Source organism: Leuresthes tenuis, unplaced genomic scaffold, assembly GCF_036924035.1.
Source record: "Leuresthes tenuis unplaced genomic scaffold, fLeuTen1.0.hap1 SCAF_40, whole genome shotgun sequence".
NCBI classification, from domain to species: domain Eukaryota; kingdom Metazoa; phylum Chordata; class Actinopteri; order Atheriniformes; family Atherinopsidae; genus Leuresthes; species Leuresthes tenuis.
Window position 1 is genome coordinate 112,779 of NW_027325394.1, and position 72,089 is coordinate 184,867.

Below are 72,089 nucleotides of genomic sequence, written 5' to 3' on the forward strand. Positions count from 1 at the left end.
GGGTGTACGTTCAAACAGAGATGAGAAAATTGCGATAAATTATTGTTTGTTTGTTTGTTAGTATGTATATGAATGTTATGTGTATAAACTGTGTTGAGTTGTAGTTACTCAGTAGTGTCTCAGTGAAACAACCGACGGGGGAAGCCTTGCGGTGACAACAAAAGCAGTGTTTTACTGATCAGTCAAGTTGCTCCAGTGTACTCCATACAAACTGGTTGGCTACTGAAGGGATAGAAAATGGGGAATACTTGTTTTAAAGCAAACAAGGAATTAGATGGGAAAAATACATGTTTTAACGGGACCCAGACAATATTATATAGATGTCGCCACTGAAGTAAAGAACATTTACGTGGGATGGTGTGAGGGTCCTCGTTTGGCTGACGTTCGCCGATATGCTCGCCATGCTCAGAACCAAGTTGAGACGCGTAAGACAACCAAAAGGGACAAGTGTGAAAAGGAGCTGCATGTGGCAACCATGACCATGTATTACGCAGTTGGTGTAAACAGAGGACGAGGCCGAAGTCGAAGACGTGGACGTGTGGGAGAGGAGCCACGCCAGAGCTATGATCCGAATATTTGTTTTTACTGTGGCCAGACTGGACACTGGAAGAAGGACTGTCCACAGCTAAAAAGTGATGAAATTGGGCAAAAGGCTGACTGAGGGTGGGAGGCAGGTTCTGGACGTCACGCGGCAGCGGAGCCTCCACTAATGGGTGATAGCACAAACACACTCACACATTTTTCCTGCTCTGTGTAGTGAAGCAACGCTTGCCGACTGTGATTCACGTAGTAAAGTTTTGCATGCTATTTCCGTCCTAGAGCAAAGATATTTCTCTCAGAATATAGGAACTTATGTTCATCAGTAGTGACGTCAGGGGAGTTTGATTGTCCTCCAAAGTTAAGTGGAAACCACGTTTACTGTATGTCTGCCTCAGGCCAGGTTGTGAAGGAGAAAATGACAATGCCCATTGCGTGTTGTCACTCCCGATGAGCTCTCCTTCAAACACTCATTTTTGTTATCAGAGTTGTGTCCCATTAACCTGATGGGCTGTGATCTCATGTGTAAATTAGGCATTATTTTAACTTCTACACCAGAGGGTGTTAAGGTTATGTTACAGCCTGACAAAGTTTTCACAGCAGTGCAGTTTGATTCATCGGCACTTACATATGCTTATGAGTGGAAACTTCCCAGCTCTCCTTTTTCACAACAACTAGTGGAAGAAGCAAAAGCGTTAGTTTCACCCCTTTCTGATTTCATGCAACCTGCTGATTTGCACTGCACATCACACATTTCTTTGGGGCCTGACAATGACTATGAGAAGAAGTGAAAAAATATGTGCGCCTACTTTATTGGCTGTGTCGCTCACTCCAGAGCACTTCGATTTTTTTAATGTTTGTGGTACTCGCCCTCACATTTCCTTGGCCAAACGTACACACTGGCAGTGACAAGGTGTGGGAGAGTTTGTTGCTACATGTCAGAAAGAAATGGAGTGGACTGTTTCACCTGCTGATCCAAATTTGATGTTTTCTGAACGATTGTCAGCATACAAAAAAATATTTTTGAGTACAATGCATTGTCAAAGAACTGTGGACTTAATTCCTACCACAGAATCACATTTTGAAGCATGTTTTTTATCTGAAACAGATTTGTCTTCGATACCCATGTTGGCTGAAGTGCCCAATGATCTTTGGGCTAAGAGCAAATATGATGTGGGGTTGATAAAAGGCTGTGAACCAGTAATTGTCACCCCTAAATCAGACTTTTGTCGATGTAAAAAACAATACCCTTTTAAGCCTGAAGCAATTAAAGGGATTAAACCTGTTTTTCAATCTTTTCAGAAAACAAGCGTTATTGTTCCTTTTGAAAATTCACCTGTGCTTACTCCATTGTTTCCTGTTAAAAAGATTAAAGATGCTGGCCAGCCAGATGAATGGCGTTTTGTACAGGACCTCCAAGCGGTGAATGCTGCAGTTCAGCCACATGCTCCTACTGTGCCCAACCCACACACTATTTTGTCTCAAATTACATCAGATGCACAGTTTTTCTCAGTGGTTGACTTGTCGCCAGTGCACCCTGATAGCCCATTTTGGTTTGCTTTTTAGTTTGAAGGGAGATCTTGGACTTTTACCCGGTTATGCCAGGGGTACTGTGAAAGTCCCACTATTTACAATGCTGCCCTCAAAGCTAGTCTGGATTAACTTCAATCAACCACAGGCTCTGCTCTTTTGCAGTATGTGGATGACATCCTTTTATGTGGTCCATCTAAACAACAGTGTGAAAAAGACAGTGAATCTGTTGAAACATCTTCCTTCTTATGGCCATAAAGCCAGCCTTTCTAAATTACAGTTTGTACAGGACGAAGTCACCTTTTTGGGTCATGTGATTTCTAAGGATGGGCGCTCACTTTCTCCTAAACGTGTTGCTGCAGTTCAGATCATTCCTAAACCGGTTACTAAAAAACAGCTTATGTCATTCTTAGGTATAACATCTTACTGCAGGAACTTTATTCCTAACTACTCTTTTCTCGAAGCTCTCTTAGGTGCTCTTATCCATGGTAAAGGCAGCTGCAGTTCTGACATGCAGCTCCAGCCTTTAGTCAGCTTAAGCTGGCTCTTCAAACAGCACCAACACTTGGCATTCCAGATCCTCATAAACCTTTCATACAGGCAGTTGATGAGAAGCATGGTTGTATGACATCTGTTCTTATGCAGGAACATGGGGCAGGCAAAGGCCAGTGGCTCATTTCTCAGCAAAACTGGACTCTGTGGCTGCAGGCCTGCCTGGTTGTCTTCGTGCTGTTGCAGCTGCAGAGAAAGCTGTCCTGGCCTCCCAAGATATTGTGGGCTACGCTAATTTGACTGTTTTGGTTCCTCATGCTGTTGCCTTTATTCTTCTCGAGCAGAAAACTTCACATCTTTCAACTGCTCGTTGGCTCAGATACACCTCTGTGATATGCCAAATGTCACTGTTAAACGTTGTACTGTTCTGAATCCTGCTACTTTGCTTCCGACTCCTGAGGATGGGGAGCCTCATGACTGTGAAGCTGTTTTGGAACAAGTTTGTACACCCCGACCTGATCTTTTAGAGACTCCTCTTCCAAACTCTGACATGATTCTTTTTGTAGATGGATCAGCTTTGCGTGATCCAGCCACAGGTACTAACTGTGTTTGGTTTGCAGTATGTTCTTCACATGACACTTTGTTGTCTGGTTCTCTTCCTAAACATTTCTCTGCTCAAACTACTGAGCTTATTGCACTTACTGAAGCTTGTAAGTTGGCAGCTGGTAAGTCTGTCACTATTTACACAGATTCCAGATATGCTTTTGGTGTTGTTCATGACTTTGGTGCGCTGTGGAAACACAGGCATTTCCTTAAATCAGATGGTAAAACTATTCTGAACTCCAAGCAGGTTTCTGATCTTCTTGATGCGATCCTTTTGCCTACAGCAATCTCGGTCTGTAAGTGTGCGGCTCACACTAACTCAGACAATCCTGTTGCTTGTGGCAATGCCAGAGCTGATGCTGCAGCTAAGCAAGCAGCTAAATCTTTTCCTGTTTTCGCTTCCCTCTCTTTGCAGGCAGAAGACTCCCTCACAGATCTCCATGCTTTGCAAACTTTTGCCTCTGCAGATGAAATTTGGTCCTCTGGACGCATTTGGTCCTCTGTGGGTGCAACTTATATGGATGGTGTTTGGATGGGACCTGATGGTAAACCCTGTCTACCTAAACATTTTTTTCCTCATTTTTCAAAATTGACACATGGGTTGGACCATGTGTCAAAAGGGGGAATGCTGAATGCACTCACTGCTCAGTGGTTCACAAAAGGGTTCAGTTCATATGCGCAAAAATACTGTCAGTCATGTATGGTTTGTGCCACACATAATGTAGGAAAGGCATTACACACATCGCAAGTTGCACACCCTCCATTAGAGAAACCTTTTGAACATTTGATGATGGATTTTGTTGAACTCACACCAGCTGAAGGAAAGAAATATGCACTAGTAATAGTGGACGTGTTTAGTAAATGGGTTGAAGTTTTCCCTGCAAAACATGCAAACAGTAATGCAGTGACTAAAGCACTGCTAAACAGAAATCATTCCTAGATGGGGCATTCCAGAGAAGATCAGCAGTGATAATGGCACACATTTTGTAAACACTGCATTGACTGAGGTTGGTAAATTCCTGGGAATAACCTTGCGCACACATTGTGCTTATCATCCACAGAGTGGAGGTGCTGTGGAAAGAGAAAATGGTACATTAAAGTCCAAGTTAGCCAAATGTTGTGAAGAAACAGGTTTGCCATGGACAAAAACATTACCTATTGTGCTTACCTACATGAGAATGAGAATCAGAGCTCAAGTGAATCTCAGCCCATTTGAAATTTTATTTGGCAGACCTCCTAACCTGGGATTGGGACCTGTAACCAGACCCCTCCCTTCCACAACTGTTTGTGATGATGCTATGTTGTCTTACTGTCGAAACCTTTCCACTGTTCTATCTCAAGTTTCACAGACAGTAAAAGCAGCCCTTCCAGCCACAGAAAACACACCACTCCAACCAGATGACAGGTGGTGAAGGAACTTCGCAGGAAACATTGGAAGTCCAAACGTTGGCAAGGCCCGTTCCAGGTGCTACTGGTCACTCATACAGCTGTTAAAGTTGCAGAGAGAGCAACCTGGATTCATGCCAGTCACTGTAAGAAGGTACCAGAACCAGTAGATGACTTCCACCCTGACATACATCAGCCTAACCAACACGCCCGGAAGGACAAAGATAAGAGTCAGCAGTAAAAGCTGTACTCCACCGGTGTGTTAAGTGCTAGTAACCTCTGACACCGAAGATTGAAACATCCTTACTGAGACCTGTGATGAAGATGATCATACACATGCTGTGAACCATGGAAGAAACTGTTTGTTGTTTGTATTTTCTTATTTGTAACCAGCATGTGCACATTGTATCTTGATTTCACAGGAAGCAATAATACAGGGCTGCTGTATTTTTCCCTGTGTGAAAGGCCTCATTGTATGTATCTCACCAAATGATTCAAATGACTCAAAGAACTTTTTTGCTTTCAAAATTTTTCCTCTAGTGACGCTGACTTAGAGAGGGATGAAGATAATCATATTTAATTGTTCATGTTTTGATTGTTTATCATTGGACCCTTTATCACTATGATGCCTGCATTTTAAACTCACGTTGTGTGCAAATGCAGGCTGATGTTTTACAGATAAAGTTATTATTTTCCTTGTTTCTTTTGGGTTGATTAATATAATGGTATTATTATAATCAAAAGGGAGGAATGTAATGGAAAATAATTCTTATATGCATTGCATTGAGTGTTACTGTGTATAACCTGCAAAACACTGAGCTGCAAGGTACCACCCTGCCCTGTTTTCTTAAATTCCTCTTTACAATGGTGGGCTTGTTATTATGAGATAGCTGCACTTTAGGGGGGACAGGGTTAGGCTGGTATTTACGAGTGTGTCTGGGTAACCTCAACTAATGGTTGGGGAGGAAAGTTAGAAGAACAATCAACTATACCCAAAAACAGATGACGTGATGAGTGGGCAATATAACTGTGTGTTTTTGCTTCAGTGGTCAGAGCAACTCTGTATTCTGTACTGTGTTGTTCTCTCTTGCAAGATATTATTATTAAAGCCTCTTATCTCCTCAAAAGAAAATAACTGACTCCCCAAGTGCAAGTGTCAGGACAAATGATCAAACTTCTCCAAGCTTCAGTCTGCAGAGAGGTACAAGACAGGGTTGCCCACTTTCGCCCTCACTTTTTGCTATTTTCATCGAACCTTTAGCAGCTGCTATCAGACAAGATAGAAATATTAAAGGCATCCAACCCCAAAATATTGAGCATAAAATAAGTCTTTATGCTGATGATGTATTACTTTTCCTTCAGAACTCACAAACGTCTCTCACTCACACGATCACACTCATAAATAAATTCTCAGCACTTTCTGACTACTCTATCAATTGGTCTAAGACCACAGTTCTGCCCATTAACTATAGGGACCAGAATATACCTGCGATCACTTTACAGTCAGGAAATATTAGATATTTAGGAATAAACATTTCCTCCAGGCTCTCAGGGCTAACAAAGCTAAATTATGTGCAATTATTAAAGACAGTAGAGGACGATCTCTCTCGTTTGAAGTCCTTACCTATATCACTTATGGGGAGAGTTACAACCATTAAAATGATGATACTACCAAAAGTTAACTATTTGTTCTCAATGATCCCCATAAAACCATCTGCTACTTGGTTTAAGTCACTAGGTTCATGCATCTCCAAATTTCTGTGGAAAAACAAACCACCACGTATTAGTTTAAAAACCCTACAGAAGACCAAGGACAGGGTGGATTAGATTTACCTAATTTTCAGCACTATTCCTTAGCCAATAGGTTACAGTATATATCAAAATGGTTTAAACCTAGCCCAATAGATGAACCATGGATAAATATAGAACAAGCATTGTGTGATAATCTGGAAATCTCTGACCTGCCACTTATTAGTCAAAACGTAAAAAATCACAAATGTTTAAAAAGCATTAACATCAGCACCTCTCTGACAGCCTGGTGGGAATTTCTTAAAATAACATAGTCTTCACTTGTCCCGTGTAAGCTTACACCCATCTGGAACAATCCTGACATCCTGCAAAACAAAAAAATGCTAAACTTTACTCTCTGGAAGATCAAAGGAATCAAACATCTGGAACATATAATCCAAAATGGACATTTTATTTTATTTGATGAGCTCATATCACAACATGAGATAGGCAGCAATAAATTCCTAGAATATCAAAAACTTAAGTCTATAATAAAAAAGAAATATATCCTCCACCAACCAGACTTACAACTCCCGATTAGGGTAGTAGAATTTCTAAGCATCTGCACCCCAAAACTACTATCAAAAATATATAAATTATTGTCTAAGATAGATGACACAATGTCTCTACCGTCCTCAAAATGGGAGGCAGATTTATCCATCAGTTCTAGTCATAGCTTCTGGCCACATATATGTTTGAACACCTTCAGAATGACTCGAAATCCTAATTTACAGCTCATACAATACAAAATTCTTCATAGAACACACTATACAGGACAAAGGATGTTCAGGATGGGTTTAACACACTCAAACATCTGCTCACATTGCACAGATAACACACCTGATGATTATGCACACGCTTTGTGGTTTTGTGTGCCTGTCCAGAAGTTCTGGCTTGAAGTCTGTGCGGACCTATCAACATGACTAAAGTGTAGCATTCCTGCATGCCCCACACTGTGCATACTGGGTGACTTAGACAACATCAACGTGGAATTTAGCTTAGCACACATGATCCTCACAGTGTTATGTATAGCAAAGAAAACTATTCTCATGAACTGGAAAGCGAAGAACAATCTGTGTATTAACCAGTTTAGAAATTTTCTTTTAGATTATATAAGCATGGAAACAATGTCTGCTTCCTCAAAACATCAATTGGCTGAATTTAATTCTCTCTGGTCCCTTCTGATTAGCTTGATCACATAGTGGTGGTGGTGGGTTGCTGTCCCGTCGCTCTGGGCGGTTGGGTGTGTGCTGGGGGGGGCTGTGTGGCTTCGGGCGTCTGGTGGTCTCTCGGGTCGTGGGGAAATACAGCAGCCCTGTATTATTGCTTCCTGTGAAATCAAGATACAATGTGCACATGCTGGTTACAAATAAGAAAATACAAACAACAAACAGTTTCTTCCATGGTTCACAGCATGTGTATGATCATCTTCATCGCTGGTCTCAGTAAGGATGTTTCAATCTTCGGTGTCAGAGGTTACTAGCACTTAACACACCGGTGGAGTACAGCTTTTACTGCTGACTCTTATCTTTGTCCTTCCGGGCGTGTTGGTTAGGCTGATGTATGTCAGGGTGGAAGTCATCTACTGGTTCTGGTACCTTCTTACAGTGACTGGCATGAATCCAGGTTGCTCTCTCTGCAACTTTAACAGCTGTGTGAGTGACCAGTAGCACCTGGAACGGGCCTTGCCAACGTTTGGACTTCCAATGTTTCCTGCGAAGTTCCTTCACCACCTGTCATCTGGTTGGAGTGGTGTGTTTTCTGTGGCTGGAAGGGCTGCTTTTACTGCCTGTGAAACTTGAGATAGAACAGTGGAAAGGTTTCGACAGTAAGACAACATAGCATCATCACAAACAGTTGTGGAAGGGAGGGGTCTGGTTACAGGTCCCAATCCCAGGTTAGGAGGTCTGCCAAATAAAATTTCAAATGGGCTGAGATTCACTTGAGCTCTGATTCTCATTCTCATGTAGGTAAGCACAATAAGTAATGCTTTTGTCCATGGCAGACCTGTTTCTTCACAACATTTGGCTAACTTGGACTTTAATGTACCATTTTCTTTTTCCACAGCACCTCCACTCTGTGGATGATAAGCACAATGTGTGCGCAAGCTTATTCCCAGGAATTTACCAACCTCAGTCAATGCAGTGTTTACAAAATGTGTGCCATTATCACTGCTGATCTTCTCTGGAATGCCCCATCTAGGAATGATTTCTGTTTAGCAGTGCTTTAGTCACTGCATTACTGTTTGCATGTTTTGCAGGGAAAACTTCAACCCATTTACTAAACACGTCCACTATTACTAGTGCATATTTCTTTCCTTCAGCTGGTGTGAGTTCAACAAAATCCATCATCAAATGTTCAAAAGGTTTCTCTGGTGGAGGGTGTGCAACTTGCGATGTGTGTAATGCCTTTCCTACATTATGTGTGGCACAAACCATACATGACTGACAGTATTTTTGCGCATATGAACTGAACCCTTTTGTGAACCACTGAGCAGTGAGTGCATTCAGCATCCCTCCTTTTGACACATGGTTCAACCCATGTGTCAATTTTGAAAAATGAGGAAAAAAATGTTTAGGTAGACAGGGTTTACCCTCAGGTCCCATCCAAACACCATCCGTATGAGTTGCACCCACAGAGGACCAAATGCGTCCAGAGGACCAAATTTCATCTGCAGAGGCAAAAGTTTGCAAAGCATGGACATCTGTGAGGGAGTCTTCTGCCTGCAAAGAGAGGGAAGCAAAAACAGGAAAAAAATTAGCTGCTTGCTTAGCTGCAGCATCAGCTCTGGCATTACCACAAGCAACAGGATCGTCTGAGTTAGTGTGAGCCGCACACTTACAGACCGAGATTGCTGTAGGCAAATGGATCGCATCAAGAAGATCAGAAACCTGCTTGGAGTTCAGAATAGTTTTACCATCTGATTTAAGGAAATGCCTGTGTTTCCACAGCGCACCAAAGTCATGAACAACACCAAAAGCATATCTGGAATCTGTGTAAATAGTGACAGACTTACCAGCTGCCAACTTACAAGCTTCAGTAAGTGCAATAAGTTCAGTAGTTTGAGCGGAGAAATGTTTAGGAAGAGAACCAGACAACAAAGTGTCATGTGAAGAACATACTGCAAACCAAACACAGTTAGTACCTGTGGCTGGATCACGCAAAGCTGATCCATCTACAAAAAGAATCATGTCAGAGTTTGGAAGAGGAGTCTCTAAAAGATCAGGTCGGGGTGTACAAACTTGTTCCAAAACAGCTTCACAGTCATGAGGCTCCCCATCCTCAGGAGTCGGAAGCAAAGTAGCAGGATTCAGAACAGTACAACGTTTAACAGTGACATTTGGCATATCACGGAGCACAGAGGTGTATCTGAGCCAACAAGCAGTTGAAAGATGTGAAGTTTTCTGCTCGAGAAGAATAATGGCAACAGTATGAGGAACCAAAACAGTCAAATTAGCGTAGCCCACAATATCTTGGGAGGCCAGGACAGCTTTCTCTGCAGCTGCAACAGCACGAAGACAACCAGGCAGGCCTGCAGCCACAGAGTCCAGTTTTGCTGAGAAATGAGCCACTGGCCTTTGCCTGCCCCATGTTCCTGCATAAGAACAGATGTCATACAACCATGCTTCTCATCAACTGCCTGTATGAAAGGTTTATGAGGATCTGGAATGCCAAGTGTTGGTGCTGTTTGAAGAGCCAGCTTAAGCTGACTAAAGGCTGGAGCTGCATGTCAGAACTGCAGCTGCCTTTACCATGGATAAGAGCACCTAAGAGAGCTTCGAGAAAAGAGTAGTTAGGAATAAAGTTCCTGCAGTAAGATGTTATACCTAAGAATGACATAAGCTGTTTTTTAGTAACCGGTTTAGGAATGATCTGAACTGCAGCAACACGTTTAGGAGAAAGTGAGCGCCCATCCTTAGAAATCACATGACCCAAAAAGGTGACTTCGTCCTGTACAAACTGTAATTTAGAAAGGCTGGCTTTATGGCCATAAGAAGGAAGATGTTTCAACAGATTCACTGTCTTTTTCACACTGTTGTTTAGATGGACCACATAAAAGGATGTCATCCACATACTGCAAAAGAGCAGAGCCTGTGGTTGATTGAAGTTAATCCAGACTAGCTTTGAGGGCAGCATTGTAAATAGTGGGACTTTCACAGTACCCCTGGCATAACCGGGTAAAAGTCCAAGATCTCCCTTCAAACTAAAAAGCAAACCAAAATGGGCTATCAGGGTGCACTGGCGACAAGTCAACCACTGAGAAAAACTGTGCATCTGATGTAATTTGAGACAAAATAGTGTGTGGGTTGGGCACAGTAGGAGCATGTGGCTGAACTGCAGCATTCACCGCTTGGAGGTCCTGTACAAAACGCCATTCATCTGGCTGGCCAGCATCTTTAATCTTTTTAACAGGAAACAATGGAGTAAGCACAGGTGAATTTTCAAAAGGAACAATAACGCCTGTTTTCTGAAAAGATTGAAAAACAGGTTTAATCCCTTTAATTGCTTCAGGCTTAAAAGGGTACTGTTTTTTACATGGACAAAAGTCTGATTTAGGGGTGACAATTACTGGTTCACAGCCTTTTATCAACCCCACATCATATTTGCTCTTAGCCCAAAGATCATTGGGCACTTCAGCCAACATGGGTATCGAAGACAAATCTGTTTCAGATAAAAAACATGCTTCAAAATGTGATTCTGTGGTAGGAATTAAGTCCACAGTTCTTTGACAATGCATTGTACTCAAAAATGTTTTTTTGTATGCTGACAATCGTTCAGAAAACATCAAATTTGGATCAGCAGGTGAAACAGTCCACTCCATTTATTTCTGACATGTAGCAACAAACTCTCCCACACCTTGTCACTGCCAGTGTGTACGTTTGGCCAAGGAAATGTGAGGGCGAGTACCACAAACATTAAAAAAATCGAAGTGCTCTGGAGTGAGCGACACAGCCAATAAAGTAGGCGCACATATTTTTTCACTTCTTCTCATAGTCATTGTCAGGCCCCAAAGAAATGTGTGATGTGCAGTGCAAATCAGTAGGTTGCATGAAATCAGAAAGGGGTGAAACTAACACTTTTGCTTCTTCCACTAGTTGTTGTGAAAAAGGAGAGCTGGGAAGTTTCCACTCATAAGCATATGTAAGTGCCGATGAATCAAACTGCACTGCTGTGAAAACTTTGTCAGGCTGTAACATAACCTTAACACCCTCTGGTGTAGAAGTTAAAATAATGCCTAATTTACACATGAGATCACAGCCAATCAGGTTAATGGGACACAACTCTGATAACAAAAATTAGTGTTTGAAGGAGAGCTCATCGGGAGTGACAACACGCAATGGGCATTGTCATTTTCTCCTTCACAACCTGGCCTGAGGCAGACATAGAGTAAACGTGGTTTCCACTTAACTTTGGAGGACAATAAAACTCCCCTGACGTCACTACTGATGAACATAAGTTCCCATATTCTGAGAGAAATATCTTTGCTCTAGGACGGAAATAGCATGCAAAACTTTACTACGTGAATCACAGTCGGCAAGCGTTTCTTCACTACACAGAGCAGGAAAAATGTGTGAGTGTGTTTGTGCTATCACCCATTAGTGGAGGCTCCGCTGCTGCGTGACGTCCAGAACCTGCCTCCCACCCTCAGTCAGCCTTTTGCCCAATTTCATCACTTTTCAGCTGTGGACAGTCCTTCTTCCAGTGTCCAGTCTGGCCACAGTAAAAACAAATATTCGGATCATAGCTCTGATCCCACACGTCCACGTCTTCGACTTCGGCCTCGTCCTCTGTTTACACCAACTGCGTAATACATGGTCATGGCTGCCAAATGCAGCTCCTTTTCACACTTGTCCCTTTTGGTTGTCTTACGCGTCTCAATTTGGTTATGAGCATGGCGAGCATATCGGCGAACGTCAGCCAAACGAGGACCCTCACACCATCCCACGTAAATGTTCTTTACTTCAGTGGCGACATCTGGCATGAGGCCTTTAATTATTGCATTGCATGCAATACTCTCCCATGGTCCTGATTCATTACCCAAATCCCTTGGTCTCTGATGACCGCTGTGCTTGCTGACTTCCTCAAGGATGCGGTGTACAAAATCATCAGTCCCTTCACCAGGTTTCTGTTTGCAGGTGTAAATGTGGGACATATTGATTTTGGTTGGAAATTGAGTGGTGATGGCTTGACACAGTCTTTGGTTGGCTGCTTCATATTGAGCGTTATCATTATGTCCTCGTTCACTGTTGGTAGGTCGCAAATCCAGTTGTAGCATACTGGCCTCTATTTTGCAGAGGTCGGACGGTTTGAACTTTTTTGCCAATATGCGACGCAATTCAACCCCAGTCGGGCAGAATTGTGCGCAGAAATCTCGCAACTCGTCAGCAAAATGGGGTCCAGAAATCTCTGGATCTGGTAAGCATTGTTATGCTTCCATGATGTCAGTCTCAGTCCAGGGTCGATAAACCAGTAATGGTCCAGTGGGAACTGCAACTTTAACCATAGGCATGGTTTGAATCTGGTTTTGTTTTTTCTCACGTTTAGATCTCTGAAGTCCAGATTGTGGGTAAAGGATTTTTGTCACTTGCGTTAAAAGTTCTTGGGCAGGTACGCTGGAGAACCAAACGTCTTCCTTTTCCTCATCATCAGACCTATGTAGCTGATGTTGTGAGAATGATGGAATTTCTTCCCGAGGGAGGATGGAAGAAGTCCCTTCTTCCCGAGAGCCAGAGGCTTGTGGCAGGGCTGGCTGTTGTTGTTGCAGGCGTTGTGGAGGGCAGGAGTCCAGGTCTGGATCCGGCACAGCTAATACTAAATTATTATCATCATTCCGTCATGGCATTTGTTTAACATTTTCCTTTCTTTCTCTTAATACACTTTATTTTTTCCAAAATTCTATACCTTTCTTACTTCTTATTTAAACTTAATTTTCTTTTTTTTTGCTTCATCTCTTTCTCATATTTGCAAAACTTTTCTTCTAATTTTCTTATTTCTAACATACTAAAAGAACCTTCTGGTGGAAAACCTCTGGACCATATGTCTTTTTCATTTTATCATGCTTAGGTCCCCCGGTAGGGTCAAAAGTCTGAGACCTACTGTTTCCCATTCTCAGACTTGGAATGGGGAAATATATTCCTTCACTCAAAGGACGTCTCCAATGAGGACCTTAATCTGTACTCACACTTCTTCGGAGTACTTCACACTTCTTCGGACTGCTTCAAAAGTTTCACTTACCCATGAAATCTCTGTCTCACTAATGACACAACCGGGAAACCCTCTTTTATTCAAATAAAAACTAAAAAGCAGTCCTATCGTCTCAGACTATCATGTCTGTTTTATGAATTTAAGGGGCTAAAAAGTTTTGTTCTCGTTTTTCTATGATTAACCGAATGTATGTGAGAGTCCAAACAGACAGAAGGGTTACGGCCGAGCGCTGGACCTTCCTACCCGGCTGGGGTATATGTTCTTGTATGTTGTCTGACTGTTTGATTTGAATGTGTTGTGTAAGTGTCCTGTTGAATGTTACATGTTTGGGCTTTGACACGCTTCACTGTGGTTGTTAACTGTGTGGTGTGTCCTGAAATGTTATATGTTTGGGCTGTGTGACATGCTTAATGCTTTTCAGTAGCAACCCACTTATTCATATATAGCAACTGACAACATAAGAAGACATACTTTGATAGTAGTTGTAGAAGTATCCTTATTGATAATAGATAAACTAATTCATAGTGATAGAACAGTAGATGAACAGGTGCCTGCACATGTCTCATGAAAATAAAATGGGTGTATGATTGCTGACGGCAGAGCAATACTGCCAAACTTATGAGTTCTTGTGGCAAACTTGATTCAGTGTCTTGACGTGTATACGCTGTTTCGCTGACTTGTCACAAGAAACAAAGTGTGTTTGATAAGATCCGACCATTTTATTACGGGAGGATCAGTATGTACGGATTCTGATGTGACTGATAAACCCATTCGTATCTTAAGCATAATCTAATACGTGAGACAACGCCCTGGCACACAATCAAAAAAAAAAAGAGAGAGAGCGGTTTTGTGTCCCCACAGTCCATAATGTAGAAAAGAGAGAAAAAAGCCTTTCTGATTTGGTGTGTGTGCTCACAGTGCAGAGTGTAGAGAAAAGAGAGAAAAGAAAGCCGTTTTGGTGTCACAGGTGTTGTGACTTACACACACACATTTCTGAATTGAGAAAGGAAATTATTTTAGAGAAAGCACTAGAGTTTAGATCCCACATTTGTTGATAGGCATTCATTTAATTTTTCTTTTAATCAGTTTTAAAGTGAATACTAACTGAGAAATGAAAAAGGTGAAGAGTTTAGAAGCTTGGTTCAAGAGCAAAACTTGGTTTATGATCAGCTGAGTCTCTAAACAGAACAGCAAAGGGCTTCATCGAACATTTAAAAAAGATTCAGATTGTTAGAATATCCAGAATTTATAGGAATGGTGGTGATTACTCTTATTTTCTAGAATGGAAATAACTGCACCATGTCTGTTTTATGAATTTAAGGGGCTAAAAAGTTTTGTTCTCGTTTTTCTATGATTAACCGAATGTATGTGAGAGTCCAAACAGACAGAAGGGTTACGGCCGAGCGCTGGACCTTCCAAAAAAGATGAGACAGGCTGGACCTGTGCCATACTAGTTAAGACCTGCCTGTGGATAACAGGTTCATTAAACTCTCACATACACAAACTCACACACGTTCGCACACATACACCCATTCACACACACATTCTTGAACTTGCTGCAAGATTAAACATTTGCATTAACTGACTCCAGCAACTCTGAGTCTCATTGAGAGACTTTTCTCAACAATTGGGTCCTCAAACCAGATCTCAACGTTTTTTCCGCTTTCCAGGGTCGGAGCTGAAACCGTGCACGGGGGAGTCCAGTACTCCTAATGAAAGACCCCCTGCTGAATTGCGGTAATTAGGGGCAAGTGTCCACTGAAAGGGGGAAACAGGGACAAGATCGTACTTTTGAATCAATGGCCAGAAGCCATTGGCAGTGCAGGCATCAACAATAATGGTGTTATTTCACCCATTAACACTTAAGGTACCTCATGCAGTGGCTGTGATATGGTTACTTAACAAAATATCTTTACCAGACATCTCTCCTACATAACAGTTCTTCTTTCACAGCCACACCTTGTTGTCGAGAGATGTGCTACACTTAATCCATCCACACTGCTACCTACCCCACAGATGGAAAGCCTCATGATTGCATGTCAGAAATAACCACAAGTGTTTTACCCAGGCCAGACTTAACTGATATACGTTATGAAAATGCAGAAATAACTATATTTATTCAACAGGTCAAGCAAAAAACCCTGATGGCACAAATGCTACAGGATTTGCAGTAGTAACAGAAACTGAAGTTTTCTTAAAACAACCACTACCAAAAAATTACTCTGTTCAAGCAGTCGAATTGGTAGCTTTAACTGAAGCTTGTAAATTAAATAACAAAAAGGTTGTTAACGTTTACACTGACAGTCAGTATGCCTTCTCAACTGTACATGTGTTAACACAGCATTGGAAAAACAGGTATGTTGACATCCACAGCTAAATGTATAAACTACAAATATTTTAGCATTATTAGATGTTATTCAATTGCCATCTACAATAGACTCGTATGAATGACCGGAAGGAAAACCATACTGCCAAAGAATTTGTTTAAATATGCTGCAGTATTGAGCCACGGACCATGTCATGTCTCAACAGGAGGGATGGAAGCAATAATGAACAAGGTTTTTACAGCATATGGTTTTACTAATTATTGAATTTTTTTTTTTAGAATAAATAAATGAATAAAGTTTTGTCTAGCAAGTCAAATATGTGCAAAATACATTCCACAGGGCAATCTAAGACCAAAACGAAGATAATTCCCTAAGCCAGTGTATCTTTTTCAACATATTTGTTTGTATTTCATTATTTCATTATTGTGTAGATTTCATTGAACTAAATTAATGTTAAGGGAAACGATTCTGCTCAGTGACAACAGAGGTTTTTACCAAATGGTCTGAAATATTTCCATGTGCACAAGCAGATGCACTCTCAGTAGCAAAATCACGCGTAAAATAACTCATTTCTAGATTTGAAATTCCTGAAAAGATCTTCAGTGATAATTTGACACACTTTGTAAACTATGTCATCTCACTGATGGCAAAGAACTTAAAATAGATCTTAGAAACCACTGTGATATAGAAGGTTTCGCTAACACATTGGAATTGTTTTACTATTTACATATGCATGTGCAGTGAAGAATTGCTTGCTGCTGATAAATGCAAAGAAGAACAGCTTACACATAGATGCTCAAATATAGGCTGCTGAATGCAATGAAGACCTGCTTATCCAGTAAAGTTCAATGTCAATGTGTAATATTCAATTAGGATTTGCAAAACAGTGAAGTTAAACAATGAATGGGTCCATAGTCGGTATGAGAAGACTACAGGAATATTTACCTGGGTGTACGTTCAAACAGAGATGAGAAAATTGCGATAAATTATTGTTTGTTAGTATGTATATGAATGTTATGTGTATAAACTGTGTTGAGTTGTAGTTACTCAGTAGTGTCTCAGTGAAACAACCGACGGGGGAAGCCTTGCGGTGACAACAAAAGCAGTGTTTTACTGATCAGTCAAGTTGCTCCAGTGTACTCCATACAAACTGGTTGGCTACTGAAGGGATAGAAAATGGGGAATACTTGTTTTAAAGCAAACAAGGAATTAGATGGGAAAAATACATGTTTTAACGGGACCCAGACAATATTAAATACTCAGACAGATGGGAGAAGAAGTGTAGTTTTGTAGGAAATCACAAAATTATTACATAAAATTAGTGAAATCAATTGAAGAATGCCTTTCTGAAGAGCTGTTTACCACAGATGAGCAGCTTTGCGACCAAGCACATTGTAGATCGCTTTACTGCCAAAATGATCTAGTTTAATGGATTGGTTTAGACATGCATAACAGCATTTTAAGAACAAAGAGAGAAACAAAAAGGGACAACGCTTCATGGTGGAAGGTGATGTATAAATAACTGTGTATATGATGAAGGAGAGACCATTTGAGCAGCACAGCCATTTCGCAGCACAGGGACAGCAGTCCAAGTTAAAGGATCTCCCACGTGGTATCACCTGTCACACTGTGTCAAGGCATCAAAAGAAGAAAAAATCACCAAACTCAAGGACAAAGAGACGAAGACTCCGGTGAACGAAGAGAGAGGACTTACAAACCAGAAATACAAAAGGATGCTCGATATCAAGATCCAGAAGAAGAGGCTAACAATGCCACGAACACTTACGATGCTGGGAATGATGCCAGCAATGAACAGAGAAGAAGATTCAGTGTCATCAATCTGCAACACGTGCCTCTAATGAGGGGGTGAATATAGAATCCTCAACGATTACAACGTCTCTGGGAACTGTGACAACAACAAGGTTTAAACCATTTTGATATATATTGTAACCTATTGGCTAAGGAATAGTGCTGAAAATGAGGTAAATCTAATCCACCACTGTCCTTGGTCTTCTGTAGGGTTTTTAAACTAATACGTGGTGGTTTGTTTTTCCACAGAAATTTGGAGATGCATGAATCTAGTGACTTAAACCAAGTAGCAGATGGTTTTATGGGGATCATTGAGAACAAATAGTTAACTTTTGGTAGTATCATCATTTTAATGGTTGTAACTCTCCCCATAAGTGATATAGGTAAGGACTTCCAACGAGAGAGATCGTCCTCTACTCTCTTTACTAATTGCACATAATCCATCTGTACTTATCACTTTAATATGTGATATGTCTATGCAAGGACTACATATTAAATGGATTTTTATCAATAGGAGTTGAAAAAGGAGCTTGCTCCGTTCACTCCAAGCATCGACCCGGTACTGCAGTGCCGCTGGGAACGGTGCGCTCTCCTCTGCTCTTGTGAAAAAGCAAACAGCGGTGCAGGATGGAAGTTTCAGGGAGCCCAAGATGAAACTTTCTTTTAGTCTGCTGAGAAAAGAGAGTGAATGCGAAGTAGACTTTAACACGGCTCTGGGAGCGAGCCGAGTGCGGGCTAACCAGGAGAAATGCTTGAAAGAAACGCGACACCGAATGAGCGGTCAGAACAAAGCCTCAATACGGTGTTCCTGTGGTGTTTTTATAAAATGCGGTGAAAATAAAGGTGTGAATGCCCCATAGAAAACTAAAAGGTGGAGCGGAAGGAAGTGTTCGGCTGCAAGAAGGTGTGAATGTCCGACTATATTTGGTGAAAAGCAGGTGAAGCAAGGTCTGAATGCCCAACCTTACATCATCAAAAGCGAGATCAGAGGTTTTTGGCTGCAAGAAGGCCATAGTTTGCCAAAAGCGGGTAAGGTGCGAATGACCGACTAAATATCAACAAAAGTGGGGGCGGAGGTCTTCGGATGCAAGTGGGTGTGAATATCCCACCATACAAGTATGGTGGAGAGGAAGCTGTGAATGGCCGACCATAGTTTGCAAAAAGCGGGTGAGAAAAGGTGCGAATGTCCAACCATACATGATCGAAACAGGGTGTTTGGCTGCGACAAGGTGTGAATGTCCACCCATAATTAATGAAAAGCGGGCAACAAGTAGGTTCCAATGCCATACCATACATCATCAAAAGCAGGAGTGGATGTGTTCGGCTACAAGAAGGTTTGAATGTCCGAGCATAGTTTGTAAAAAGCGGGTAAGAAAAGGTTCGAATGCCCGAACATACACCATCAAAAGAGGGAGCGGAGGTGTTCCGCTTTAAGACGGTGTGAATGTCCGACCATAGTTGGTAAAAAGTGGGTATGAAAAGGTGCGAATGCCCAAATTCGGCTGCAAAAAACTGTGTTCGGCTGCAAAAAGGTGTGAATGTTCGACTAAAGTTTGTAAAAAGCGGGTAAGACAAGGTGCGAATGCCTGACAATGTATGATCAAAAGCGGGAGCGGAGGTGTTCAGCTGCAAGAAGGTCTAAATGTCCATAATTAATTGCTAGAAAACATGAAAGAAAATTTTCGAAAATCAATCCGCACATGATCATAAGTGGGAGAGGAGGTGTTCAGCTGCAAGAAGGTGTGAATATCCTACCATAATTGCTGAAAAATGTGTTAGAAACGGTAAGAATCCCGGACCATACCTCATCAAAAGCTAGAGAGGTGGTGTTCGGCTACAAGTAGGTGTGAATGTCTGACTAAAGTTCAAATATATTAACAAAAGCGGGAGGAGAGGTCTTCGGATGAGTGGTTGGGAATTTCCAACCATAATCTATAAAATGCGGTGAAAAAAAAGGTGTGATAGAAACCTAAAAGGTGGAGCGGAAGTGTTCGGCTGCAAGAAGGTGTGAATGTCCATCTATAGTTGGTGAAAAGCAGGAAAAGCAAGGTCTGAATGCCCAATCTTACATCATCAAAAGCGAGATCAGAGGTGTTTGGCGGCAAGAAAACGGGTAAGGTGTGAATGACCAACTAAATATCAACAAAAGTGGGGGCGGAGATCTTCGGATGCAAGTGGGTGTGAATATCCCACCATACAAGTATGGTGGAGAGGAAGCTGTGAATGGCCGACCATAGTTTGCAAAAAGCGGGTGAGAAAAGGTGCGAATGTCCAACCATACATGATCAAAACAGGGAGCGGAGGTGTTTGGCTGTGACAAGGTGTGAATGTCCACCCATAATTAATGAAAAGCGGGCAACAAGTAGGTTCGAATGCCCAACCATACATCAACAAAAGCAGGAGTAGATGTGTTTGGCTACAAGAAGGTTTGAATGTCCGAGCATAGTTTGTAAAAAGCGGGTAAGAAAAGGTGCGAATGCCCGACAAAGTATGATCAAAAGAGGGAGTGGAGGTTTTCGGCTACAAGAAGGTTTGAATGTACGACCATAGTTTGTAAAAAGCGGGTAAGAAAAGGTGCGAATGCCCGAACATACACCATCAAAAGAGGGAGCGGAGGTGTTACACTTGAAAGACGGTGTGAATGTCCGACCATAGTTGGTAAAAAGTGGGTAAGAAAAGGTTCGAATGCCCGAATATATACCATCAAAAGCGGAAGCGGAGGTGTTCGGCTGCAAGAAGGTGTGAACGTCCGACCAAAGTTTGTAAAAAGCAGTTAAGAAAAGGTTCGAATATCCAACCAAACATAATCAAAAGTGGGAGCAGAGCTGTTCGACTGCAAGTAGGTGTGAATATCCACCCATAATTCCTGAAAAATGGGTAAGAAAAGGTGCGCATGCCCAACCATACATCATCAAAAGAAGAAGTGGATGCGTTCTGCTACAAGAAGGTTTGAATGTCCAACCATAGTTTGTAAAAAGCGGGTAAGAAAAAGTTCGAATGCCCGAACATACACCATCAAAAGAGGGAGCGGAGGTGTTCCGCTGTAAGATGCTGCGAATGTCCGACCATAGTTGGTAAAAAGCGGGTAAGAAAAGGTTAAAAAACCGGACTGTACACAATCAATAGCGGGAGCGGAGTTGTTCGGCTACAAGAAGGTGTGAAAGTCCGACCATGGTTTGTAAAAAGCGGGTAAGACAAGGTGCGAATGCCCGACAATGTATGATCAAAAGAGGGAGCGGAGTTGTTCGGCTGCAAGGTCTGAATTTCCAACCATAATTTGTAAACACCGTTGAAGAAAAGGCTCGAAAGCCCGACTATACACCATCAAAAGCGGGAGCGGAGGTGTTCAGCTGCAAGAAGGTCTGAATGTCCACCAATAATTACTGAAAAATGGGTAAGAAAAGGTGTGAATGCCCAACTATACATCATCACAAGCAGAAGTGGATGTGTTCGGCCACAAGAAGGTTTAAATGTCCGACCATAGTTTGTAAAAGGCGGGTAAGAAAAGGTTTGAATGCCCGAACATACACAATCAAAAGAGGGAGCGGAGGTGTTTCACTGCAAGAAGGTGTGAATGTCCGAGCATAGTTTGTAAAAACTGGGTAAGAAAAGGTTCGAATGCCAGAACATACACCATCAAAAGAGGGAGCGGAGGTGTTCCGCTGTAAGAAGGTGTGAATGTCCGACCATAGTTGGTAAAAAGCGGGTAAGAAAAGGCTAAAATACCCAACTCTACACAATCAATAGCGGGAGCGGAGTTGTTCAGCTACAAGAAGGTATGAAAGTCCAACCATGGTTTGTAAAAAGCGGGTAAGAGAAGGTTCAAATACTGAAAAATGTGTTAGAAAAGGTAAGAATGCCGGACCATATATCATCAAAAGCGGGAGAGGTTGTGTTCGGCTGCAAGAAGGTGTGAATGTCCAGCCATAATTACTCACAAACGGGTAAGAAAAGGTACTATTGCCAGACCATATATGATCAAAACAGGGAGCGGAGGTGGTTCAGCTGCAAGAAGGTTTGAATGTCCGACTAAAGTTTGTAAAAAGCGGGTAAGACAAGGTGTGAATGCCCGACAATGTATGATCAAAAGAGGTGCGGAGGTTTTCAGCTGCAAGAAGGTCTGAATATCCACCCATAATTACTGAAAAATGGGTAAGAAAAGGTGCGAAAGCCCAACCGCACATGATCATAAGTGGATGAGAAGGTGTTCGACTGCAAGTAGGTGTGAATGTAAGATCATAATTTGTAAAAAGCGGGTAAGAAAAGGTAAGAATGCCCAACCATAAATTATCAAAAGTGGCAGCAGAGTTTTGGCTGGTATTTATCAATGTCTAGATAGATTTCAACAAAAAACAACGTTGTACTTTGCAGTAAAAGAAAGTGCAAATCAAAAGTTTTAGGAATCCGAGAATAAGCTTATTTTCATGAGTTCTGCACGATTTCGGATTTTATGTATAAAATGAATTTCTTCACGCAAACTAAGTTAACACTGCTTTGTCCTTCATATGTACCCATTTCTACATATATTTCAAGCATAAACTTCCTCATATTACCCTGAATGAGAAAGAGCCACACTTGTGATTAAGCCATACCTCCCTTTTGAGGAGTTCTGCATGATTCAAGTGTAGTATCTGTTCTTATCAGTTTAATGTCTGATGTGTCCTCTATGCGAGGACTACATATTAAATGGATTTGTATCAATAGGAGTTGAAAAAGGAGCTTGCTCCGTTCACTCCAAGCATCGACCCGGTACTGTAGTGCCCCTGGGAACGGTGCGCTCTCCTCTGCTCTTGTGAAAAAGCAAACAGCGGTGCAGGATGGAAGTTTCAGGGAGCCCAAGATGAAACTTTCTTTTAGTCTGCTGAGAAAAGAGAGTGAATGCGAAGTAGACTTTAACACGGCTCTGGGAGCGAGCCGAGTGCGGGCTAACCAGGCGAATTGCTTGAACGAAACGCGACACCGAATGAGCGGTCAGAACAAAGCCTCAATACGGTGTTCCTGTGGTGTTTTTATAAAATGCGGTGAAAAAAAAGGTGTGAATGCCCCATAGAAAACTAAAAGGTGGAGCGGAAGTGTTCGGCTGCAAGAAGGTGTGAATGTCCGACTATATTTGGTGAAAAGCAGGTGAAGCAAGGTCTGAATGCCCAACCTTACATCATCAAAAGCGAGATCAGAGGTTTTTGGCTGCAAGAAGGCCATAGTTTGCCAAAAGTGGGTAAGGTGCGAATGACCGACTAAATATCAACAAAAGTGGGGGCGGAGGTCTTCGGATGCAAGTGGGTGTGAATATCCCACCATAGAAGTATGGTGGAGAGGAAGCTGTGAATGGCCGACCATAGTTTGCAAAAAGCGGGTGAGAAAAGGTGCGAATGTCCAACCATACATGATCAAAACAGGGAGCGGAGGTGTTTGGCTGCGACAAGGTGTGAATGTCCACCCATAATTAATGAAAAGCGGGCAACAAGTAGGTTCGAATGCCCAACCATACATCATCAAAAGCAGGAGTGGATGTGTTCGGCTACAAGAAGGTTTGAATGTCCGAGCATAGTTTGTAAAAAGCTGGTAAGAAAAGGTTCGAATGCCTGAACATACATCATCAAAAGCAGGACTGGATGTGTTCGGCTACAAGAAGGTTTGAATGTCCGACCATAGTTGGTAAAAAGTGGGTATGAAAAGGTTCGAATGCCCAACTTCGGCTGAAAAAAACTGTGTTCGGCTGCAAAAAGGTGTGAATGATTGACTAAAGTTTGTAAGACAAGGTTCGAATGCCTGACAATGTATGATCAAAAGCGGGAGCGGAGGTGTTCAGCTGCAAGAAGGTCTAAATGTCCATCATTAATTGCTAGAAAACATGAAAGAAAATTTTCGAAAATCAATCTGCACATGATCATAAGTGGGAGAGGAGGTGTTCAGCTGCAAGAAGGTGTGAATGTCCTACCATAATTGCTGAAAAATGTGTTAGAAACGGTGCCAATGCCCAACCATACATCATCAAAAGAAGAAGTGGATGTGTTCTGCTACGAGAAGGTTTGAATGTCCGACCATAGTTTGTAAAAAGCGGGTAAGAAAAAGTTCGAATGCCCGAACATACACCATCAAAAGAGGGAGCGGAGGTGTTCCGCTGTAAGATGCTGCGAATGTCCGACCATAGTTGGTAAAAAGCGGGTAAGAAAAGGTTAAAAAACCGGACTGTACACAATCAATAGCGGGAGCGGAGTTGTTCGGCTACAAGAAGGTCTGAATGTCCATTAATAATTTCTAGAAAACATGAAAAAAAATTTTCGAATATCCAACCGCACCTGATCATAAGTGGGAGAGGAGGTGTTCAGCTGCAAGAAGGTGTGAATGTCCACCCATAATTCCTCAAAAATGGGTAAAAAAAAAAGGTGCGAATGCCCAACCATACATCATCAAAAGCAGGACTGGATGTGTTCGGCTACAAGAAGGTGTGAATGTCCGACCATAGTTGGTAAAAAGTGGGTATGAAAAGGTGCGAATGCCCAAATTCGGCTGCAAAAAACTGTGTTCGGCTGCAAAAAGGTGTGAATGTTCGACTAAAGTTTGTAAAAAGCGGGTAAGACAAGGTGCGAATGCCTGACAATGTATGATCAAAAGCGGGAGCGGAGGTGTTCAGCTGCAAGAAAGTCTAATTGTCCATTATTAATTGCTAGAAAACATGAAAGAAAATTTTCGAAAATCAATCCGCACATGATCATAAGTTGGAGAGGAGGTGTTCAGCTGCAAGAAGGTGTGAATATCCTACCATAATTGCTGAAAAATGTGTTAGAAACGGTAAGAATCCCGGACCATACCTCATCAAAAGCCAGAGAGGTGGTGTTCGGCTACAAGTAGGTGTGAATGTCTGACTAAAGTTCAAATATATTAACAAAAGCGGGAGGAGAGGTCTTCGGATGAGTGGTTGAGAATTTCCAACCATAATCTATAAAATGCGGTGAAAAAAAAGGTGTGATAGAAACCTAAAAGGTGGAGCGGAAGTGTTCGGCTGCAAGAAGGTGTGAATGTCCATCTATAGTTGGTGAAAAGCAGGAAAAGCAAGGTCTGAATGCCCAATCTTACATCATCAAAAGCGAGATCAGAGGTGTTTGGCGGCAAGAAAGCGGGTAAGGTGTGAATGACCGACTAAATATCAACAAAAGTGGGGGCGGAGATCTTCGGATGCAAGTGGGTGTGAATATCCCACCATACAAGTATGGTGGAGAGGAAGCTGTGAATGGCCGACCATAGTTTGCAAAAAGCGGGTGAGAAAAAGTGCGAATGTCCAACCATACATGATCAAAACAGGGAGCGGAGGTGTTTGGCTGCGACAAGGTGTGAATGTCCACCCATAATTAATGAAAAGCGGGCAACAAGTAGGTTCGAATGCCCAACCATACATCATCAAAAGCGAGATCAGAGGTGTTTGGCGGCAAGAAAACGGGTAAGGTGTGAATGACCGACTAAATATCAACAAAAGTGGGGGCGGAGATCTTCGGATGCAAGTGGGTGTGAATATCCCACCATACAAGTATGGTGGAGAGGAAGCTGTGAATGGCCGACCATAGTTTGCAAAAAGCGGGTGAGAAAAGGTGCGAATGTCCAACCATACAAAACAGGGAGCGGAGGTGTTTGGCTGCGACAAGGTGTGAATGTCCACCCATAATTAATGAAAAGCGGGCAACAAGTAGGTTCGAATGCCCAACCATACATCAACAAAAGCAGGAGTGGATGTGTTTGGCTACAAGAAGGTTTGAATGTCCGAGCATAGTTTGTAAAAAGCGGGTAAGAAAAGGTGCGAATGCCCGACAAAGTATGATCAAAAGAGGGAGTGGAGGTTTTCGGCTACAAGAAGGTTTGAATGTCCGAGCATAGTTTGTAAAAAGCTGGTAAGAAAAGGTGCGAATGCCTGAACATACATCATCAAAAGCAGGACTGGATGTGTTCGGCTACAAGAAGGTTTGAATGTCCGACCATAGTTGGTAAAAAGTGGGTATGAAAAGGTTCGAATGCCCAACTTCGGCTGAAAAAAACTGTGTTCGGCTGCAAAAAGGTGTGAATGTTTGACTAAAGTTTGTAAGACAAGGTTCGAATGCCTGACAATGTATGATCAAAAGCGGGAGCGGAGGTGTTCAGCTGCAAGAAGGTCTAAATGTCCATCATTAATTGCTAGAAAACATGAAAGAAAATTTTCGAAAATCAATCTGCACATGATCATAAGTGGGAGAGGAGGTGTTCAGCTGCAAGAAGGTGTGAATATCCTACCATAATTGCTGAAAAATGTGTTAGAAACGGTAAGAATGCCGGACCATACATCATCAAAAGCTAGAGAGGTGGTGTTCGGCTGCAAGTAGGTGTGAATGTCTGACTAAAGTTCAAATATATTAATAAAAGCGGGAGGAGAGGTCTTCGGATGAGTGGTTGAGAATTTCCAACCATAATCTATAAAATGCGGTGAAAAAAAAGGTGTGATAGAAACCTAAAAGGTGGAGCGGAAGTGTTCGGCTGCAAGAAGGTGTGAATGTCCGTCTATAGTTGGTGAAAAGCAGGAAAAGCAAGGTCTGAATGCCCAATCTTACATCATCAAAAGCGAGATCAGAGGTGTTTGGCTGCAAGAAAACGGGTAAGGTGTGAATGACCGACTAAATATCAACAAAAGTGGGGGCGGAGGTCTTCGAATGCAAGTGGGTGTGAATATCCCACCATACAAGTATGGTGGAGAGGAAGCTGTGAATGTCCGACCATGGTTTGTAAAACGCGGGTAAGACAAGGTGCGAATGTCCGACAATGTATGATCAAAAGAGGGAGCGGAGGTGTTCGGCTGCAAGGTCTGAATTTCCAACCATAATTTGTAAACACCGTTGAAGAAAAGCCTCGAAAGCCCGACTATACACCATCAAAAGCGGGAGCATAGAGGTGTTCAGCTGCAAGAAGGTCTGAATGTCCACCAATAATTACTGAAAAATGGGTAAGAAGAGGTGTGAATGCCCAACTATACATCATCAAAAGCAGAAGTGGATGTGTTCGGCCACAAGAAGGTTTGAATGTCCGACCATAGTTTGTAAAAGGCGGGTAAGAAAAGGTTTGAATGCCCGAACATACACAATCAAAAGAGGGAGCGGAGGTGTTTCGCTGCAAGAAGGTGTGAATGTCCGAGCATAGTTTGTAAAAAGCGGGTAAGAAAATGTTCGAATGCCCGAACATACACCATCAAAAGAGGGAGCGGAGGTGTTCCGCTGTAAGAAGGTGTGAATGTCCAACCATAATTGGTAAAAAGCGGGTAAGAAAAGGTTAAAATACCCGACTCTACACAATCAATAGCGGGAGCGGAGTTGTTCGGCTAAAAGAAGGTGTGAAAGTCCGACCATGGTTTGTAAAAAGCGGGTAAGAAAAGGTTCGAATGCAAAAATATACACCATCAAAAGCGGAAGCCGAGGTGTTCGGCTGCAAGTAGGTCTGAATGTCCACCCATAATTAATGAAAAGCGGGCAACAAGTAGGTTCGAATGCCCATGCATACATCAACAAAAGCAGGAGTGGATGTGTTTGGCTACAAGAAGGTTTGAATGTCCGAGCATAGTTTGCAAAAAGCGGGTAAGAAAAGGTGCGAATGCCCGACAATGTATGATCAAAAGAGGGAGTGGAGGTTTTCGGCTACAAGAAGGTTTGAATGTCCAACCATAGTTTGTAAAAAGCGGGTAAGAAAAGGTGCGAATGCCCGAAAATACACCATCCAAAGAGGGAGCGGAGGTGTTCCGCTGTAAGATGGTGCGAATGTCCGACCATAGTTGGTAAAAAGCGGGTAAGAAAAGGTTCGAATGCCCGAATATATACCATCAAAAGCGGAAACGGAGGTGTTCGGCTGCAAGAAGGTGTGAACGTCCGACCAAAGTTTGTAAAAAGCAGTTAAGAAAAGGTTCGAATATCCAACCAAACATAATCAAAAGTGGGAGCAGAGCTGTTCGACTGCAAGTAGGTGTGAATGTCCACCCATAATTCCTGAAAAATGGGTAAGAAAAGGTGCGAATGCCCAACCATACATCATCAAAAGAAGAAGTGGATGTGTTCTGCTACAAGAAGGTTTGAATGTCCGACCATAGTTTGTAAAAAGTGGGTAAGAAAAAGTTCGAATGCCCGAACATACACCATCAAAAGAGGGAGCGGAGGTGTTCCGCTGTAAGACGGTGTGAAAGTCCGACCATAATTGGTAAAAAGCGGGTAAGAAAAGGTTAGAATACCCGACTCTACACAATCAATAGCGGGAGCGGAGTTGTTCGGCTACAAGAAGGTGTGAAAGTCCGACCATGGTTTGTAAAACGCGGGTAAGACAAGGTGCGAATGCCCGACAATGTATGATCAAAAGAGGGAGCGGAGGTGTTCGGCTGCAAGGTCTGAATTTCCAACCAATAATTACTGAAAAATGGGTAAGAAAAGGTGTGAATAACCAACTATACATCATAAAAAGCAGAAGTGGATGTGTTCGGCTGCAAGAAGGTGTGAATGTCCGAGCATAGTTTGTAAAAAGTGGGTAAGAAAAGGTTCGAATGCCAAAATATACACCATCAAAAACGGAAGCCGAGGTGTTCAGCTGCAAGTAGGTGTGAATGTCAGATCATAATTTGCAAAAAGCTGATGAGAAAGGTGTAAATGACCGACAATAATTACTGAAAAATGTGTTAGAAAAGGTAAGAATGCTGGACTATTCATCATCAAAAGCAGAGAAGAGGTGTTCGGATGCAAGAAGCTGTGAATGTCCAGCCATAATTACTCAAAAACGGGTAAGAAAAGGTAGTATTGCCAGACCATAAATGATCAAAACAGGGAGCGGAGGTGTTCCGCTGTAAGAAGGTGTGAATGTCCGACCATAATTGGTAAAAAGCGGGTAAGAAAAGGTTAAAATACCCGACTGTACACAATCAATAGCGGGAGCGGAGTTGTTTGGCTACTAAAAGGTGTGAAAGTCCGACCATACATCCTCAAAAGCAGAACTGGATGTGTTCGGCTACAAGAAGGTTTGAATGTCCAACCATAGTTTGTAAAAAGCGGGTAAGAAAAGGTGCGAATGCCCGAAAATACACCATCAAAAGAGGGAGCGGAGGTGTTCCGCCATAAGAAGGTGTGAATGTCCGACCGTAGTTGGTAAAAAGCGGGTAAGAAAAGGTTCGAATGGCCAACCAAACATCATCAAAAGCAGGACTGGATGTGTTCGGCTACAAGGTTTGAATGTCCGAGCATAGTTTGTTAAAAGCGGGTAAGAAAAGGTGCGAATGCCCGAACATACACCATCAAAAGAGGGAGCGGAGGTGTTCCGCCATAAGAAGGTGTGAATGTCCGACCGTAGTTGGTAAAAAGCGGGTAAGAAAAGGTTAAAATGGCCGTCTGTACACAATCAATAGCGGGAAGGGATGTGTTCGGCTACAAGAAGGTGTGAAAGTCCGACCATGTTTTGTAAAAAGCGGTTAAGAAAAGGTGTGAATGCCCGACAATGTATGATCAAAAGAGGGAGCGGAGGTTTTCGGCTGCAAGAAGGTCTGAATGTCCAACCATAATTTGTAAAAACCGGGGAAGAAAAGGCTCGGAAGCCCGACTATACACCATCAAAAGCGGGAGCAGAGGTGTTCAGCTGCAAGAAGGTCTCAATGTCCATCAATAATTGCTAAAAAACATGAAAGAAAATTTTCGAATATCAAATCGCACATGATCATATGCGGGAGAGGAGGTGTTCAGCTGCAAGAAGGTGTGAATGTCCACCCATAATTCCTGAAAAATGGGTAAAAAAAGGTGCGAATGCCCAACCATACATCATCAAAAGCAGGTGTGAATGTCAGATCATAATTTGCAAAAACCTGATGAGAAATGGTGAGAATGTCCGACTATACACCATCAAATGCGGGAGCGGAGGTGTTCGGCTGTGAGTAGGTGTGAATGTCCGACCATACTTGCTGAAAAATATGACAAAGCAGTTTTCACTTGGTTTGAGTGAAGGATTTCCTAAAGGTTTAGTGTTGTTCTTTGGTATACTGCAAAGTAATACTTTCTATTTTGTTGAAACCGATTAAGTTAAAACTGCTTTGTCCTTCATATTTATCCATGTCATAATAGCTTTAAACAAAAAAGAACGTTGTACTTTGCAGGATAGGAAAGAACAACACTAAACCTTTAGGAATCCGAGAATAATCTTCTTTTCACGAGTTCTACACAATTTCGGATTTTGATATAAAATGAATTCCTTCACTCAAACCAAGTTAAAACTGCTTTGTCCTTCATATTTATTCATGTCTAAATAGCTTTAAACAAAAAAGAACGTTGTACTTTGCAGGATAGGAAAGAACAACTCTAAACCTTTTCAGGAATCCGAGAATAAGCTTCTTTTCACCAGTTCTACACAATTTTGGATTTTGATATAAAATGAATTCCTTCACTCAAACCAAGTTAAAACTGCTTTGTCCTTCATATTTATCCATGTCTGAATGGGTTTCAACAAAATAGAAAGTATTACTTTGCAGTATACCAAAGAACAACACTAAACCTTTAGGAATCCGAGAATAAGCTTCTTTTCACCAGTTCTACACAATTTTGGATTTTGATATAAAATGAATTCCTTCACTCAAACCAAGTTAAAACTGCTTTGTCCTTCATATTTATCCATGTCTGAATCGGTTTCAACAAAATAGAAAGTATTACTTTGCAGTATACCAAAGAACAACACTAAACCTTTAGGAATCCGAGAATAAACTTATTTCCACGAGTTCTACACAATTTCGGATTTTGATATAAAATGAATTCCTTCACTCAAACCAAGTGAAAACTGCTTTGTCATATTTTTCAGCAAGTATGGTCGGACATTCACACCTACTCACAGCCGAACACCTCCGCTCCCGCATTTGATGGTGTATAGTCGGGCATTCTCACCATTTCTCAACAGGTTTTTGCAAATTATGATCTGACATTCACACCTGCTTTTGATGTTGTATGGTTGGGCATTCGCACCTTTTTTTTTACCCATTTTTGAGGAATTATGGGTGGACATTAACACCTTCTTGCAGCTGAACACCTCCTCTCCCACTTATGATCATGTGCGGTTGGATATTCGAACATTTTTTTTCATGTTTTCTAGCAATTATTGATGGACATTGAGACCTTCTTGCAGCTGAACACCTCCGCTCCCGCTTTTGATGGTGTATAGTGGGGCTTCCGAGCCTTCTTCTCCCGCTTTTGATGATGAATGGTCCGGCATTCTTACCTTTTCTAACACATTTTTCAGCAATTATTGTTGGTCATTCACACCTTTCTCATCAGCTTTTTACAAATTATGATCTGACATTCACACCTACTTGCAGCCGAACACCTCGGCTTCCGCTTTTGATGGTGTATATTTTGGCATTCGAACCTTTTCTTACCCGCTTTTTACAAACCATGGTCGGACTTTCATACCTTCTTTTAGCCGAACAACTCCGCTCCCGCTATTGATTGTGTAGAGTTGGGTATTTTAGCCTTTTCTTACCCGCTTTTTACCAACTATGGTCGGACATTCACACCTTCTTACAGCGGAACACCTCCGCTCCCTCTTTTCATGGTGTATGTTCTGGCATTCGAACCTTTTCTTACCCACTTTTTACAAACTATGCTCGGACATTCACACCTTCTTGCAGTGAAACACCTCCGCTCCCTCTTTTGATTGTGTATGTTCGGGCATTCGAACCTTTTCTTACCCGCCTTTTTCAAACTATGGTCGGACATTCAAACCTTCTTGTGGCCGAACACATCCACTTCTGCTTGTGATGATGTATAGTTGGGCATTCACACCTTTTCTTACCCATTTTTCAGTAATTATTGGTGGACATTCAGACCTTCTTGCAGCTGAACACCTCCGCTCCCGCTTTTGATGGTGTATAGTCGGGCTTTCGAGCCTTTTCTTCAACGGTGTTTACAAATTATGGTTGGAAATTCAGACCTTGCAGCCGAAACACTCCGCTCCCTCTTTTGATCATACATTGTCGGGCATTCGCACCTTGTCTTACCCGCTTTTTACAAACCATGGTCGGACTTTCACACCTTCTTGTAGCCGAACAACTCCGCTCCCGCTATTGATTGTGTACAGTCCGGTTTTTTAACCTTTTCTTACCCGCTTTTTACCAACTATGGTCGGACATTCGCAGCATCTTACAGCGGAACACCTCCGCTCCCTCTTTTGATGGTGTATGTTCGGGCATTCGAACTTTTTCTTACCCGCTTTTTACAAACTATGCTCGGACATTCAAACCTTCTTGTAGCAGAACACATCCACTTCTTCTTTTGATGATGTATGGTTGGGCATTCGCACCTTTTCTTACCCATTTTTCAGGAATTATGGGTGGATATTCACACCTACTTGCAGTCGAACAGCTCTGCTCCCACTTTTGATTATGTTTGGTTGGATATTCGAACCTTTTCTTAACTGCTTTTTACAAACTTTGGTCGGACGTTCACACCTTCTTGCAGCCGAACACCTCCGCTTCCGCTTTTGATGGTATATATTCGGGCATTCGAACCTTTTCTTACCCACTTTTTACCAACTATGGTCGGACATTCACACCGTCTTTCAAGTGTAACACCTCCGCTCCCTCTTTTGATGGTGTATGTTCGGGCATTCGCACCTTTTCTTACCCGCTTTTTACAAACTATGGTCGTACATTCAAACCTTGTAGCCGAAAACCTCCACTCCCTCTTTTGATCATACTTTGTCGGGCATTCGCACCTTTTCTTACCCGCTTTTTACAAACTATGCTCGGACATTCAAACCTTCTTGTAGCCAAACACATCCACTCCTGCTTTTGTTGATGTATGGTTGGGCATTCAAACCTACTTGTTGCCCGCTTTTCATTAATTATGGGTGGACATTCACACCTTGTCACAGCCAAACACCTCCGCTCCCTGTTTTGATCATGTATGGTTGGACATTCGCACCTTTTCTCACCCGCTTTTTGCAAACTATGGTCGGCCATTCACAGCTTCCTCTCCACCATACTTGTATGGTGGGATATTCACACCCACTTGCATCCGAAGATCTCCGCCCCCACTTTTGTTGATATTTAGTCGGTCATTCACACCTTACCCGTTTTCTTGCCGCCAAACACCTCTGATCTCGCTTTTGATGATGTAAGATTGGGCATTCAGACCTTGCTTTTCCTGCTTTTCACCAACTATAGATGGACATTCACACCTTCTTGCAGCCGAACACTTCCGCTCCACCTTTTAGGTTTCTATCACACCTTTTTTTTCACCGCATTTTATAGATTATGGTTGGAAATTCTCAACCACTCATCCGAAGACCTCTCCTCCCGCTTTTGTTAATATATTTGAACTTTAGTCAGACATTCACACCTACTTGTAGCCGAACACCACCTCTCTAGCTTTTGATGAGGTATGGTCCGGGATTCTTACCGTTTCTAACACATTTTTCAGCAATTATGGTAGGATATTCACACCTTCTTGCAGCTTAACACCTCCTCTCCCACTTATGATCATGTGCGGATTGATTTTCGAAAATTTTCTTTCATGTTTTCTAGCAATTAATTATGGACATTTAGACCTTCTTGCAGCTGAACACCTCCGCTCCCGCTTTTGATCATACATTGTCAGGCATTCGCACCTTGTCTTACCCGCTTTTTACAAACTTTAGTCGAACATTCACACCTTTTTGCAGCCGAACACAGTTTTTTGCAGCCGAATTTGGGCATTCGCACCTTTTCATACCCACTTTTTACCAACTATGGTCGGACATTCACACCGTCTTACAGCGGAACACCTCCGCTCCCTCTTTTGATGGTGTATGTTCGGGCATTCGAACCTTTTCTTACCCGCTTTTTACAAACTATGCTCGGACATTCAAACCTTCTTGTAGCCGAACACATCCACTCCTGCTTTTGATGATGTATGGTATGGCATTGGAACCTACTTGTTGCCCGCTTTTCATTAATTATGGGTGGACATTCACACCTTGTCGCAGCCAAACACCCTGTTTCGATCATGTATGGTTGGACATTCGCACCTTTTCTCACCCGCTTTTTGCAAACTATGGTCGGCCATTCACAGCTTCCTCTCCACCATACTTGTATGGTGGGATATTCACACCCACTTGCATCCGAAGACCTCCGCCCCCACTTTTGTTGATATTTAGTCGGTCATTCGCACCTTACCCGCTTTTGGCAAACTATGGCCTTCTTGCAGCCAAAAACCTCTGATCTCGCTTTTGATGATGTAAGGTTGGGCATTCAGACCTTGCTTCACCTGCTTTTCACCAAATATAGTCGGACATTCACACCTTCTTGCAGCCGAACACTTCCGCTCCACCTTTTAGTTTTCTATGGGGCATTCACACCTTTATTTTCACCGCATTTTATAAAAACACCACAGGAACACCGTATTGAGGCTTTGTTCTGACCGCTCATTCGGTGTCGCGTTTCTTTCAAGCATTTCTCCTGGTTAGCTCCCAGAGCCGTGTTAAAGTCTACTTCGCATTCACTCTCTTTTCTCAGCAGACTAAAAGAAACTTCCATCCTGCACCGCTGTTAGCTTTTTCACAAGAGCAGAGGAGAGCGCACCGTTCCCAGCGGCACTGCAGTACCGGGTCGATGCTTGGAGTGAACGGAGCAAGCTCCTTTTTCAACTCCTATTGATAAAAATCCATTTAATATGTAGTCCTTGCATAGACATATCACATATTAAACTGATAAGTACAGATGGATTATGTGCAATTAGTAAAGAGAGTAGAGGACGATCTCTCTCGTTGGAAGTCCTTACCTATATCACTTATGGGGAGAGTTACAACCATTAAAATGATGATACTACCAAAAGTTAACTATTTGTTCTCAATGATCCCCATAAAACCATCTGCTACATGGTTTAAGTCACTAGATTCATGCATCTCCAAATTTCTGTGGAAAAACAAACCACCACGTATTAGTTTAAAAACCCTACAGAAGACCAAGGACAGTGGTGGATTAGATTTACCTCATTTTCAGCACTATTCCTTAGCCAATAGGTTACAATATATATCAAAATGGTTTAAACCTTGTTGTTGTCACAGTTCCCAGAGACGTTGTAATCGTTGAGGATTCTATATTCACCCCCTCATTAGAGGCACGTGTTGCAGATTGATGACACTGAATCTTCTTCTCTGTTCATTGCTGGCATCATTCCCAGTATCGTAAGTGTTCGTGGCATTGTTAGCCTCTTCTTCTGGATCTTGATATCGAGCATCCTTTTGTATTTCTGGTTTGTAAGTCCTCTCTCTTCGTTCACCGGAGTCTTCGTCTCTTTGTCCTTGAGTTTGGTGATTTTTTCTTCTTTTGATGCCTTGACACAGTGTGACAGGTGATACCACATGGGAGATCTTTTAACTTGGACTGCTGTCCCTGTGCTGCGAAATGGCTGTGCTGCTCAAATGGTCTCTCCTTCATCATATACACAGTTATTTATACATCACCTTCCACCATGAAGCGTTGTCCCTTTTTGTTTCTCTCTTTGTTCTTAAAATGCTGTTATAAATGTCTAAACCAATCCATTAAACTAGATAATTATTGTCGGTCATTCACACCTTTCTCATCAGCTTTTTGCAAATTATGATCTGACATTCACACCTACTTGCAGCCGAACACCTCGGCTTCCGTTTTTGATGGTGTATATTTTGGCATTCGAACCTTTTCTTACCCACTTTTTACAAACTATGCTCGGACATTCACACCTTCTTGCAGCGAAACCCCTCCGCTCCCTCTTTTGATTTTGTATGTTCGGGCATTCGAACCTTTTCTTACCCGCTTTTTACAAACTATGGTCGGACATTCAAACCTTGTGGCCGAACACATCCACTTCTGCTTTTGATGATGTATAGTTGGGCATTCACACCTTTTCTTACCCATTTTTCAGTAATTATTGGTGGACATTCAGACCTTCTTGCAGCTGAACCCCTCTGCTCCCGCTTTTGATGGTGTATAGTCGGGCTTTCGAGGCTTTTCTTCAACGGTGTTTACAAATTATGGTTGGAAATTCAGACCTTGCAGCCGAACACCTCCGCTCCCTCTTTTGATCATACATTGTCGGGCATTCGCACCTTGTCTTACCCGCGTTTTACAAACCATGGTCGGACTTTCACACCTTCTTGTAGCCGAACAACTCCGCTCCCGCTATTGATTGTGTACAGTCGGGTATTTTAACCTTTTCTTACCCGCTTTTTACCAATTATGGTCGGACTTTCACACCGTCTTACAGCGGAACACCTCCGCTCCCTCTTTTGATGGTGTATTTTCGGGCATTCGCACCTTTTCTTACCCGCTTTTTACAAACTATGGTTGGACATTCAAACCTTCTTGTAGCCGAAAACCTCCACTCCCTCTTTTGATCATACATTGTCGGGCATTCGCACCTTTTCTTACCCGCTTTCTACAAACAATGCTCGGACATTCAAACCTTCTTGTAGCCAAACACATCCACTCCTGCTTTTGTTGATGTATGGTTGGGCATTCGAACCTACTTGTTGCCCGCTTTTCATTAATTATGGGTGGACATTCAGACCTACTTGCAGCCGAACACCTCAGCTTCCGCTTTTGATGGTGTATATTTTTGCATTCGAACCTTTTCTTACCCGCTTTTTACAAACCATGGTCGGACTTTCACACCTTCTTTTAGCCGAACAACTCCGCTCCCGCTATTGATTGTGTAGAGTCGGGTATTTTAACCTTTTCTTACCCGCTTTTTACCAACTATGGTTGGACATTCACACCTTCTTACAGCGGAACACCTCCGCTCCCTCTTTTGATGGTGTATGTTCGGGCATTCGAACCTTTTCTTACCCACTTTTTACAAACTATGCTCGGACATTCACACCTTCTTGCAGCGAAACACCTCCGCTCCCTCTTTTGATTGTGTATGTTCGGGCATTCAAACCTTTTCTTACCCACCTTTTACAAACTATGGTCGGACATTCAAACCTTCTTGTGGCCGAACACATCCACTTCTGCTTTTGATGATGTATAGTTGGGCATTCACACCTTTTCTTACCCATTTTTCAGTAATTATTGGTGGACATTCAGACCTTCTTGCAGCTGAACACCTCTGCTCCTGCTTTTGATGGTGTATAGTCGGGCTTTCGAGGCTTTTCTTCAACGGTGTTTACAAATTATGGTTGGAAATTCAGACCTTGCAGCCGAACACCTCCGCTCCCTCTTTTGATCATACATTGTCGGGCATTCGCACCTTGTCTTACCCGCGTTTTACAAACCATGGTCGGACTTTCACACCTTCTTGTAGCCGAACAACTCCGCTCCCGCTATTGATTGTGTACAGTCGGGTATTTTAACCTTTTCTTACCCGCTTTTTACCAATTATGGTCGGACATTCACACCGTCTTACAGCGGAACACCTCCGCTCCCAATTTTGATGGTGTATGTTCGAGCATTCGAACTTTTTCTTACCCACTTTTTACAAGCTATGGTCGGACATTCAAACCTTCTTGTAGCAGAACACATCCACTTCTTCTTTTGATGATGTATGGTTGGGCATTCGCACCTTTTCTTACCCATTTTTCAGGAATTATGGGTGGAAATTCACACCTACTTGCAGTCGAACAGCTCTGCTCCCACTTTTGATTATGTTTGGTTGGATATTCGAACCTTTTCTTAACTGCTTTTTACAAACTTTGGTCGGACGTTCACACCTTCTTGCAGCCGAACACCTCCGCTTCCGCTTATGATGGTATATATTCGGGCATTCGAACCTTTTCTTACCCGCTTTTTACCAACTATGGTCGGACATTCGCACCATCTTACAGCGGAACACCTCCGCTCCCTCTTTTGATGGTGTATTTTCGGGCATTCAAACCTTTTCTTACCCGCCTTTTACAAACTATGGTTGGACATTCAAACCTTCTTGTGTCCGAACACATCCACTTCTGCTTTTGATGATGTATAGTTGGGCATTCACACCTCTTCTTACCCATTTTTCAGTAATTATTGGTGGACATTCAGACCTTCTTGCAGCTGAACACCTCTGCTCCCGCTTTTGATGGTGTATAGTCGGGCTTTCGAGGCTTTTCTTCAACGGTGTTTACAAATTATGGTTGGAAATTCAGACCTTGCAGCCGAACACCTCCGCTCCCTCTTTTGATCATACATTGTCGGACATTCGCACCTTGTCTTACCCGCGTTTTACAAACCATGGTCGGACATTCACAGCTTCCTCTCCACCATACTTGTATGGTGGGATATTCACACCCACTTGCATCCGAAGACCTCCGCCCCCACTTTTGTTGATATTTAGTCGGTCGTTCACACCTTACCCGTTTTCTTGCAGCCAAACACCTCTGATCTCACTTTTGATGATGTAAGATTGGGCATTCAGACCTTGCTTTTCCTGCTTTTCACCAACTATAGACGGACATTCACACCTTCTTGCAGCCGAACACTTCCGCTCCACCTTTTAGGTTTCTATCACACCTTTTTTTTCACCGCATTTTATAGATTATGGTTGGAAATTCTCAACCACTCATCCGAAGACCTCTCCTCCCGCTTTTGTTAATATATTTGAACTTTAGTCAGACATTCACACCTACTTGCAGCCGAACACCACCTCTCTAGCTTTTGATGATGTATGGTCCGGCATTCTTACCGTTTCTAACACATTTTTCAGCAATTATGGTAGGACATTCACACCTTCTTGCAGCTGAACACCTCCTCTCCCACTTATGATCATGTGCAGATTGATTTTCGAAAATTTTCTTTCATGTTTTCTAGCAATTAATGATGGACATTTAGACCTTCTTGCAGCTGAACACCTCCGCTCCCACTTTTGATCATACATTGTCAGGCATTCGAACCTTGTCTTACAAACTTTAGTCAAACATTCACACCTTTTTGCAGCCGAACACAGTTTTTTTCAGCCGAACTTGGACATTCGCACCTTTTCTCACCCGCTTTTTGCAAACTATGGTCGGCCATTCACAGCTTCCTCTCCACCATACTTCTATGGTGGGATATTCACACCCACTTGCATCCGAAGACCTCCGCCCCCACTTTTGTTGATATTTAGTCGGTCATTCGCACCTTACCCACTTTTGGCAAACTATGGCCTTCTTGCAGCCAAAAACCTCTGATCTCGCTTTTGATGATGTAAGGTTGGGCATTCAGACCTTGCTTCACCTGCTTTTCACCAAATATAGTCGGACATTCACACCTTCTTGCAGCCGAACACTTCCGCTCCACCTTTTAGTTTTCATTGAATCCTAGTAAACAGCCGAACACTTCCACTCCTGCTTTTGATGATGTATGGTTGGGCATTCACACCTTTTTTTTGCCCATTTTTCAGGAATTATTGGTGGACATTCACACCTTGCAGCTGAACACCTCCTATCCCACTTATGATCATGTGCAGATTGATTTTCGAAAATTTTCTTTCATGTTTTCTAGCAATTAATGATGGACATTTAGACCTTCTTGCAGCTGAACACCTCCGCTCCCACTTTTGATCATACATTGTCAGGCATTCGAACCTTGTCTTACAAACTTTAGTCAAACATTCACACCTTTTTGCAGCCGAACACAGTTTTTTTCAGCCGAACTTGGACATTCGCACCTTTTCTCACCCGCTTTTTGCAAACTATGGTCGGCCATTCACAGCTTCCTCTCCACCATACTTCTATGGTGGGATATTCACACCCACTTGCATCCGAAGACCTCCGCCCCCACTTTTGTTGATATTTAGTCGGTCATTCGCACCTTACCCACTTTTGGCAAACTATGGCCTTCTTGCAGCCAAAAACCTCTGATCTCGCTTTTGATGATGTAAGGTTGGGCATTCAGACCTTGCTTCACCTGCTTTTCACCAAATATAGTCGGACATTCACACCTTCTTGCAGCCGAACACTTCCGCTCCACCTTTTAGTTTTCATTGAATCCTAGTAAACAGCCGAACACTTCCACTCCTGCTTTTGATGATGTATGGTTGGGCATTCACACCTTTTTTTTGCCCATTTTTCAGGAATTATTGGTGGACATTCACACCTTGCAGCTGAACACCTCCTATCCCACTTATGATCATGTGTGGTTTTATTTTCGAAAAGTTTCTTTCATGTTTTCTAGCAATTATTGATGGACATGTAGACCTTCTTGCAGCTGAACACCTCCGCTCCCGCTTTTGATCATACATTGTCAGGCATTCGCACCTTGTCTTACCCACTTTTTACAAACTTTAGTCGAACAGTCACACCTACTTGCAGCCGAACACAACCTCTCTCGCTTTTGATGATGTATGGACCGGCATTCTTACCTTTTCTAACACATTTTTCAGCAATTATGGTCGGAGATTCACACCTACTCACAGCTGAACAACTCCGCTCCCGCATTTGATGGTGTATAGTCGGGCATTTTCACGCTTTCTCATCAGCTTTTTGCAAATTATGATCTGACATTCACACCTACTTGCAGTCGAACAGCTCTGCTCCCGCTTTTGATTATGTTTGGTTGGATATTCGAACCTTTTCTTAACTGCTTTTTACAAACTTTGGTTGGACGTTCACACCTTCTTGTAGCCGAACACATGCACTCCTGCTTTTGATGATGTATGGTTGGGCATTCGCACCTTTTTTTTACCCATTTTTCAGGTATTATGGGTGGACATTCACACCTTCTTGCAGCTGTACACCTCCCCTCCCACTTATGATCATGTGTGGTTTGATTTTCGAAAATTTTCTTTCGTGTTTTCTAGCAATTATTGATGGACATTTAGACCTTCTTGCAGCTGAACACCACCTCTCCCGATTTTGATGATGTATGGACCGGCATTTTTACCTTTTCTAACACATTTTTCAGCAATTATGGTCGGAGATTCACACCTACTCACAGCCGAACAACTCCGCTACCGCATTTGATGGTGTATAGTCGGGCATTCTCACCCTTTCTCATCAGCTTTTTTCAAATTATGATCTGACATTCACACCTACTTCCAGTCGAACAGCTCTGCTCCCGCTTTTGATTATGTTTGGTTAGATATTCGAACCTTTTCTTAACTGCTTTTTACAAACTTTGGTCGGACGTTCACAATATCTTGCAGCCGAACACCTCCGCTCCCGCTTTTGATGGTGTATATTCGGGCATACGAACCTTTTCTTACCCGCTTTTTACAAACCAAGGTCGGACTTTCACACCTTCTCTTAGCTGAACAACTCCGCTCCCTCTTTTGATTGTGTACAGTCGGGTAATTTAACCTTTTCTTACCCGCTTTTTACCATCTATGGTCGGACATTCACACCGTCTTACAGCGGAACACCTCCGCTCCCTCTTTTGATGATGTATGGTTAGGCATTCGCACCTTTTCTTACCCATTTTTCAGTAATTATGGGTAGACATTCACACCTTCTTGCAGCTGAACACCTCCTCTCCCGCTTATGATCATGTGCAGTTTGATATTCGAAAATTTTCTTTCATGTTTTCTAGCAATTATTGATGGACATTCAGACCGTCTTGCAGCTGAACACCTCCGCTCCCACTTTTGATGGTGTATAGTCGGGCTTTCGAGCCTTTTCTTCCCCGGTTTTTACAAATTATGGTTGGACATTCAGACCTTCTTGCAGCCGAAAACCTCCACTCCCTCTTTTGATCATACATTGTCGGGCATTCGCACCTTTTCTTACCCGCTTTTTACAAACCATGGTCGGACTTTCACACCTTTTAGTAGCCGAACAACTCCGCTCCCGCTATTGATTGTGTACAGTCGGGTATTTTAACCTTTTCTTACCCGCTTTTTACCAACTATGGTTGGACATTCACACCTTCTTACAGCAGAACACCTCCGCTCCCTGTTTTGATTATGTATGGTTTGACATTCGCACCTTCTCTCACCCGCCTTTTACTATGGTCGGCCATTCACAGCTTCCTCTCCACCATACTTGTATGGTGGGATATTCACACCCACCTGCATCCGAAGACCTCCGCCCCCACTTTTGTTGATATTTAGTCGGTCATTCGCACCTTACCCGCTTTTGGCAAACTATGGCCTTCTTGCAGCCAAACACCTCTGATCTCGCTTTTGATGATGTAAGGTTGGGCATTCAGACCTTGCTTCACCTGCTTTTCACCAAATATAGTCGGACATTCACACCAACTTGCATCCGAAGACCTCCGCCCCAAATTTTGTTGATATTTAGTCGGACATTCGCACCTTACCCGCTTTTGGCAAACTATGGCCTTCTTGCAGCCAAACACCTCTGATCTCGCTTTTGATGATGTAAGGTTGTGCATTCAGACCTTGCTTCACCTGCTTTTCACCAAATATAGTCGGACAGTCACACCTTCTTGCAGCCGAACACTTCCGCTCCACCTTTTAGTGTTCTATCACACCTTTTTTTCACCGCATTTTATACATTATGGTTGGAAATTTTCAACCACTCTCATCCGAAGACCTCTCCTCCCACTTTTGTTAATATATTTGAACTTTAGTCGGACATTCAAACCTTCTTGCAGCTGAACCACCTCCGCTCCCTGTTTTGATCATATATGGTCTGGCAATACTACCTTTTCTTACCCGTTTGTGAGTAATTATGGCTGGACATTCACACCTACTTGCAGCCGAACACAACCTCTCTCGCTTTTGATGATGTATGGACCGGCATTCTTACCTTTTCTAACACATTTTCCAGCAATTATGGTCGGAGATTCACACCTACTCACAGCCGAACAACTCCGCTACCGCATTTGATGGTGTATAGTCGGGCATTCTCACCCTTTCTCATAAGCTTTTGGCAAATTATGATCTGACATTCACACCTACTTGCAGTCGAACAGCTCTGCTCCCGCTTTTGATTATGTATGGTTGGATATTCGAACCTTTTCTTAACTGCTTTTTACAAACTTTGGTTGGATGTTCACACCTTCTTGTAGCCGAACACATGCACTCCTGCTTTTGATGATGTATGGTTGGGCATTCGCACCTTTTCTTACCCATTTTTCAGGAATTATGGCTGGACATTCACACCTACTTGCAGTCGAACAGCTCTGCTCCCACTTTTTATTATGTTTGGTTGGATATTCGAACCTTTTCTTAACTGCTTTTTACAAACTTTGGTCGGACGTTCACAACTTCTTACAGCCGAACACCTCCGCTTCCGCTTTTGATGGTATATAATCGGGCATTCGAACCTTTTCTTACCCGCTTTTTACCAACTATGGTCGGACATTCACACCGTCTTTCAGCGGAACACCTCCGCTCCCTCTTTTGATGGTGTATGTTCGGGCATTCGCACCTTTTCTTACCCGCTTTTTACAAACTATGGTCGTACATTCAAACCTTCTTGTAGCCGAAAACCTCCACTCCCTCTTTTGATCATACTTTGTCGGGCATTCGCACCTTTTCTTACCCGCTTTTTACAAACTATGCTCGGACATTCAAACCTTCTTGTAGCCAAACACATCCACTCCTGCTTTTGTTGATGTATGGTTGGGCATTCGAACCTACTTGTTGCCCGCTTTTCATTAATTATGGGTGGACATTCACACCTTGTCGCAGCCAAACACCTCCGCTCCCTGTTTTGATCATGTATGGTTGGACATTCGCACCTTTTCTCACCCGCTTTTTGCAAACTATGGTCGGCCATTCACAGCTTCCTCTCCACCATACTTGTATGGTGGGATATTCACACCCACTTGCATCCGAAGACCTCCGCCCCCACTTTTGTTGATATTTAGTCGATCATTCACACCTTACCCGTTTTCTTGCCGCCAAACACCTCTGATCTCGCTTTTGATGATGTAAGATTGGGCATTCAGACCTTGCTTTTCCTGCTTTTCACCAACTATATATATAACATTCACACCTTCTTGCAGCCGAACACTTCCGCTCCACCTTTTAGGTATCTATCACACCTTTTTTTTCACCGCATTTTATAGATTATGGTTGGAAATTCTCAACCACTCATCCGAAGACCTCTCCTCCCGCTTTTGTTAATATATTTGAACTTTACTCAGACATTCACACCTACTTGCAGCCGAACACCACCTCTTTTGATGATGTATATTCCGGCATTCTTACCGTTTCTAACACATTTTTCAGCAATTATGGTAGGACATTCACACCTTCTTGCAGCTGAACACCTCCTCTCCCACTTATGATCATGTGCGGATTGATTTTCGAAAATTTTCTTTCATGTTTTCTATTAATTAAAAATGGACATTTAGACCTTCTTGCAGCTGAACACCTCCGCTCCCGCTTTTGATCATAGATTGTCAGGCATTCGCACCTTGTCTTACCCGCTTTTTACAAAATTTAGTCGAACATTCACACCTTTTTGCAGCCGAATTTGGGCATTCGAACCTTTTCATACCCACTTTTTACCAACTATGGTCGGACATTCACACCGTCTTACAGCGGAACACCTCCGCTCCCTCTTTTGATGGTGTATGTTCGGGCATTCGAACCTTTTCTTACCCGCTTTTTACAAACTATGCTCGGACATTCAAACCTTCTTGTAGCCGAACACATCCACTCCTGCTTTTGATGATGTATGGTTGGGCATTCGAACCTACTTGTTGCCCGCTTTTCATTAATTATGGGTGGACATTCACACCTTGTCGCAGCCAAACACCTCCGCTCCCTGTTTTGATCATGTATGGTTGGACATTCGCACCTTTTCTCACCCGCTTTTTGCAAACTATGGTCGGCCATTCACAGCTTCCTCTCCACCATACTTGTATGGTGGGATATTCACACCCACTTGCATCCGAAGACCTCCGCCCCCACTTTTGTTGATATTTAGCCGATCATTCGCACCTTACCCGCTTTTGGCAAACTATGGCCTTCTTGCAGCCAAAAACCTCTGATCTCGCTTTTGATGATGTAAGGTTGGGCATTCAGACCTTGCTTCACCTGCTTTTCACCAAATATAGTCGGACATTCACACCTTCTTGCAGCCGAACACTTCCGCTCCACCTTTTAGTTTTCTATGGGGCATTCACACCTTTTTTTACACCGCATTTTATAAAAACACCACAGGAACACCGTATTGAGGCTTTGTTCTGACCGCTCATTCGGTGTCGCGTTTCTTTCAAGCAATTCTCCTGGTTAGCCCGCACTCGGCTCGCTCCCAGAGCCGTGTTAAAGTCTGCTTCGCATTCACTCTCTTTTCTCAGCAGATTAAAGAAACTTCCATCCTGCACCGCTGTTTGCTTTTTCACAAGAGCAGATGAGAGCGCACCGTTCCCAGCGGCACTGCAGTACCGGGTCGATGCTTGGAGTGAACGGAGCAAGCTCCTTTTTCAACTCCTATTGATAAAAATCCATTTAATATGTAGTCCTTGCATAGACATATAACATATTAAACTGATAAGTACAGATACTACACTTGATCTTAGCCAAAATGCCGAGAAGCGATAACTGTCCACTGGTTCACGTCCGAGGGCCCTTCCTGGCACAATGCGCACTTGTAGCGGTGTTCGTTTTATGGCCATAGTGTCACTTTGCACCTCCGCCCACCCGCTGCACTGAGCACTCTTCAGCCCTTTTAAATGGTATAACTTTACACTACCGCACGCTCCAGCGAGCACCATTCAAGCAACATCGGCACAGTCGCAACAAGTGAGGCGACTCTACTCAGAGAAGTCACTCTGCACAGTAACAAGATTTCTTTTGCACAGACAGAAAGGGCTTCACCCGCAAAGGTAAAGCCTGCCAAAAATAGAAACAATTCATTAGTGCTGCTCTACACGGAAGTCTTTAGTAAAAGGCGAAAGACTTGTACATTATGAAGAGAAACCAGTGTATGATTATCCATCACTGCGGGAGCAGGGCATCAGGCTAGTTGGCATAGCCACCTTCCCCATGGTGAGCTTTGCTTGGTTGAGACGCTTGCTCCCCCCCCTTGCTCCTCGGCTGACCAGGTAGGAACAATCGGGCCATATTCGATGGCGGCCTTGTCTTTTACTCTGTGCAAAAGACAAGGCAGCCACAAACAACACGGGAACACCGTGTTGAGGCTTTGATCTGACTGCTCATTCGGTGTCGCGTTTCTTTCAAGCAATTCTCCCAGTTAGCCCGCACTCGGCTCGCTCCCAGAACCGTGTTTAAGTCTGCTTCGCATTCACTCTCTTTTATCAGCAGATTAAAAGAAAGTTTCATCTTAGGCTCCCTGAAACTTCCATCCTGCACCGCTGTTTGCTTTTTCACAAGAGCAGAGGAGAGCGCACCGTTCCCAGCGGCACTGCAGTACCGGGTCGATGCTTGGAGTGAACGGAGCAAGCTCCTTTTTCAACTCCTATTGATACAAATCCATTTAATATGTAGTCTCGCATAGAGGACATATCAGACATTAAACTGATAAGAACAGATACTACACTTGATCTTAGCCAAAAGGCCGAGAAGCGATAACTGTCCACTGGTTCACGTCCGAGGGCCCTTCCTGGCACAATGCGCACTTGTAGCGGTGTTCTTTTTATGGCCATAGTGTCACTTTGCACCTCCGCCCACCCGCTGCACTGAGCACTCTTCAGCCCTTTTAAATGGTATAACTTTACACTACCACACGCTCCAGCGAGCACCATTCAAGCAACATCGGCACAGTCGCAACAAGTGAGGCGACTCTACTCAGAGAAGTCACTCTGCACAGTAACAAGATTTCTTTTGCACAGACAGAAAGGGCTTCATCCGCAAAGGTAAAGCCTGCCAAAAATAGAAACAACTCATTAGTGCTGCTCAACGTTGTACTTTGCAGTAAAAGAAAGAGCAAATCTAAAGTTTCAGGAATCCGAGAATAAGCTTACTTTCATGAGTTCTTCACGATTTCGGATTTTGCTATAAAATGAATTCCTTCACTCAAACTAAATTAAAACTGCTAAACCGCTAATCTGTTACATACAAGGCAGATGTCAAATTCACCGAAATAGGATCTAAGGGTATTTGGCCAATCGAGCTGTAGCAGCTTCGGTAAAAGAGTATAAGTTGAAGAGTTTGTGAATAAAGGTGTGCGCACACATAGTGAGTTGTAGGAAAATAGGCAAGGAGCAATGCCGGCTGGGGTATATGTTCTTGTATGTTGTCTGACTGTTTGATTTGAATGTGTTGTGTAAGTGTCCTGTTGAATGTTACATGTTTGGGCTTTGACACGCTTCACTGTGGTTGTTAACTGTGTGGTGTGTCCTGAAATGTTATATGTTTGGGCTGTGTGACATGCTTAATGCTTTTCAGTAGCAACCCACTTATTCATATATAGCAACTGACAACATAAGAAGTCCGGACATACTTTGATAGTAGTTGTAGAAGTATCCTTATTGATAATAGATAAACTAATTCATAGTGATAGAACAGTAGATGAACAGGTGCCTGCACATGTCTCATGAAAATAAAATGGGTGTATGATTGCTGACGGCAGAGCAATACTGCCAAACTTATGAGTTCTTGTGGCAAACTTGATTCAGTGTCTTGACGTGTATACGCTGTTTCGCTGACTTGTCACAAGAAACAAAGTGTGTTTGATAAGATCCGACCATTTTATTACGGGAGGATCAGTATGTATGGATTCTGATGTGACTGATAAACCCATTCGTATCTTAAGCATAATCTAATACGTGAGACAACGCCCTGGTACACAATCAAAAAAAAAAAGAGAGAGAGCGGTTTTGTGTCCCCACAGTCCATAATGTAGAAAAGAGAGAAAAAAGCCTTTCTGATTTGGTGTGTGTGCTCACAGTGCAGAGTGTAGAGAAAAGAGAGAAAAGAAAGCCGTTTTGGTGTCACGGGTGTTGTGACTTACACACACACATTTCTGAATTGAGAAAGGAAATTATTTTAGAGAAAGCACTAGAGTTTAGATCCCACATTTGTTGATAAGCATTCATTAAATTTTTCTTTTAATCAGTTTTAAAGTGAATACTAACTGAGAAATGAAAAAGGTGAAGAGTTTAGAAGCTTGGTTCAAGAGCAAAACTTGGTTTATGATCAGCTGAGTCTCTAAACAGAACAGCAAAGGGCTTCATCGAACATTTAAATAAGATTCAGATTGTTAGAATATCCAGAATTTATAGGAATGGTGGTGATTACTCTTATTTTCTAGAATGGAAATAACTGCACCATGTCTGTTTTATGAATTTAAGGGGCTAAAAAGTTTTGTTCTCGTTTTTCTATGATTAACCGAATGTATGTGAGAGTCCAAACAGACAGAAGGGGCGAGCGCTGGACCTTCCAAAAAAGATGAGACAGGCTGGACCTGTGCCATACTAGTTAAGACCTGCCTGTGGATAACAGGTTCTTTAAACTCTCACACACACAAACTCACACACGTTCGCACACATACACCCATACACACACACATTCTTGAACTTGCTGCAAGATTAAACATTTGCATTAACTGACTCCAGCAACTCTGAGTCTCATTGAGAGACTTTTCTCAACAATTGGGTCCTCAAACCAGATCTCAACGTTTTTTCCGCTTTCCAGGGTCGGAGCTGAAACCGTGCACGGGGGAGTCCAGTACTCCTAATGAAAGACCCCCTGCTGAATTGCGGTAATTAGGGGCCAGTGTCCACTGAAAGGGGGAAAAAGGGACGAGATCGTACTTTTGAATCAATGGCCAGAAGCCATTGGCAGTGCAGGCATCAACAATAATGGTGTTATTTCACCCATTAACACTTAAGGTACCTCATGCAGTGGCTGTGATATGGTTACTTAACAAAATATCTTTACCAGACATCTCTCCTACATAACAGTTCTTCTTTCACAGCCACACCTTGTTGTCGAGCGATGTGCTACACTTAATCCATCCACACTGCTACCTACCCCACAGATGGAAAGCCTCATGATTGCATGTCAGAAATAACCATCAGTGTTTTACCCAGGCCAGACTTAACTGATATACGTTATGAAAATGCAGAAATAACTATATTTATTCAACAGGTCAAGCAAAAAACCCTGATGGCACAAATGCTACAGGATTTGCAGTAGTAACAGAAACTGAAGTTTTCTTAAAACAACCACTACCAAAAAATTACTCTGTTCAAGCAGTCGAATTGGTAGCTTTAACTGAAGCTTGTAAATTAAATAACAAAAAGGTTGTTAACGTTTACACTGACAGTCAGTATGCCTTCTCAACTGTACATGTGTTAACACAGCATTGGAAAAACAGGTATGTTGACATCCACAGCTAAATGTATAAACTACAAATATTTTAGCATTATTAGATGTTATTCAATTGCCATCTACAATAGACTCGTATGAATGACCGGAAGGAAAACCATACTGCCAAAGAATTTGTTTAAATATGCTGCAGTATTGAGCCACGGACCATGTCATGTCTCAACAGGAGGGATGGAAGCAATAATGAACAAGGTTTTTACAGCATATGGTTTTACTAATTATTGAATTTTTTTTTTTAGAATAAATAAATGAATAAAGTTTTGTCTAGCAGGTCAAATATGTGCAAAATACATTCCACAGGGCAATCTAAGACCAAAACGAAGATAATTCCCTAAGCCAGTGTATCTTTTTCAACATATTTGTTTGGATTTCATTATTGTGTAGATTTCATTGAACTAAATTAATGTTAAGGGAAACGATTCTGCTCAGTGACAACAGAGGTTTTTACCAAATGGTCTGAAATATTTCCATGTGCACAAGCAGATGCACTCTCAGTAGCAAAATCACGCGTAAAATAACTCATTTCTAGATTTGAAATACCTGAAAAGATCTTCAGTGATAATTTGACACACTTTGTAAACTATGTCATCTCACTGATGGCAAAGAACTTAAAATAGATCTTAGAAACCACTGTGATATAGAAGGTTTCGCTAACACATTGGAATTGTTTTACTATTTACATATGCATGTGCAGTGAAGAATTGCTTGCTGCTGATAAATGCAAAGAAGAACAGCTTACATATAGATGCTCACATATAGGCTGCTGAATGCAATGAAGACCTGCTTATCCAGTAAATTTCAATGTCAATGTGTGTTGGAAAAATTATATAGTTATACTATGACAGAAGAGTCCCTCCATCTGTTCACCTTCTATGATTCAAGCAAAAGAGTTTTGACTCTGGTACTAGTCTTTCCCATAATATTAACTGGTGAGAAGCACCTCTTATGTTCCTTCCCATAACAAGGAATGGGGAGAGAAGCACCTTTCCCCATAACATTGAATGTTCCTTCCCATAATAATGAATGGTGAGAAAAGCGCCTTTTCTCATAACATTGTGTGATCAGCAAGCATAAACAACATAAATAGCTGGAGCACCATTTGGTCGGGAGACAACTCTGAGCGGTCTTCCCGACAGGTTGTGTGGATTTGTGCGGACTTGTCTCTTTCTTGCAAGAAATAAATGTTTTGTGTTAATTAATCGTATCCAGCGACTCTGAGCCTAATTTTACAGAGAATTTTTCTAACATAATGGTCCTTCGAGCCGGATTCTAAGTCCTTTCCACCTTCCAGAATCGGAGCTGAAACCGTGCACGGGGGAGTCCAGGATTCCTAACTGAAGTCCTCTCAGCACAGTTTCTGATAGAGGCCGGCTGCCACTGGCTGGAGGAAAGGTGACAGAATCTATTTTTGAATCAGTGGACAGACTCGCTGGATTCTTCGTTGTTTAACTTACCAATGGATTTATGGTAAGGAACCCTTTGTATTACTATTGTTGGTTGGAAATAGTGTGATTATTAGGGAAAATTTTGATTAACTAGCAATTGATATAAAATGGTGCTCCAGTTATAGTCATAGAAAATGGAGGCCTTTAAATAGATTGAGTCGTTGTTATTTTCCTAAGAATATTACTATTTCGAATGCAACCTAGTAAAGAAGCCTTTTTAACTGATAACTGTGTATAAGTTATGTTGGAACACTCACAATTGAAGCAGTCAGAAAACGTTAGCCTTTTAACTGGTAACCGTGTGTAGGTTGTGTTGGATTAACCCATAAAAGAAGCAGTCAGAAAAGGTCAGCCTTTTAACTGGTAACTGTGTATAGGATTAACCCATAGAAACCTAATAGCGGTCAGAAAAGGTCATCTTTTTAACTGGTAACTGTGTGTAAATTGTGCTGGATGAACCCATAAAAGAAGCAGTCAGAAAAGGTGAGGCAAAGGAAAAAAGCCTTTTAACTGGTACCTGTATGTTGTGTTGGATAACCCACAAATGAAACGATCAGAAAATGTCAGCCTTTTAACTGGTAACCGTGTGTAGTGGTGGGATTAACCAAGGACAACAAAAATGCAGTCAGAAAAGGTTAGTCCATAGTCTGTGTGAGAAGACTACAGGAATAAATAACTCCGCGCAGCGCGTTAGAAAACGGAATCTTTCTTAAGAGAGTTTGCGATGAAAGATCGCAAGTTTTAAATCCATGTTAGTTTTTGTTAGTGTTATACGTCTAATCGTTTGTTTGTTAAAGGGGCTGGTTGTTAAATTGTTTGTTTGTCGAATTGTTTGTTAAAGTCTTTGCTGCAGTGTTGTTTTATTTGCTATGTATGTATGGGAGTAAAACAGCTGTGTGTGTGTGTGTGTGTGTATTGTTGCTGAAGGTATAGGTCATTGTTGAACTGTTGCTTTGTGATAGAATTGTTGGTTTGCTAAAAGGGCTGGTTGCTGAATTATTTGTTTGTTAAATTGTGATTTTTTCCTTCTTTGCTACAGTGTTGTTTTATTTGCTATGTATGTATAAGAGTGAAACAGCTGCTGGTGTGTGATGTTGTTGATGGTGACGACAGAAAAAATGTATTACTGACTAATTGAGTTGAAGTGAACATTGGAATCTGGTTGTTGCTCGTGACATAATGACAGAAGTAGTGTTTCATTCGGTAGTACTCAAAATAACTCCACTGAAAATTGATTAGCTGCAAAAGGACAGTATGGGAAATACCTGTTTTAAAGCTAACCGGGAGTTAAGTGGGAGTGCTAAAATCATGTTTCAGAAAAAATCCGATAATATTGAATACTTAGAGAGATGAGAAAATAAATTTGGGTTTGAGGGAGAATTGAACATGGTAAAATTGTCCAATCCTAGAGAAGGGGAAGACAAAAGTAATGTACAAAGTAAATCTAGTTAAAAAAAAACACAACAACAAAAAAAAAAAGAACAACAAGGATTAGAGCTAGACATTTGTACAAGTTTGTGTATTAAGATTTAACAGCTCTCTTAAAGAGTTAAAGTTCAGAAGATCTCAGACAAACAAACAGATCATTTCAAATCTTTACTCCTTTCACAGGAAAAACTATCTGAGCAAAAGATGTTTTACAACCTGTGATTTTTATAAATTCCATATCAAACCTGCCATTCTTAGGCAAAGTCCTAGGAAAAGTTGTATACCAACAGCTTTCTGACTTTTTCCTGTCTAACAATGCTTTTGATACTTTCATCTCACAGTATGTGTTTAACTGAGAGATGAAACAACAAGACAGAGAGTGGGGAGGGTCTTTGTGCCATATTCAGGGCCAATATACCCACTCACAAGATAAAACATTTATTTTTGTCTTTAATTCGAGCATGTGTCATTTAAAAAGGGAGATAAAATTATCTTAAATACTTTGTCTCACCGCAGAATGATTTTATTGATGATTTTACTGGAATTTCTTTAAATTGTGTGCACTGCTGTTGACTGTTTAATCATAACAGGGGACTTGAAGGTGCACATAGATGTAGGCCATAATAAGCAAGCTAAAGAACTCACTGCTGTCTTTGAAATGTTTGGTCTAACTCAGTGTGTGACTTTGCATAGATGAAGAGAGAGTTATTTTCTGAAATCATAAAAAAAACTGCAGTAACAACTCTCATGTCTTGCTTGCTACAGTAAACAGATTAACAAACCCTCCAGGTTGCATTTAGAACTCATTTCTACATATAAGGGTAATGAAGTCGGAATATTCTTTAATGACAAAGTTCAAGGCATTAAAAAATGAAATAATTTCCACCTGAAGCAGGTCTGAGACCAGACAGTCAAACCCTTCAGGTGCAGATGATTTTCAAGCCAAACTGAAACATTTTCTAAATTTGAGATTAGCTCTTCTGCAACAAAATCATAAGTGTATCAGAAACATAAGCCGAAAATAGAGAATTTAACATATTAATGTTAAGTAATGCTATGGTTAAGTAATGCTTCATTACTTCTGATTGACTAACTTCCCTAAAACTTATGAACTGACATCATATTAATCAGAGATTAAAGCATTTATCTCACAGAATGGGTTAAAGTGAGTATTAGTATATATATATAGATATATAAATATATTTATATATTTTATATATAAAATATATTTTTTTTAAAAAACCAACACAGCAATGAAATATGCTATGTGAGTCAGATATCAAACAATAGCTTTCTTAAAGAGAAATTTAAAGACAGCTGCAATAAATCAGCGTAATATATGGAGTAATATATTAATACTATAAGCAGTTTCTAAGCCTGCAGATAAATATTAATTAAATTAAACAGAAAGGTGTGTGCATGTGTGTTCAACAGGTGCCAAACTAGATGGGTCAAATGCAGAGAGTAATTTTGTGTGACTTGTAACATGACAATAAACTGTCATTATGGACATTATGGACTGTCCCCACAGTCCATAATGTAGAAAAGAGAGAAAAAAGCCTTTCTGATTTGGTGTGTGTGCTCACAGTGCAGAGTGTAGAGAAAAGAGAGAAAAGAAAGCCGTTTTGGTGTCACGGGTGTTGTGACTTACACACACACATTTCTGAATTGAGAAAGGAAATTATTTTAGAGAAAGCACTAGAGTTTAGATCCCACATTTGTTGATAAGCATTCATTTAATTTTTCTTTTAATCAGTTTTAAAGTGAATACTAACTGAGAAATGAAAAAGGTGAAGAGTTTAGAAGCTTGGTTCAAGAGCAAAACTTGGTTTATGATCAGCTGAGTCTCTAAACAGAACAGCAAAGGGCTTCATCGAACATTTAAATAAGATTCAGATTGTTAGAATATCCAGAATTTATAGGAATGGTGGTGATTACTCTTATTTTCTAGAATGGAAATAACTGCACCATGTCTGTTTTATGAATTTAAGGGGCTAAAAAGTTTTGTTCTCGTTTTTCTATGATTAACCGAATGTATGTGAGAGTCCAAACAGACAGAAGGGGCGAGCGCTGGACCTTCCAAAAAAGATGAGACAGGCTGGACCTGTGCCATACTAGTTAAGACCTGCCTGTGGATAACAGGTTCTTTAAACTCTCACACACACAAACTCACACACGTTCGCACACATACACCCATACACACACACATTCTTGAACTTGCTGCAAGATTAAACATTTGCATTAACTGACTCCAGCAACTCTGAGTCTCATTGAGAGACTTTTCTCAACAATTGGGTCCTCAAACCAGATCTCAACGTTTTTTCCGCTTTCCAGGGTCGGAGCTGAAACCGTGCACGGGGGAGTCCAGTACTCCTAATGAAAGACCCCCTGCTGAATTGCGGTAATTAGGGGCCAGTGTCCACTGAAAGGGGGAAAAAGGGACGAGATCGTACTTTTGAATCAATGGCCAGAAGCCATTGGCAGTGCAGGCATCAACAATAATGGTGTTATTTCACCCATTAACACTTAAGGTACCTCATGCAGTGGCTGTGATATGGTTACTTAACAAAATATCTTTACCAGACATCTCTCCTACATAACAGTTCTTCTTTCACAGCCACACCTTGTTGTCGAGCGATGTGCTACACTTAATCCATCCACACTGCTACCTACCCCACAGATGGAAAGCCTCATGATTGCATGTCAGAAATAACCATCAGTGTTTTACCCAGGCCAGACTTAACTGATATACGTTATGAAAATGCAGAAATAACTATATTTATTCAACAGGTCAAGCAAAAAACCCTGATGGCACAAATGCTACAGGATTTGCAGTAGTAACAGAAACTGAAGTTTTCTTAAAACAACCACTACCAAAAAATTACTCTGTTCAAGCAGTCGAATTGGTAGCTTTAACTGAAGCTTGTAAATTAAATAACAAAAAGGTTGTTAACGTTTACACTGACAGTCAGTATGCCTTCTCAACTGTACATGTGTTAACACAGCATTGGAAAAACAGGTATGTTGACATCCACAGCTAAATGTATAAACTACAAATATTTTAGCATTATTAGATGTTATTCAATTGCCATCTACAATAGACTCGTATGAATGACCGGAAGGAAAACCATACTGCCAAAGAATTTGTTTAAATATGCTGCAGTATTGAGCCACGGACCATGTCATGTCTCAACAGGAGGGATGGAAGCAATAATGAACAAGGTTTTTACAGCATATGGTTTTACTAATTATTGAATTTTTTTTTTTAGAATAAATAAATGAATAAAGTTTTGTCTAGCAGGTCAAATATGTGCAAAATACATTCCACAGGGCAATCTAAGACCAAAACGAAGATAATTCCCTAAGCCAGTGTATCTTTTTCAACATATTTGTTTGGATTTCATTATTGTGTAGATTTCATTGAACTAAATTAATGTTAAGGGAAACGATTCTGCTCAGTGACAACAGAGGTTTTTACCAAATGGTCTGAAATATTTCCATGTGCACAAGCAGATGCACTCTCAGTAGCAAAATCACGCGTAAAATAACTCATTTCTAGATTTGAAATACCTGAAAAGATCTTCAGTGATAATTTGACACACTTTGTAAACTATGTCATCTCACTGATGGCAAAGAACTTAAAATAGATCTTAGAAACCACTGTGATATAGAAGGTTTCGCTAACACATTGGAATTGTTTTACTATTTACATATGCATGTGCAGTGAAGAATTGCTTGCTGCTGATAAATGCAAAGAAGAACAGCTTACATATAGATGCTCACATATAGGCTGCTGAATGCAATGAAGACCTGCTTATCCAGTAAATTTCAATGTCAATGTGTGTTGGAAAAATTATATAGTTATACTATGACAGAAGAGTCCCTCCATCTGTTCACCTTCTATGATTCAAGCAAAAGAGTTTTGACTCTGGTACTAGTCTTTCCCATAATATTAACTGGTGAGAAGCACCTCTTATGTTCCTTCCCATAACAAGGAATGGGGAGAGAAGCACCTTTCCCCATAACATTGAATGTTCCTTCCCATAATAATGAATGGTGAGAAAAGCGCCTTTTCTCATAACATTGTGTGATCAGCAAGCATAAACAACATAAATAGCTGGAGCACCATTTGGTCGGGAGACAACTCTGAGCGGTCTTCCCGACAGGTTGTGTGGATTTGTGCGGACTTGTCTCTTTCTTGCAAGAAATAAATGTTTTGTGTTAATTAATCGTATCCAGCGACTCTGAGCCTAATTTTACAGAGAATTTTTCTAACATAATGGTCCTTCGAGCCGGATTCTAAGTCCTTTCCACCTTCCAGAATCGGAGCTGAAACCGTGCACGGGGGAGTCCAGGATTCCTAACTGAAGTCCTCTCAGCACAGTTTCTGATAGAGGCCGGCTGCCACTGGCTGGAGGAAAGGTGACAGAATCTATTTTTGAATCAGTGGACAGACTCGCTGGATTCTTCGTTGTTTAACTTACCAATGGATTTATGGTAAGGAACCCTTTGTATTACTATTGTTGGTTGGAAATAGTGTGATTATTAGGGAAAATTTTGATTAACTAGCAATTGATATAAAATGGTGCTCCAGTTATAGTCATAGAAAATGGAGGCCTTTAAATAGATTGAGTCGTTGTTATTTTCCTAAGAATATTACTATTTCGAATGCAACCTAGTAAAGAAGCCTTTTTAACTGATAACTGTGTATAAGTTATGTTGGAACACTCACAATTGAAGCAGTCAGAAAACGTTAGCCTTTTAACTGGTAACCGTGTGTAGGTTGTGTTGGATTAACCCATAAAAGAAGCAGTCAGAAAAGGTCAGCCTTTTAACTGGTAACTGTGTATAGGATTAACCCATAGAAACCTAATAGCGGTCAGAAAAGGTCATCTTTTTAACTGGTAACTGTGTGTAAATTGTGCTGGATGAACCCATAAAAGAAGCAGTCAGAAAAGGTGAGGCAAAGGAAAAAAGCCTTTTAACTGGTACCTGTATGTTGTGTTGGATAACCCACAAATGAAACGATCAGAAAATGTCAGCCTTTTAACTGGTAACCGTGTGTAGTGGTGGGATTAACCAAGGACAACAAAAATGCAGTCAGAAAAGGTTAGTCCATAGTCTGTGTGAGAAGACTACAGGAATAAATAACTCCGCGCAGCGCGTTAGAAAACGGAATCTTTCTTAAGAGAGTTTGCGATGAAAGATCGCAAGTTTTAAATCCATGTTAGTTTTTGTTAGTGTTATACGTCTAATCGTTTGTTTGTTAAAGGGGCTGGTTGTTAAATTGTTTGTTTGTCGAATTGTTTGTTAAAGTCTTTGCTGCAGTGTTGTTTTATTTGCTATGTATGTATGGGAGTAAAACAGCTGTGTGTGTGTGTGTGTGTGTATTGTTGCTGAAGGTATAGGTCATTGTTGAACTGTTGCTTTGTGATAGAATTGTTGGTTTGCTAAAAGGGCTGGTTGCTGAATTATTTGTTTGTTAAATTGTGATTTTTTCCTTCTTTGCTACAGTGTTGTTTTATTTGCTATGTATGTATAAGAGTGAAACAGCTGCTGGTGTGTGATGTTGTTGATGGTGACGACAGAAAAAATGTATTACTGACTAATTGAGTTGAAGTGAACATTGGAATCTGGTTGTTGCTCGTGACATAACGACAGAAGTAGTGTTTCATTCGGTAGTACTCAAAATAACTCCACTGAAAATTGATTAGCTGCAAAAGGACAGTATGGGAAATACCTGTTTTAAAGCTAACCGGGAGTTAAGTGGGAGTGCTAAAATCATGTTTCAGAAAAAATCCGATAATATTGAATACTTAGAGAGATGAGAAAATAAATTTGGGTTTGAGGGAGAATTGAACATGGTAAAATTGTCCAATCCTAGAGAAGGGGAAGACAAAAGTAATGTACAAAGTAAATCTAGTTAAAAAAAAACACAACAACAAAAAAAAAAAGAACAACAAGGATTAGAGCTAGACATTTGTACAAGTTTGTGTATTAAGATTTAACAGCTCTCTTAAAGAGTTAAAGTTCAGAAGATCTCAGACAAACAAACAGATCATTTCAAATCTTTACTCCTTTCACAGGAAAAACTATCTGAGCAAAAGATGTTTTACAACCTGTGATTTTTATAAATTCCATATCAAACCTGCCATTCTTAGGCAAAGTCCTAGGAAAAGTTGTATACCAACAGCTTTCTGACTTTTTCCTGTCTAACAATGCTTTTGATACTTTCATCTCACAGTATGTGTTTAACTGAGAGATGAAACAACAAGACAGAGAGTGGGGAGGGTCTTTGTGCCATATTCAGGGCCAATATACCCACTCACAAGATAAAACATTTATTTTTGTCTTTAATTCGAGCATGTGTCATTTAAAAAGGGAGATAAAATTATCTTAAATACTTTGTCTCACCGCAGAATGATTTTATTGATGATTTTACTGGAATTTCTTTAAATTGTGTGCACTGCTGTTGACTGTTTAATCATAACAGGGGACTTGAAGGTGCACATAGATGTAGGCCATAATAAGCAAGCTAAAGAACTCACTGCTGTCTTTGAAATGTTTGGTCTAACTCAGTGTGTGACTTTGCATAGATGAAGAGAGAGTTATTTTCTGAAATCATAAAAAAAACTGCAGTAACAACTCTCATGTCTTGCTTGCTACAGTAAACAGATTAACAAACCCTCCAGGTTGCATTTAGAACTCATTTCTACATATAAGGGTAATGAAGTCGGAATATTCTTTAATGACAAAGTTCAAGGCATTAAAAAATGAAATAATTTCCACCTGAAGCAGGTCTGAGACCAGACAGTCAAACCCTTCAGGTGCAGATGATTTTCAAGCCAAACTGAAACATTTTCTAAATTTGAGATTAGCTCTTCTGCAACAAAATCATAAGTGTATCAGAAACATAAGCCGAAAATAGAGAATTTAACATATTAATGTTAAGTAATGCTATGGTTAAGTAATGCTTCATTACTTCTGATTGACTAACTTCCCTAAAACTTATGAACTGACATCATATTCATCAGAGATTAAAGCATTTATCTCACAGAATGGGTTAAAGTGAGTATTAGTATATATATATAGATATATAAATATATTTATATATTTTATATATAAAATATATTTTTTTAAAAAAACCAACACAGCAATGAAATATGCTATGTGAGTCAGATATCAAACAATAGCTTTCTTAAAGAGAAATTTAAAGACAGCTGCAATAAATCAGCGTAATATATGGAGTAATATATTAATACTATAAGCAGTTTCTAAGCCTGCAGATAAATATTAATTAAATTAAACAGAAAGGTGTGTGCATGTGTGTTCAACAGGTGCCAAACTAGATGGGTCAAATGCAGAGAGTAATTTTGTGTGACTTGTAACATGACAATAAACAGTCATCTTAATGTGTTTGCACAGCAATGGAATAAAGAGGGCATGCAGAGTAGCACTCTGACAACAAAAAGAAAAGGAAGAAAGGACTAAACTTTTTGTTGGAAGGGAGAGAAGCAACTATTTAGGTGATGAGGGAAAGCAAAAACACAGATCACAACAGGAGCAGAGACAGAGGAAGTAGAAGGAGAGACAGAGCAGGAGGCTGTGTGGAAGGAGGGGGCATTGGGCGAGGGACTGCAGGAGCAACAGTAAGATAGAGGAAGAGTTTGGGAGTCAGTTATGACTAGATAAGAAAAAAACAGGAGCTGTAACCAGGATAGAAGCAGAAAAGCCAGAAAAAGTGCTAAACTTAGAGGGAATTGAACTTATCTTATAGTATGACATCAAACCTGAGATTACATTGAATGTTTCCGGGACGGAGGTAACTTTTCTATGCGACACAGGTGCAACACGAACTGTAATCCATCCTGATGACATTCCGGGAGTTGAGGAATCCAAGGAAATTATTTGGGTCAAATCAGCAAATGGTAAGAGCCATCCTGAGCGTTTATTCTGAGAAACTGGATGCATATACTAGTCCATTAAATTGGACCACGCATGCAAAACCAAATATACACTTACAAGGACAGATCTGGAAGAATAAAGGTGCCATTTACTATGAAATGTAGAACTTATACTGCCAAAGAGTTTGTTTAAATATGCTTCAGTATCGAGCCATGGACTACGTCATGTCTCTACAGGAGGGAAGGTAGCAACAATGAACAAGGTTTTTGCAGTGTATGGTTTTAATTATAATAAAATCATAATATCATAATATGATAATAAAGAATTTTTGTCTAACATGTCAAATATGTGCAAAATATGATCCATACATATGGCCTAGGACCGGGACGAGGACAGTTCCCGGGGCCGGAGGACCCTTTTCAACACGTTTGTATAGATTTCATTGAATTAAATAAAGGGGTCTCCCTGGTGATTAGTGATGTTTTACCAAATGAAGTGAAGTATTTCCAAATGCACAGGCAGATGTACCCTCAACACTGGTGAATTAAATATTACCTAGATTTGGAATTCCTGAAAAATCTACAGTGATAACAGGGACGCACTTTGTAAACAACATTATCTTCCTGATGGCGAAGAACTTAAAAACAAAAAAGGATCTCAGAAACCACTGTGCAAGACTGAAGAAACTGGGAAGAATTGGGTTACTGTTTACCACTAGTAGTCCTAAACATACATATTACTCTAACTAGCACAGAATTAACTCTATTTGAGATGATGTATAATGTATGACCATTTTTACTACCACAGAACTATTCACCAGACATGATGAAGAAAGAGAAGAAACCTTAGCAGGATACATGGTTAAAATGTTAACAAGTAGAGAGATCTATTCTGTCTAGTGTCTGTTCCAGGTGACCCTGTGGAGGAATCTCTAAAACCTGGAGACTGGATCCTCATCAAAGTGATAAAGAAAGATAACTGCTCCAGCCCAAGGTGGGAAGGTTCATAGCAGGTACTGCTTACAGCACCCACAGCAGCTAAACTAATATATCCTGGATCCTCATCACACTATAAACCAGTAAGGCCACGACCTGCAGAAGTAGGGAAAGATTAGTTACCCACCACCGTTCTCTGAGGCATAAGTCTGACTACAAAGGGGAATTCTCTCAACAGGAGGGGGTTCGTCTCAACCTCAGTGAAGAAAACAACGGCTAAAATGAGAACATAGGGTGTGGCTAAAATAAGACAGGGATAGACAGACAGCAGCCGTGGCATCCATTCAGATTACCAGGATTTTGTAGGTTAAAAGGAACCAGTTGTGTATTGTTAATCATTATTCTTATTATCGTATTCCTAATTCTATGGGATTAAGCACAGATTAATAAAAAACTAAAAGATAATGCATTGAATCACCCTCAGACCCTTGACACAGACTGACCACAGAGATAGGAGGTCCTTCAGGTCCAACAGATAACTTGTCAACCTATTTTTTGTTGCAGGAATAGATGGGGTGGCTGACATTGACTTATGCTCAATTATTTTAAGAATCGCCAGTGTATCAGTTGGAATTTTGTTAGAATGTGTACAGCATGACAAAATAACCAATCTAATTGTATTGAATGTGCTAAAGCCAGAACATAAATTTAGAAATGAAGCATTACAATTGCATTACAATTGCATAATGAATCTTTTGTACCTAACACAGAGCAATGTAAAACTCTCTCTTTGTTGTTCCCAGCAGTTAAGAAAAGAGATGTACTGCCCTCAGCGTTGGCTTATACGGGTAATTATATATGTTTCATCCACAGGGGTACAGGTAAGAATGTGGGTACACTCATGTCAGATTATTGTAAAAAATCCATCAATGTCACTCAGGATGCAGGTAACTACTCAGCATCTTGGTTTCGGAACCAGACTTCCATGAGAGCAGACCTCTGGTGGCTGTGTGGGGATATGAAACTGAGGTCCGTCCTTCTGCCTAACTGGCAGCTGCACAATAGCCCAACTACAGATGCCTTACCATCTGTTCCCTGTGGGGGACTTTAAGGCCTTGGGTGAGAAACTGCAATGTCTCAAGCGTTCAACTGCGTCTGGAGGTTCATTTGACAACAGAGTGTACCTGGATAGCATTGGAGTTCTGAGTCCCAGATGAATTTAAAGCTAGAAATCAAGTAACTACAGACTTTGAATCTTTTCTTTTCTGGTGGGCAACAATAAATAAAAATGTTTATTGGATAAATTACATCTACGAGGCATTGCTGAACAATTAAAATGTTTGGAACTTTATTCTGTTCCTTTATTCCTAACAATACTTCCGCAGATGGCAGAATCACAAAGAGGGACTCGCCTCACTCTCTGCAGAGCTGATAGAAAATCAACGACCCCTTCACTGACATGATGGAGAAGTGGTTTGGTCTCTGTCTGTTGTCACAGCCATAGTAGCCACCTGTGCTTGATGTTGTATCACATGCTTGACAGGACTGTCCCAAAGACTGATTGAAACCACCCTTACCTGCATAATGTATCAACAGATAGAGGGAGATGATGACAACGAGCTACACGTGGACGATGGAGACGATGATAACCTTTAAAGTTCAAAGTACTTTGAATGACCCCGAGTGAATTCTAAATGATTTCTCTAATGATTATTTTTGCGTTCATATGAAAGACCAATGAACATGGGAATTGGACCTAATAAAAGGCAATTCCTGAATGTAGAGCATTGTAAAGATGATATGTTGCTTCTTCCTGCTAACATTTGTCCACAGTTTGATGAACTGCATCAGCAGCAGAACCACTACAGGACTCAAAGTCAGGTAACTGAACAGGTTTCTGGAATTCTGGAATTCCCATCATGCCAAGATGATGGCGGAACAATCACAAATTTTTATCCACATGTGTACAAAAGGGTGGACGGTGAAGCTAAGCGCTCCACCCCAACTGAATGAAAAGCTGATTTGAAGAGTTCATTCCACCAAGTAACGTCTAACAATCTACAGCCTTCAACCACTGTATGGCTGAATTATATCCTGAAGTGTCCTAAAAGAGGATTAGTTAGGGAATAAGAGGTGGTAAAGACCTCTTCCGGGAAGTGAAGTGCTAGTAACCTCTCCTTCCAAGATAGCTTAGCAGTTCCAGACCCAGCCGGACTGATGTTCGGCCAGAAGCAGACGATTGCAGAGTGGACTGAATAAACTGCATTGTATTATTATTATTATTGTTTGACTGTTCTTGATTTTCATTTATTATTATTTTTCATTTTATTAATTTTTCCATTTAATATCAATTTCATATTATTTATTAATTGCATATAATCATATTTTCATTTATTATTCTTATTTTCATTTCATTAATTTTTTGTTTGTGTCATATTTCCATTTTTATTATTCCATTGTATTAATTTTGTCCATTAATCATTTAGTCATAGTTTTATTGTTTGTTTGTCCTTATTTCCATGTATTTTTGGTTGTATCCGTTTTGTGTTTGCTGGTCACACCTAGGTCCATCACCATTCATTGAAATTAACGGTTCGGAGTGTGACCTTTGATACTGAGTGAGTGACTAAGCGGTCGGTCGCCAAGGAGAGAATGGGGCCATAGGAGAATTTTCCCGTAAATAAAGCAAATGGGTTTTTCGCTCCTATGCACTGCGAACGATAGAAATACATTCAATGTTAATTGTACAGTTTTAATACTTCATAGCATAAACAGGAGGGAATGTTGGAAAAATTATATAGTTATACTATGACAGAAGAGTCCCTCCATCTGTTCACCTTCTATGATTCAAGCAAAAGAGTTTTGACTCTGGTACTAGTCTTTCCCATAATATTAACTGGTGAGAAGCACCTCTTATGTTCCTTCCCATAACAAGGAATGGGGAGAGAAGCACCTTTCCCCATAACATTGAATGTTCCTTCCCATAATAATGAATGGTGAGAAAAGCGCCTTTTCTCATAACATTGTGTGATCAGCAAGCATAAACAACATAAATAGCTGGAGCACCATTTGGTCGGGAGACAACTCTGAGCGGTCTTCCCGACAGGTTGTGTGGATTTGTGCGGACTTGTCTCTTTCTTGCAAGAAATAAATGTTTTGTGTTAATTAATCGTATCCAGCGACTCTGAGCCTAATTTTACAGAGAATTTTTCTAACAATGTGTAATATTCAATTAGGATTTGCAAAACAGTGAAGTTAAACAATGAATGGGTCCATAGTCGGTATGAGAAGACTACAGGAATATTTACCTGGGTGTACGTTCAAACAGAGATGAGAAAATTGCGATAAATTATTGTTTGTTTGTTTGTTAGTATGTATATGAATGTTATGTGTATAAACTGTGTTGAGTTGTAGTTACTCAGTAGTGTCTCAGTGAAACAACCGACGGGGGAAGCCTTGCGGTGACAACAAAAGCAGTGTTTTACTGATCAGTCAAGTTGCTCCAGTGTACTCCATACAAACTGGTTGGCTACTGAAGGGATAGAAAATGGGGAATACATGTTTTTACAGACAATATTATATAGATGTCGCCACTGAAGTAAAGAACATTTACGTGGGATGGTGTGAGGGTCCTCGTTTGGCTGACGTTCGCCGATATGCTCGCCATGCTCAGAACCAAGTTGAGACGCGTAAGACCATCAAAAGGGACAAGTGTGAAAAGGAGCTGCATTTGGTCACCATGACCATGTATTACGCAGTGGGTGTAAACAGAGGACGAGGCCGAAGTCGAAGACGTGGACGTGTGGGAGAGGAGGTCGAAATGGGCCACGCCAGAGCTCTGATCCGAATATTTGTTTTTACTGTGGCCAGACTGGACACTGGAAGAAGAACTGTCCACAGCTAAAAAGTGATGAAATTGGGCAAAAGGCTGACTGAGGGTGGGAGGCAGGTTCTGGACGTCACGCGGCAGCGGAGCCTCCACTAATGGGTGATAGCACAAACACACTCACACATTTTTCCTGCTCTGTGTAGTGAAGCAACGCTTGCCGACTGTGATTCACGTAGTAAAGTTTTGCATGCTATTTCCGTCCTAGAGCAAAGATATTTCTCTCAGAATATAGGAACTTATGTTCATCAGTAGTGACGTCAGGGGAGTTTGATTGTCCTCCAAAGTTAAGTGGAAACCACGTTTACTGTATGTCTGCATCAGGCCAGGTTGTGAAGGAGAAAATGACAATGCCCATTGCGTGTTGTCACTCCCGATGAGCTCTCCTTCAAACACTCATTTTTGTTATCAGAGTTGTGTCCCATTAACCTGATGGGCTGTGATCTCATGTGTAAATTAGGCATTATTTTAACTTCTACACCAGAGGGTGTTAAGGTTATGTTACAGCCTGACAAAGTTTTCACAGCAGTGCAGTTTGATTCATCGGCACTTACATATGCTTATGAGTGGAAACTTCCCAGCTCTCCTTTTTCACAACAACTAGTGGAAGAAGCAAAAGCGCTAGTTTCACCCCTTTCTGATTTCATGCAACCTACTGATTTGCACTGCACATCACACATTTCTTTGGGGCCTGACAATGACTATGAGAAGAAGTGAAAAAATATGTGCGCCTACTTTATTGGCTGTGTCGCTCACTCCAGAGCACTTCGATTTTTTTAATGTTTGTGGTACTCGCCCTCACATTTCCTTGGCCAAACGTACACACTGGCAGTGACAAGGTGTGGGAGAGTTTGTTGCTACATGTCAGAAAGAAATGGAGTGGACTGTTTCACCTGCTGATCCAAATTTGATGTTTTCTGAACGATTGTCAGCATACAAAAAAACATTTTTGAGTACAATGCATTGTCAAAGAACTGTGGACTTAATTCCTACCACAGAATCACATTTTGAAGCATGTTTTTTATCTGAAACAGATTTGTCTTCGATACCCATGTTGGCTGAAGTGCCCAATGATCTTTGGGCTAAGAGCAAATATGATGTGGGGTTGATAAAAGGCTGTGAACCAGTAATTGTCACCCCTAAATCAGACTTTTGTCCATGTAAAAAACAATACCCTTTTAAGCCTGAAGCAATTAAAGGGATTAAACCTGTTTTTCAATCTTTTCAGAAAACAGGCGTTATTGTTCCTTTTGAAAATTCACCTGTGCTTACTCCATTGTTTCCTGTTAAAAAGATTAAAGATGCTGGCCAGCCAGATGAATGGCGTTTTGTACAGGACCTCCAAGCGGTGAATGCTAAAGTTCAGCCACATGCTCCTACTGTGCCCAACCCACACACTATTTTGTCTCAAATTACATCAGATGCACAGTTTTTCTCAGTGGTTGACTTGTCGCCAGTGCACCCTGATAGCCCATTTTGGTTTGCTTTTTAGTTTGAAGGGAAATCTTGGACTTTTACCCGGTTATGACAGGGGTACTGTGAAAGTCCCACTATTTACAATGCTGCCCTCAAAGCTAGTCTGGATTAACTTCAATCAACCACAGGCTCTGCTCTTTTGCAGTATGTGGATGACATCCTTTTATGTAGTCCATCTAAACAACAGTGTGAAAAAGACCAAATGACTCAAATAACTTTCTTGCTTTCAAAATCTTTCCTCTAGTGACGCTGACTTAGAGAGGGATGAAGATAATCATGTTTAATTGTTCATGTTTTGATTGTTTATCATTGGACCCTTTATTACTATGATGCCTGCATTTTAAACTCACGTTGTGTGCAAATGCAGGCTGATGTTTTACAGATAAAGTTATTATTTTCCTTGTTTCTTTTGGGTTGATTAATATAATGGTATTATTATAATCAAAAGGGAGGAATGTAATGGAAAACTAGAAAAAAAGCTGTTCCTGCGAAACAGCTGTGAGAATGCTTATTAGCTGAATGGGGATAGCTGACCATGCTGAAAAAGTTGAAAATAGTGAAAATTGAGCAGAAAACAGTTGCTTAAGTCTGGGTTGAAAGAATTTGAACATTTGAACATTGGAATGACTTGAACTTACTGGAAAAAAGGAAGAATTGATTAAATGTCTTATAAAAAAGTTACAAGACCTAGCAGAAAAAATTGAAGGTTTAAAGAAAGAGATGTGAGATGAATTCTGTTCATAATGCAGAAAAATGTGAATGTTTAAGCCACCTGAAGCTAGATGAAGGCATAAAAGTACAGGAAAGAGAAGGAAAATTCTAAACTAAAAGGGAAAAAGATCAGAAAGATGACAAACAATGCAGGAAAATGTGAGTATTTAGCAGAAAATGATTTGCTGGAGTTTCAAAAGGCCTTAAATGTATGTTTGAAAGGAGCTGAAGCTTTATGAAGTCAGAAAAGTACAGAAAAGAGAAGAAACATGCAAAAAGGACTGGTTGTTGCAAGATGCTGTGCTGAGAGGCCAGCTAGTTACCAGTCAAGCATTAAATATGGCAAATCCAGTCTGAAATATGACAGTCGTGATGCCTAAAGCAGAAAGGTTTTACCAGGCCAGTATGAGGAAAATCACACAGAAGGACGTCCTAAGCCAGAGACACAGAGGAGGACAGGTTGTGCCTGTTCAGAACAATCAGCTGCTTCAATAGATTTATAAGTCATAGTAAAAGACAATTTTAACCTGTTAATAGCAGAAAGGTATGCTGCAGACAGTTATGTCATTTCTATCAAGGTCCTGTGTAGAATACAGGTTTTATGGCAGTTTGAATACAGCCTTCACTGTCAGCTTAAAGGAGCGAAGGAGGGCCTGTGGATTTCCCTGTATTTGTAATGGAGAGGGACAGTGCTGATTCTAAGGTCATTTTCTCAAAAACCATTTTAGTAATGAGAGAGAAAAATACAAGCACACTTCTGCAGACCCAGACGCACGTTTTGAGGTATCATATGTGTGCTTTAGACAGCATGAGTGAGGGAAAGTACACGGAATGAATGCCTGAGCCACAGAGAGACAGAGGAGGACAGGCTGTACCCCCTGAGAACAAACAGCTGTTTGAATGGATTTAAAAGTCAAAATTTAAAAATATTGAACTTTTCAGTAAGAGAAAGCTCTGCCAAAGACACTGATGTGATTTATATCAAGGTCCTGTGTAAAATATAGGTTTTATAGCAGTTTGAATACAGCCTTCACTGTCAGCTTAAAGGAGCGAAGGAGGGCCTGTTTATAATGGAAATGTGTGATTTTGCTCTGAATCTGAGGTGATTTGAGAGAAAAAGCATAAATTAAAGCACAAATATGGAAAGAAGACATAAATAGCTTCATGTTAAGCTAGAATTTATCCACTTTTAAGTGAAATTGTGGATGTTAAGGAGGTTTTAGGCTGTGATTAGTGTGGAGGATGAGTGGTTTCTGTGGATTTCCCTGTATTTCTAATGGAGAGGGACAGTGCTGATTCTAAGGTCATTTTGTCAAAAAACATTTTAGTAATGAGAGAGAAAAATACAAGCACACTTCTGCAGACCCAGACGCACGTTTTGAGGTATCATATGTGTTCTTTAGACAGCATGAGTGAGGGAAAGTACACGGAATGAATGCCTGAGCCACAGAGAAACAGAGGAGGACAGGCTGTACCCCCTGAGAACAAACAGCTGTTTGAATGGATTTAAAAGTCAAAATTTAAAAATATTGAACTTTTCAGTAAGAGAAAGCTCTGCCGAAGACACTGATGTGATTTATATCAAGGTCCTGTGTAAAATATAGGTTTTATAGCAGTTTGAATACAGCCTTCACTGTCAGCTTAAAGGAGCGAAGGAGGGCCTGTTTATAATGGAAATGTGTGATTTTGCTCTGAATCTGAGGTGATTTGAGCGAAAAAGCATAAGTTAAAGCACAAATATGGAAAGAAGACATAAATAGCTTCATCTTAAGCAAGAATTTATCCAGTTTTAAGAGAAATTGTGGATGTTAAGGAGGTTATAGGTTAAAATGGCTTCAGTGTAATATACAGCAAGGAGTGGAAGAGTGATGTCATCAGTGATAGCAATGTTTGTCAACAGCTGCAGCTCTCTCCCTGTATAACCTGCAGAAATTGCATTTTGGATACTATGACCTCCTGTGAGAAAACTGGAAGAGCGAGGAATATAATTTGAAGACCGTAAGAAGCAGAAGGCTTGGAGGAACGCGGCAATGTAGTTTTTATTTCAATGGAGTGAAAAAAATTTAAACGGCAGCGGGTTGAACACAGTTGAACCTGTCTCTGGCGTTCCACCAAATTTACATTGGAGTTAGTGAGAGAAATTGAAAGGTTTCTCTCGCTTCAAGGCTCATAGCTGAAATTCTGTAAATGTGAGCTATTTAGTAGTTACGTCAGCTGAAAGAGGACAAGTGTACCTACATTTTAAGGTATAATTTGTTTGTCTGAGTTAAACAGCATGAAAGTTTGAGTAATTTGTTTGAATATCAGAAAAAGTTAAAATGATCAGTCTGCCACTCTAATCTTCTCATTCATAAAAATCAAGAAGTAGCAAAAATGTTCATGTTTTTTAAACTGTCATATTTCGGAATTGGCTTAATATTTGAAAAAGCCAGCTGAATGTCTTGTGAACATTTTAAAGTTTGAATGATGTCTCTGTGATACCGTATGGCTGAGTTACTGCCCTCTAAAATAGGACAGTTTGGGGCTCGTTGAGTGTGGCCTCCTCATTAGTTGCTGTGGGCAACAGCTGCACGTGCCCACTGCCAAATCTGCACCTCACTTTGTCCCCTTAAAATCTGGGGGTTTAATAATGAACGACAAGTCTGGAACAAACGGTCGCTGTTCGAAAAGTAGAAGTCGTATCCGAATAATTCTTTCACCGTGAGCGCCAGAAGGGATGTGGGAAGCCAGAGGTGTAATTTTTATTCTGATCTTGTGTAAGGTTTGTTTTTTATGGCAGTTTTAAAACGAGTCTTTCTCACTGATTTCATTGCTCAGCCTGTTTATAATGGAAAAGTATGTGAGCTGGAGTGCTGCTCTCTGCGCTTACAGGTGATTTGTGAGAAATCTGTGAGGCCAAGCTCAATGAGAGTGACTTTGTGTGAAAGAGGACTAAAATACCTACGTTTTGATGTATAATTTGTCTAGATCAGGCAGACATTTTGGACGTGAGAGGCATTTGTTTGAGGAAGTTCTTTTTAAATCATTTTAGAGTGGGAATTAGAGTGTGCGCTCCATCAGACGAAGTCCTCTGGCTCCATAAAACGTAAACTGCCGTTGTGTCAAAGCTGTATAAGCTATCGACAAGCCCTTTACCACAGTTAAAGTTGAGTCTTTCCTGTCACATACAAACTTTGAATGATGTCTCTGTGATACCGTATGGCTGAGTTACAGCCCTCTAAATGCCATGCATTCTCACAATAATTCTTATATGCATTGTATTGAGTGTTACTGTGTATAACCTGCAAATGACCGAGCTGTAAGGTACCACCCTGCCCTGTTTTCTTAAATTCCTCTTTACAATGGTGGGCTTGTTATAATGAGATAGCTGCACTTTAGGGGGGACAGGGTTAGGCTGGTATTTACGAGTGTGTCTGGGTAACCTCAACTGATGGTTGGGGAGGAAAGTTAGAAGAACAATCAATTATACCCAAAAACAGATGACGTGATGAGCGGGCAATATAACTGTGTGTTTTTGCTTCAGTGGTCAGAGCAACTCTGTATTCTGTACTGTGTTGTTCTCTCTTGCAAGATATTATTATTAAAGCCTCTTATCTCCTCACAAGAAAATAACTGACTCCCCAAATGCAAGTGTCAGGACAAATGATCAAACTTCTCCAAGCTTCAGTCTGCAGAGAGGTACAAGACAGGGTTGCTCACTTTCTCCCTCACTTTTTGCTATTTTCATCAAACCTTTAGCAGCTGCTATCAGACAAGATAGAAATATTAAAGACATCCAACCCCAAAATATTGAGCATAAAATAAGTCTTTATGCTGATGATGTATTACTTTTCCTTCAGAACTCACAGACGTCTCTCACTCACACGATCACACTCATAAATAAATTCTCAGCACTTTCTGACTACTCTATCAATTGGTCTAAGACCACAGTTCTGCCCATTAACTGTAGGGTCCAGAATATACCTGCGATCACTTTACAGTCAGGAAATATTAGATATTTAGGCATAAACATTTCCTCCAGGCTCTCAGAGCTAACAAAGCTAATTTATGTGCAATTATTAATGACAGTAGAGGACAATCTCTCTCGTTGGAAGTCCTTACCTATATCACTTATGGGGAGAGTTACAACCATTAAAATGATGATACTACCAAAAGTTAACTATTTGTTCTCAATGATCCCCATAAAACCAACCTGCTACTTGGTTTAAGTCACTAGATTCATGCATCTCCAAATTTCTGTGGAAAAACAAACCACAGTTTGTTTAAAAACCCTACAGAAGACCAAGGACAGTGGTGGATTAGATTTACCTAATTTTCAGCACTATTCCTTAGCCAATAGGTTACGGTATATATCAAAATGGTTTAAACCTAGCCCAATAGATGAACATGGATAAATATAGAACAAGCATTGTGTGATAATCTGGAAATCTCTGACCTGCCACTTATTAGTCAAAACGTAAAAAATCACAAATGTTTCAAAAGCATTAACATCAGCACCTCTCTGACAGCCTGGTGGGAATTTCTTAAAATAACAAAGTCTTCACTTGTCCCGTGTAAGCTTACACCCATCTGGAACAATCCTGACATCCTGCAAAACAAAAAAATGCTAAACTTTACTCTGTGGAAGATCAAAGGAATCAAACATCTGGAACATATAATCCAAAATGGACATTTTATTTAATTTGATGAGCTCATATCACAACATGAGATAGGCAGCAATAAATTCCTAGAATATCAACAACTTAAGTCTATAATAACAAAGAAATATATCCTCCACCAACCAGACTTACAACTCCCGATTAGGGTAGTAGAATTTCTAAGCATCTGCACCCCAAAACTACTATCAAAAATATATAAATTATTGTCTAAGATAGATGACACAATGTCTCTACCGTCCTCAAAATGGGAGGCAGATTTATCCATCAGTTCTAGTCATAGCTTCTGGCCACATATATGTTTGAACACCTTCAGAATGACTCAAAATCCTAATTTAGAGCTCATACAATACAAAATTCTTCATAGAACACACTATACAGGACAAAGGATGTTCAGGATGGGTCTAACACACTCAAACATCTGCTCACATTGCACAGATAACACACCTGATGATTATGCACACGCTTTGTGGTTTCGTGCGCCTGTCCAGAGGTTCTGGCTTGAAGTCTGTGCAGACCTATCAACATGACTAAAGTGTAGCATTCCTGCATGACCCACACTGTGCATACTGGGTGACTTAGACAACATCAATGTGGAATTTAGCTTAGCACACATGATCCTCACAGTGTTATGTATAGCAAAGAAAACTATTCTCATGAACTGGAAAGCGAAGAACAATCTGTGTATTAACCAGTTTAGAAATTTTCTTTTAGATTATATTAGCATGGAAACAATGTCTGCTTCCTCAAAACATCAATTGGCTGAATTTAATTCTCTCTGGTCCCTTCTGATTAGCTTGATCACATAGTGGTGGTGGTGGGTTGCTGTCC

At 41.1% G+C, this 72,089-nt stretch overlaps 4 non-coding genes and 2 pseudogenes across 4 annotated transcripts; 2 read left to right on the forward strand and 4 right to left on the reverse strand.

The window, feature by feature from the left end:
* Window positions 1-18,094: 18,094 nt before the first annotated feature.
* On the forward strand, window positions 18,095-18,271 carry LOC140285476 (U2 spliceosomal RNA; annotated as a pseudogene).
* Window positions 18,272-22,270: 3,999 nt separating this feature from the next.
* Window positions 22,271-22,461, forward strand: LOC140285471 (U2 spliceosomal RNA). Its single transcript, XR_011910507.1, has one exon. It is a non-coding gene; the product is annotated as a U2 spliceosomal RNA (small nuclear RNA).
* Window positions 22,462-34,243: 11,782 nt separating this feature from the next.
* On the reverse strand, window positions 34,244-34,420 carry LOC140285481 (U2 spliceosomal RNA; annotated as a pseudogene).
* Window positions 34,421-44,877: 10,457 nt separating this feature from the next.
* LOC140285470 (U2 spliceosomal RNA) lies at window positions 44,878-45,065 on the reverse strand. The gene has a single exon (XR_011910506.1). It is a non-coding gene; the product is annotated as a U2 spliceosomal RNA (small nuclear RNA).
* A 275-nt stretch (window positions 45,066-45,340) lies between these two features.
* On the reverse strand, window positions 45,341-45,454 carry LOC140285431 (U5 spliceosomal RNA). Its single transcript, XR_011910470.1, has one exon. It is a non-coding gene; the product is annotated as a U5 spliceosomal RNA (small nuclear RNA).
* Window positions 45,455-45,865: 411 nt separating this feature from the next.
* On the reverse strand, window positions 45,866-46,055 carry LOC140285444 (U2 spliceosomal RNA). Its single transcript, XR_011910482.1, has one exon. It is a non-coding gene; the product is annotated as a U2 spliceosomal RNA (small nuclear RNA).
* Between the last annotated feature and the right edge of the window lie 26,034 nt (window positions 46,056-72,089).